At 44.5% G+C, this 72,089-nt stretch overlaps 3 protein-coding genes and 2 pseudogenes across 3 annotated transcripts; 1 reads left to right on the top strand and 4 right to left on the bottom strand.

Annotated features, from left to right (window-relative positions):
- Nucleotides 1–19,775: 19,775 nt before the first annotated feature.
- LOC127293703 (ornithine aminotransferase, mitochondrial) lies at nucleotides 19,776–24,527 on the bottom strand. The gene is made up of 10 exons (XM_051323343.1): nucleotides 24,328–24,527; nucleotides 23,549–23,657; nucleotides 23,169–23,399; nucleotides 22,252–22,411; nucleotides 22,099–22,154; nucleotides 21,268–21,420; nucleotides 21,057–21,154; nucleotides 20,720–20,800; nucleotides 20,381–20,614; nucleotides 19,776–20,257 (listed from the first exon to the last, which is right to left on the bottom strand). The coding sequence occupies exons 1-10, from the start codon at nucleotides 24,474–24,476 to the stop codon at nucleotides 20,119–20,121; spliced, it is 1,410 nt and encodes a 469-aa protein (XP_051179303.1). The 5' UTR covers nucleotides 24,477–24,527; the 3' UTR covers nucleotides 19,776–20,118.
- A 691-nt stretch (nucleotides 24,528–25,218) lies between these two features.
- On the top strand, nucleotides 25,219–28,465 carry LOC139839085 (valine--tRNA ligase, mitochondrial 1-like; annotated as a pseudogene).
- Nucleotides 28,466–33,107: 4,642 nt separating this feature from the next.
- Nucleotides 33,108–46,019, bottom strand: LOC127293705 (ornithine aminotransferase, mitochondrial-like; annotated as a pseudogene).
- A 2,716-nt stretch (nucleotides 46,020–48,735) lies between these two features.
- LOC127348580 (probable glutathione S-transferase GSTU1) lies at nucleotides 48,736–49,631 on the bottom strand. Its single transcript, XM_051374562.2, has 2 exons — nucleotides 49,193–49,631; nucleotides 48,736–49,103 (listed from the first exon to the last, which is right to left on the bottom strand). The coding sequence occupies exons 1-2, from the start codon at nucleotides 49,514–49,516 to the stop codon at nucleotides 48,750–48,752; spliced, it is 678 nt and encodes a 225-aa protein (XP_051230522.1). The 5' UTR covers nucleotides 49,517–49,631; the 3' UTR covers nucleotides 48,736–48,749.
- A 7,483-nt stretch (nucleotides 49,632–57,114) lies between these two features.
- LOC127348579 (glutathione S-transferase U19) lies at nucleotides 57,115–58,117 on the bottom strand. Its single transcript, XM_051374561.1, has 2 exons — nucleotides 57,776–58,117; nucleotides 57,115–57,671 (listed from the first exon to the last, which is right to left on the bottom strand). The coding sequence occupies exons 1-2, from the start codon at nucleotides 58,097–58,099 to the stop codon at nucleotides 57,318–57,320; spliced, it is 678 nt and encodes a 225-aa protein (XP_051230521.1). The 5' UTR covers nucleotides 58,100–58,117; the 3' UTR covers nucleotides 57,115–57,317.
- Between the last annotated feature and the right edge of the window lie 13,972 nt (nucleotides 58,118–72,089).

The raw sequence follows: 72,089 nt of genomic DNA, 5'->3' as shown, positions 1-72,089 counted from the left end.
TCAATACCACAATAGTTTTTAAGGCTATTTTGTCCCATGAGCTATATATTGCAAAGGCGAATGATGGAAATTTTAAAGATAGCACTCAAGCAATTTACTTTGGAATGGCGGAGAAATACCATGTAGTAGGTAGGTATGGTGGACACAAATGGCATAGTGGTTGGCTCAAGGATTTTGGATGCATGAAAAGTATTCCCTCTCGATACAAGGTTTAGGCTAGCAAGGTTATTTGAAACAAACACAAGGATGAACCGGTGCAGCAAAACTCACATAAAAGACATATTGTAAACATTATAAGACTCTACACCGTCTTCCTTGTTGTTCAAAACTCAATACTAGAAATTATCTAGACTTTAGAGAGACCAAATATGCAAACCAAATTTTAGCAAGGTCTATGTATTTATTCATTAATAGGTGCAAAGTATATGATGCAAGAGCTTAAACATGAACACAACAATTGCCAAGTATCAAATTATTCAAGAAATTTTAGAATTACTACATGTAGCATTTCCCGATTCCAACCATATAACAATTTAACGAAGAAGATTCAACCTTCGCCATGAATACTATGAGTAAAGCCTAAGGACATATTTGTCCATATGCTACAGCGGAGCGTGTCTCTCTCCCACACAATGAATGCTAGGATCCATTTTATTCAAACAAAAACAAAAACAAAAACAAACCGACGCTCCAAGCAAAGCACATAAGATGTGATGGAATAAAAATATAGTTTCAGGGGAGGAACCTGATAATGTTGTCGATGAAGAAGGGGGTGCCTTGGGCATCCCCAAGCTTAGACGCTTGAGTCTTCTTAAAATATGCAGGGGTGAACCACCGGGGCATCCCCAAGCTTAGAGCTTTCACTCTCCTTGATCATATTGTATAATCTCCCTCTCTTGATCCTTGAAAACTTCCTCCACACCAAACTCGAAACAACTCATTAGAGGGTTAGTGCACAATAAAAATTGACATGTTCAGAGGTGACATAATCATTCTTAACACTTCTGGACATTTCATAAAGCTACTGGACATTAATGGAACAAAGAAATTCATCCAACATAGCAAAAGAGGCAATGCGAAATAAAAGGCAGAATCTGTCAAAACAGAACAGTTCGTAAAGACGAATTTTAAAGTGGCACCGGACTTGCTCAAATGAAAATGCCCAAATTGAATGAAAGTTGCGTACATATCTGAGGATCACGCACGTATATTGGCATATTTTTCCGAGCTACCTACAGAGAGGCAGGTCGAAATTCGTGACAGCAAAGAAATCTGTTTCTGCACAGTAATCCAAATCTAGTATGAACCTTACTATCAAAGACTTTACTTGGCACAACAATGCACAAAACTAAGATAAGGAGAGGTTGCTACAGTAGTAACAACTTCCAAGACTCAAATACAAAATAAAGGTACTGTAGTAAAAACATGGGTTGTCTCCCATAAGCGCTTTTCTTTAACGCCTTTCAGCTAGGCGCAGGAAGTGTATATCAAGTAACATCAAGAGACGAAGCATCGACATCATAATTTGTTCTAATAATAGAATCAAAAGGTAACTTCATTCTCTTTCTAGGGAAGTGTTCCATACCTTTCTTGAGAGGAAATTGATATTTAATATTACCTTCCTTCGTATCAACGATAGCTCCAACAGTTCGAAGAAAAGGTCTTCCCAATATAATGGGACAAGATGCATTGCATTCAATATCCAAGACAACAAAATCAACGGGGACAAGGTTATTGTTAACGGTAATGCGAACATTATCAACTCTCCCCAAAGGTTTCTTTATAGCATTATCAACAAGATTAACATCCAAATAACAGTTTTTCAATGGTGGCAAGTCAAGCATATCATAAATTTTCTTAGGCATGACAGAAATACTTGCACCAAGATCACATAAAGCATTACAATCAAAGTCATTGACCTTCATCTTAATGATGGGCTTCCAACCATCCTCTAGCTTCCTAGGAATAGAAGCCTCACGTTCTAGTTTCTCTTCTCTAGCTTTTATGAGAGCATTTATAATATGTTTTGTAAAGGCCAAATTTATAGCACTAGCATTGGGACTTTTAGCAAGCTTTTGTAAGAACTTTATAACTTCAGAGATGTGGCAATCATCAAAGTCTAAACCATTATGATCTACAGCAATGGGATCATTATCCCCAACATTTTGAAAAATTTCAGCAGTTTTATCAATTTCAGCAGTTTTAGCAGTTTCAGGTAATTTTGCACGCTTCGCACTAGGAGTAGTAACATTGCCAACACCAATTATTTTAACATTGATAGTAGGAGGTGCAGCAAAATATGAATCATTAACATTACTAGTGGTGGCAATAGTCCAAACTTTAGCTACATTATTCTCTTTAGCAAGTTTTTCATTTTCTTCTCTTTCCCACCTAGCATGCAATTCAGCCATCAATCTAATATTCTCATTAATTCTAACTTGGATGGCATTTGCTGTAGTAACAATTTTATTTTCAATATCCTTATTAGGCATAACTTTCAATTTTAAAAGATCAACATCAGCAACAAGACTATCGACTTTAGAAGCAAGTATATCAATTTTCTCAAGCTTTTCTTCAACAGATTTGTTAAAAGCAGTTTGTGTACTAATAAATTCTTTAAGCATAGCTTCAAGTCCAGGGGGTGTGTTCCTATTATTTTTATAAAAATTCCCATAAGAATTACCATAACTATTACCATTATTATAAGGATATGGCTTATAGTTATTACTAGAATTGTTCCGATAAGCATTGTTGTTGAAATTATTATTTTTAATGAAGTTCACATCAACATGTTCTTCTTGGGCAACCAATGAAGCTAACAGAACATTATTAGGATCAACATTAGTCCTATCATTCACAAGCATAGACATATTAGCATCAATCTTATCATTCAAGGAAGAGGTTTCTTCGACAGAATTTACCTTCTTACCTTGTGGAGCTCTTTCCGTGTGCCATTCAGAGTAATTAATCATCATATTATCAAGAAGCTTTGTTGCTTCACCAAGAGTGATGGACATAAAGGTACCTCCAGCAGCTGAATCCAATAGGTTCCGCGAAGAAAAATTCAATCCTGCATAAAAGGTTTGGATGATCATCCAAGTAGTCAGTCCATGGGTTGGGCAATTCTTTACCAAAGATTTCATTATCTCCCATGCTTGAGAAACATGTTCATTATCTAATTGCTTGAAATTCATTATGCTACTTCTCAAAGATATAATTTTAGCGGGAGGATAATATCTACCAATAAAAGCATCCTTACATTTAGTCCAAGAATCAATACTATTTCTAGGCAGAGATAGAAACCAATCTTTAGCTCTTCCTCTTAATGAGAAAGGAAACAATTTTAATTTTATAATGTCACCATCTACATCCTTATATTTTGGTTGTCAATCTCACCGGCTTGCTGTAACAAAGGATTAGATGTATAGTGTGGATGATGATTGTTTGCAGAAAACAGTAGAACAAGTATTGCAGTAGATTGTATTTAATGTAAAAGAATGGACCGGGGTCCACAGTTCACTAGAGGTGTCTCTCCCATAAGATAAATAGCATGTTGGGTGAACAAATTACAGTCGGGCAATTGACAAATAGAGAGGGCATGACCATGCACATACATGATATGATGAGTATAGTGAGATTTAATTGGGCATTACGACAAAGTACATAGACCGCTATCCAGCATGCATCTATGCCTAAAAAGTCCACCTTCAGGTTATCATCCGAACCCCTTCCAGTATTAAGTTGCAAACAACAGACAATTGCATTAAGTATGGTGCATAATGTAATCAATAACTACATCCTCGGACATAGCATCAATGTTTTATTCCTAGTGGCAACAGCACATCCACAATCTTAGAACTTTCTGTCACTATCCCAGATTTAATGGAGGCATGAACCCACTATCGAGCATAAATACTCCCTCTTGGACTTAAGAGTAAAAACTTGGCCAGAGCCTCTACTAATAACGGAGAGCATGCAAGATCATAAACAACACATAGGTAATAGATTGATAATCAACATAACATAGTATTCTCTATCCATCGGATCCCGACAAACACAACATATAGCATTACAGATAGATGATCTTGATCATGTTAGGCAGCTCACAAGATCCGACAATGAAGCACATAAGGAGAAGACAACCATCTAGCTACTGCTATGGACCCATAGTCCAGGGGTGAACTACTCACTCATCACTCCGGAGGCGACCATGGCGGTGAAGAGTCCTCCGGGAGATGATTCCCCTCCCCGGCAGGGCGCCGGAGGCGATCTCCTGAATCCCCCGAGATGGGATTGGCGGCGGCGGCGTCTCTGGAAGGTTTTCCGTATCGTGGCTCTCGGTACTGGGGATTTCGCGACGAAGACTATATGTAGGCGGAAGGGCGGAGTCGGAAGAGTCACGGGGGCCCCACACAGCAGGGCCGCGCGAGCCCCCCTTGGGCCGCGCCGCCCTAGTGTGGCGGCGCCCCGTGGCCCCACTTCGTCTTCTCTTCGGTCTTCTGGAAGCTTCGTGGCAAAATAGGCCCTGGGTCTTCTGGAAGCTTCGTGGCAAAATAGGCCCCTGGGCGTTGATTTCGTCCAATTCCGAGAATATTTCCTTACTAGGATTTCTGAAACCAAAAACAGCAGAAAACAGCAACTGGCTCTTCGGCATCTCGTTAATAGGTTAGTGCCGGAAAATGCATAAATATGACATAAAGTATGCATAAAACATGTAGATATCATCAATAATGTGGCATGGAACATAAGAAATTATCGATACGTCGGAGACGTATCACGCCGCCGCGAGGACCACAGACGCAGGCCCTCGCTAGGCAACGGCGGGCCAAGATGACGCCGGAGGAGAGGAGCCTCCCAGAGAATGCCCTTGACAGCCCATCCTGGGAAGAGCGTTTCGAACGCGGGTGCGCCGTCGAGCTCGCGCGGACGGACAATCCCTCGTGCGGCCTTCAACAACGTCGCCCGCCGTGCCTGGTGGTACGGCCGCTCCCTCGACGACACGTTCCGCGAGTACGGCCTGCGTCCACATGTCCGCGGGCACCGGGAGCCGGTCTACTTCTCGCAGGCGGCGACCATGGCGCCGCTGCCTACCACGAAGAGGGCGCCGGAACGGATCGCGGCGTCCGAAACCTCACGCACCGGATCGTCCGCCGTCGGCGCACGTGCTCGGCCGCGCCCACTCCTCCTTCCGGAGGCATCATCATCCGCGACGACGCGAGGCGCGCCTCCTCTGCTCCGGTTCGTCGGATGATGGGGTCGGGCCGCCGCTCCCGCGTCAAGGAGGAGGATGCCTCACCACCACTTCCGCCGGCGAAGAAGAAATGGTGGGAGAATGAGGCCGAGGCGCAGGCGGCCCTCCGTGGCAACGACGACGAGGTGGAGTTCCCTGCCCTCAATTTCATCCTCGGCCGCTCCGTCGACGAAGACTATCGTCATATCGCGATCGACCCGCGGCAAGCGGCGGTGTGATCCGCCAGGCACCACGGCGCCAACTACGTCGACCTCGCCGGACCATCGGAGCTGCCGGCGCCAAAGAAGGAGAAGGCCAACGACGAGGAGGCCGACAACGCCGACAGTTGGTCCTTCGGGTCGTCCAGCGGCGACGAACTGGACTTCAGCGCCTTCGACTCCCCGCGCCGCTAGATGTTTATTTTTTTAGTTTTATAGTTTGAAATCACGTTAAATTTGTACAAATTTCGTTTGAACTACGTATGAATATCGAGTTGCAAATTAGTATTTAAATTTGAAAATTTATCGGGGCCGTCGGTGTGGGAACAGCGTCCCCAAATAGAAAATGATGTGCCGGCGTCCTCCAAACGGAGGTGCCGGCGCCTATTTGGGGCTACGGGTGGAGATGCTCTTAGTGGCGTCGTTAGAGGAGAAAGAATGTCTCCAGCACACAATTTGTTAGCAGACGTGGGAGTAGTAGCTGCTTTGCACTCCAGCATACCTGCAAAAGATCCAGAGAGTACTTCTGAGCTTTCCTGTGCCTAAGAGCATCTCCACTCGTTTGGCTTTCCCACGCCGAAATTCGGACGAAACAACCATCGGATTGGACGAAATTAATTCGTGGGGAGACCCATATTTCCAATCGTCCACCCGGAGTTCGGCGGACAAAGTCGACGTCCCGCTACAAATTCGATCGGCAAAAGGATCAGCCACAGATCGGCGATCGGAGGGAAATTACACTAAAACACGGGCGTCGGCAGTCCCGTCTGGCACGACGGTGTCTGACGGCCCAGCTTCCTCACACGCCGTGGTCGAAGCGGCGTCCGATGTCGCGGCGGCGGCAGTCGACGTCGAAGCGGCGGCAGTCGACGCCGTGGACGGTGAGGAAGACGAGGTAGGCGCCGGAGACGACGAAGAACTGGCCGGAGTGGGTCGGAGGATGTCGGTGCGATGTCCCTCGTACCAAATCCTCGTCTCCTCGTCCATCAGTTCCGTGTTGCCGCCCATTAGGAACGCCAAGTCTGTGTTCCTCTTCTTCGCCGTCGCCGTCGTCTTCAGCAGGGCATCTCCCTCCACCTGCCGTCGAACTTGTCGTCCCTCCCGGCGGCGTGTGTCCTTTCGTCGGCCCAGCACTTATCGAACGACGCCTGCAGTCGCTCGGCGGGATTGCCCGTCTTTTTGAGATCTTTGAGCTTCTTCTGGCCGAGTTCTGGGCGGCCTTCCGACGAGCCTGGCGCCGGAGCGTCAGGGTTGTACTGTTCGTTTTTGCTCTTGGAGAGGCTCTTGCAGGTTTCCGTCCACTTCTCGCACTCCTCGATGCGGGAGAATACGTTGAGGAACTTGAACTGCAAGCTGGTGTCGTCGTGGTACATGTCGAAAGCCCGGCGCACCTGGGGAAAAAGAGGACGACGAGAAGGGTCAGCTCACGGCGATCAGTACATGGAGGGTCGACGGAGGAACCACGGCGCATGGGCACGGCATACCTTGGCTTCGAAGTCGTGGTCGCTCACCGGCCGTTCTTTGATCTCCTCCTGTATGCCGTGCCATTTGCTGCACGCCGTCTGAATGATCCCCCAATGGGTGGCCATGGCCTTGTCTACCCGGTTCATGACCGTCCTGTTGAAGTAGGGATCGACAACCTTGCGCTCGTCGAACGCCGCCTTCACTCGAAGCCAATACGTGTCGTACGACTGATTCGCCCCGGTTATGCCGTTCATGGACACGGTCATCCAAGCTTCAGCGAGGCACTCCTCTTCCTTCACCGTCCATTTGATCCACGGTTCGGCAGGCGGCGAGTCCTTCTTCCTCTTCTTCTTTCCCTTCGGCTGGGTGTCGTCGGCGACCTCGGCTTGAGTTGGTTCTTCTTCTTCTTCTTCTTCGTCGATGGCTTGGTTTCTGTCGGCCACATCCTCCACCCACCCGTTGCGCGTCGCGACAGCTGCCGTCGCTCTCGCCTCCTCTTGCGTGAAGAACCCCGGGCTCGCAGCGGCGGCCGCGGAGCCAGAGTCGATCATCTCGTTCATCACCTTGTCGTTCGGCGCCGCCGTCGCGCCGAACGGGAGTGGCCCTCATCGCAGGGCCGGCGAGATGCCCTCGTACTAGTTCTCGACGGCGAGCTCAGGCGGCGATGGCGCGAACCTGGGCGTTTGGCCGTAGACGGCCTCTTGGAAGATGGAAGGCGACGACGGCGAGAAGCTCGAAGGGGAGAAAGTCGACGGGGAACTGCTTGTACCTTGCATCGGCCATTGGCCGGGGAACATGGCGGCGCCGCCGCCGCGAGCATGGCCCATGCTCATGGCCATGGAGATCTTCCTCGCTTGTTCGTCCTCCGCCGCCGCCGCCGCCCTCTTCGTGGAGAGTTTTTTCTCCCTCTCCGCCCTGCCGCTTGTTTCGATCTGGCGCCGGAGCTCGTCCGTCGCCCACTGTGTGTTGGACACACCCGTCGGTCGCTCCTTCTTCGCCCCCGGCTTCCTCGACTTCGGCGGCATGGTGGTGGACGAGAAAGAGGAGGATGAGAATGGAGATGCCTGCACAAACTCGGCGGGAGACGAGAAAGAGGAGGATGAGAATGGAGATGCCTACACAAACTCGGCGGGAGAGAATGGGGATATGCAAGCAAATTGGAGGGAAATCGACAGAATTTGGCGGTCCAGCCGCCGACTACGAGGGTCCACACGACGTTTCGCGCCAAATTCTTTCGTCCGGAGTCCCCGAGCGCGCCTCGGGGAACCTGGGATGGCGTGGGCTCGCCGGATGGATGAAGGGCCAAATCCGGACGAAATCGAGGAACCGGGGGGGTGCGACTGGGCCGAATTTCGCCGTTCGGATGGAAAAAACGTCGCCCGGGGGCCTCGTCGGGGAGACGGGTGGAGATGCTCTAAGGTAGGAAGTTGTATTGACCTAGCCAAAGTTGGCGAATGCAAATAGACAACAATTGGAACTTCTAGAACCAGAAAAAAGAGTAGATTTTCCTTTCTGCAAGTACTCAACAATGGTGTACACATGGACATACAGTACCGTACACGATCCTGACACCTCTGATAAATTTGTGAAGCTCGGTGGGTTTGGTTCATGCCATTTTGTATCCTACTATCAATTTTTGCCAACTATTGCCTAACCAAAATATTGGTCAATAATTCCTTAGTCCCATGTTGGCTAAATAGTTGTGAAGGGAATATAGGGTAGGTGGAAAACTTTTCATAGGCAAATAAGCTGCCAAAATTTTGGTTGTGTACATTTGGGCACCAGTCAAACATATCCTTACTTTTTTTATTCTAAAACACCTCCATAGATACGAACAACATGACTGCACCTAAGAACTAAATTTAATGTCTTAATCGATAGAGATTTTACTTTTTAAGATCTCAATCACCCAGTTTTCATTTACTATGTGCAAGTGTATTTTTCGTAAACTGACATTTAATTACCTAGATCAGTATATAGAGATCTAAGAAGATTAAAGTTGGTCGAAACGTACCAAAACCCTCGTTTCAAAAAAAAAAAAAAAAAACGTACCAAAACCGACGATTTTAACCATGGTGGGTGAAATCATGCCCTGTGTTCACCGAACTAAGAGGTTGTTGTGCTTTAAAAACGTGAATAAAAACTACAAAAAAATGAGTAGATACTTGGTCCGCCACGAATCAAGGTACAACTGAGGAGTTAAAGTATTTAGAGTTCCGTGGCGCAAAGCCTCACTACGTCTCTTCCTTTATATAGTGATCAGCGGTTACGAGTGTACAAGGTACAATACCGTACAAATACATGACATGCTAATTATATACACTAGACCTATTTTAACATTCCCCGTTAATCTAAACTTCTACTGTACAAGATTCAGATTGGTCTTAAAACGGTCTAGCATCTGTCGGGTGGCTGGTTTAGTAAAGACATCAGCCAGCTAATCATCGGAAGAGATAAACCTGGCCTGTAGAATTCCAACGGCTACACGCTCTCGCACAAAATGGAAATCAACCTCAATGTGCTTGGTCCTAGGGTGGAAGACTGGATTGGTTGTCAGATATGTAGCACCTAAATTATCACACCACAAAATGGGGATGCGCTGCTGGGGGATCCTTAGCTCCCTGAGTAGTGACTCTACCCAAAAGGCTTCGGCTGCTCCATTTGCCAAAACTTTATATTCTACCTCGGTATTGGATCTCGAGACAGTCGGCTGCTTCTTGGAAGTCCAAGAGATGAGGTTCGGTCCAACAAATAAATACTGCGAAACCTCCTGTGGATAGCCGATCGTCAACACAACATCCCAATCGACATCATTAAAAATACTTATGCTAGTGGTGGCAGATTTACGAAAATGCAGTCCTCTATTCAGTGTTCCCTTCACATATCGCAAGATGCGCTTCACCGCTGCCCAATGAACATCAGTGGGCTGTGAGAGAAACTGGCATACCTTATTCACATCAAAGGATAGGTCTGGACGAGTGAGAGTCAAATACTGAAGGCCTCCAACAACGCTACGATACCGGAAAGAGTCATCAGCATCAAGTGGAATACCAGACTCGCAAGATAGGCGATCTCCTATCGCCAACGGTGTAGAGGTGGCTCTACAATTCTCCATACTCACATGGTGCCAAAGATCCAGTGCATACTTCCGTTGAGTGAGTGTCACCCCCCTGAATTGTAGTACGCCTCCAACCCCAGAAAGTACTCCAGAGTACCAAGATCCTTGATAGGAAACTGAGCAGGCAACTGACGAACAAGACCATCGACTGCTGGAGTGAAGCCAACAATGACAATATCATCAACATATACCAGCATATATATATGTGAATACCTTTGTGGGAGAAGATAAACATGGAGGTGTCGGCCTTGGAGGAGCGAAAACCAAGCTCGGCGAGAAGTGCACCGAGCCGTGCATACCAGGCGCGCGGGGACTGCTTAAGACCGTAGAGTGCTCGCTGCAATTTGCACACATGTGAAGGATAACGATCATCCTCAAAGCCTGGGGGCTGCTGCATGTAGACATTCACACTGAGATACCCATTAAGGAAAGCATTACTGACATCAACCTGCCGATGAGTCCATCCGCGGTAGATAGCGAGCGACAGAACTAGGCGAACTGTAGCCGGTTTGACGACATGACTGAAGGTGTCGCCATAGTCGATGTCGTGCAGCTGTGTGAAACCACGAGCAACATGGCGTGCTTTATACTTGTCCACAGAACCATTAGGACGATGCTTGGTCTTAAACACCCACTTGCTACCAACAATATTGACGCGGGGAGGGTGAGGAACAAGAACCCAAGTATTGGTGTGATGAAGAGCATCAATCTCATCAGCCATAGCTACACGCCAAGCAGTCTCGCGAAGAGCATCACGGTGATGACACTGGCGTTGCAAGGAAAGCGCGGCGTCCCGGATTATAACGCATCGTGCCATCGATGAACTACTTCTCGCGACGCGTGTTATCCCGCGCACGCGTTACCATAGCATGACCAGGCTCAGCCGATGGTGTCGCAGTCGGACAGGCAGGGATCTCGATAGGAGGCGACGTGGGCTGAGCATAGGCAGGCGTAGCAGCTCCTGCAGGCGAGAGGGAGCCATCGTGCTCGACCGAGGCAGTGGGCGTGGCAGTGGACAGCCCACGAGAGGAAGCCGGGGAGGCCGGCCCGCTGGTACGCGCTGCACTGGGCGGCGACGAAGGCGTCGCGGGAGCGGGCAAGGGAGGCGGCCTCGGGTTGCGTGAGCCATGCACGTCGATCTCAGGTGCGCGACGTGCGCCATGCACGTCGATTACGGGAGCGCGGCGGATGTCGGTGTCGATCGCAGGAAGCTCCTATGGCACAATAGGAACACTCCCTGAGGCAGGCACGTCAGTGGGAAAATAAGACAGGTCATAATTGCGCATAGTGGTACTCGTAACCGGTTCATCATAAGGAAAAGAAAGCGCGTCTTCGAAAGTGGAGACATCAACCTGAACACCAGGAGTGGCGTAGGGAAAAACAGACTCATCAAAGACGACATAATATAAATGCGTCCCGTGGAGCGATCCAAGCACTTGTATTCCTTGTGCATCAGACTATACCCTAAGAAGACACACATAATAGAGCGGAAAGAGAGATTATGCGTGTTGTACTTGCGCAAGCTGGGCCAACATGCGCAGCCAAAGGTGCGGAGAAAAGCGTAGTCGGGGTACACCTTGAGAAGCCGATGAAGAAGTGTGTCCTGTTGCAAAACAGGGGTAGGCATATGGTTTATGAGATAGCAGGCAGTCAAGAAAGCTTCACCCGAATAACGGAGTGGGAGAGAAGAATGCGCCAAGAGCGCACAAGGCCTGTTTCTACCAAGTGGAAATGCTTGTTTTCGGCGACCCCGTTTTGCTGCGAGGTGTGGGGGGCACGACACACGATGAGAGATGCCCGTGCGCTGAAAATAGCGATGCAACTTATGATACTCCCCACCCCAATCCAACTGAACGGTTTTGATTTTAGTGTTTAGGAGACGCTTAACATGAGACTGAAACTCATAAAAGACATGCTCAATATCAGACTTATTTTTCAGGAGATAACTCCAAGTAAAACTAGAGTAATCATCGACAAAGCTAACATAATACTTGTACCCGCTCGAGGATGCAATGACAGGCACCGAAACATCGAATAAATTAAATCAAGAGGCATAGTAGAAACATGATGTGAAGTATTATAAAGCAATTGTCGATCCTTAGCACGTCACAAACGGAAGTATGATTATGGGAAGAACACACTAAACCGTTTTGTCGTATAACAGTTTGAACGACATTATTTGTGGGGTGACCAAGCCGATGATGCCACTGCGTGGAGGTGGTTTTGACGCCGGAAGACGCTTGGCGAGATGACGACCATGACACGTGACTGAACGGTATGGGGTAAAGACCTCCGTGACTTCTACCGCGAAGAAGAACCCGCCTCGTGGACTTGTCCTTAACAAGGAAAAAACGACGATGAAATTTGACAAAAACATGATTGTCGCAAACTAGGCGGTAAACGGAAAGAAAATGCTTGCTAATGTGCAGAACATGAAAGATATTTTTCAAGTGGAGAGATGAACCGAGTAAATACGAGTTACTAATATGGGCAATAGACACCTGCACCATTTGCCACTTGAACTTGATCCTTCCCGCCATAGCGCTCGTGGTCGTGGAGACGCTCGAGATCACTCGTTAGGTGATCGGTTGCCCCTGAGTCCATGACCCATGCGGGCTCGTGAGAGGTGGAGGAGGTCGATGCAGCGTTGCCGGCGTGCTGATTGTCGTAGTCATAACGCTTGCGGCAGTCCCTCGCGTCATGCCCCCAGATGTCGCAGATCTGACATTGCGGGTGATTGTTACAGCAGTTGCGGGCGGTTGCAATAGCCATTGCCGTTGCGGTTGTTGTTACAGTTGTTGCCGTCTTTGCGAAGGCGATCTTGGCCGCCCGAGCCCTAGCCGTCGCCGGGCTGTCCCTGGCCGTTCTGGCCTTGCGGAGCGCCACCGGCAGGACGACCGCCACTAGGACGGTTGGAGTCGTACGCGTGGCCGGAATTGTTGTTGTAGACCGGCCGTGACGCACTGTTAGGCAAGGAGGACCAATCCTCGGACTCCACTTGCGTCTTCTAGAGGGCCTCAAAGCTGAGGACATTGGCGTATAAGGTGGCAAGCGAGATCGGACCGCCCACGAAGTTCATGGAGGCAGCGATCGGATTAAACGCTGAACCGAGCCCGGTCAGCATGTAGTCGATGATGCCATCATCGCTCAGCGGGGAGCCAGCTGCTGCCATGGCATCCGCGAGGGTCTTCACCTGCTGCATGTAGGTGGCGGCAGGGCCGTCGCCCTTCTTCACCACTATGATCTGGCGTTTGAGATGCCTGACGCCAGCGCGATTCTCGGCGGCGAACATGGAGTGAACAACTTCCCATGCCGCAGCAGCGGAGGTGCAGCCGATGAGTTGGCCCGTGATTTCCTCGGACATGGACGAGAGGAAGTGGCTGAGGACCTTCTGGTCCAGGGTCCACCACTGGGCGTACTCGGGGTTGGCCACCGTGGTGCCGGCGTCACCCGTCCCCTGCTTGACGGTCTTGGGGGTGCCCGGAAGGAGCCGTCGAGGAAACCATGGAGGCGAGCTCCGGCGAAGTTGGCAACGGAGAGAGCCTTCCACAGCATGAAGTTGCTGCCGGTGAGACGGACGGCTATGGTGGGAATCGTGAGGGTTGTGGTGGAGGTAATCGGCGGCTCGACGACGGGGGCCAAGACGGTGGTGGAGGAGGAGCTCGGAGCGGTCGCAAGCGTGAGGACCGAGGACGTGGTCATCGCGGCAGCGGCGGCGGAGAGGCGGCGCGCTAGGGTTTCTAGCGGCGGCGGCGGAAGGAGGAGCTCGAGGCTCTGATACCAAGTTAAAGTATTTAAGGTTCCGTGGGGTAAAACCTCACAACGTCTCTTTCTTTATATAATGATCAGCGGTTACAAGTGTACAAGGTACAATACCGTACAAATACATGACATGCTAATTATACACACTAGACCTATTTTAACATGAGGGACCTGGGCTTGGTTGTCACTTTGTCTATAATTTTTCGGATATGTACAATGCAAGGCTTGCAAATATTATAGCCTTGAAATATGATATTGCGACCTGCAGAAATACTGCTCGTTATTTCACCTACTCGAAGCTACCAAAACTTCTACAATTTCCACTCATGATTCAGCACATCGGGGCGCCTATGTTTCTGATTCCTTCCATTCCTACCACCCTTTTGGGCATTTCTTATCAATGTTATGCTTACGGCTCACCTCTCCCAAGAATAACTTGGACAATTTCATCCCAAGAGTACAATTGTAAAGAAAAGACAACAATGGAAGCTGTATATATAAAGGCGAAACTTGATGGTACATGTCAGAGCAACAGAGCTAATATCAGTTGGTAAGTAGCATGATGATTTTCGTTTATCTTGAAAAATGAAGGGGCCCAATACTAGTAGTGACGAATGTTAATTTCATCCATGCATGTGTGTTCCTTTGTAGTTGCCTCACGTATTCGTGTGTGTTCTGGTAGACACACTAGTACGTCCGGTAAATAGATAATTCATTCGATTTGGTAATTCATTTGTCCTACAGCAATAGTTTGCTTATTTATGACGTACGTTACTGAGTGTAAGAAGTTCTATATTGACCTGGCCAAAGGTGGCGAATGTAAACAGGAAATAATAACTCTGCTACTGCATTAGCATGGTAGAAAATCATATACTCCCTCCGATCTTAAAAAAGTGTCGCCAGACTAATACAAATACGTTTTATATTTAACTCCTTGTAAATTCAGGAAAAGACGCATGCGCGTCCGCGTCCGAAAACTTGTTTTTACAGGATACCTACCGGAGTGACGTCAGCCATGTGTTGACCAACTTTTTCACAAAATTGTGAAACAAATTTAAAACATATTTGAAACATAACTGAAACAGTAATATTTTTGTGAAACAAACCGTTATGACGTCAGCAATGATGTCACCAGTTTCACTTTTTGTCAGACTGTTTCACAATATTTTCCATGTATCACTTTAGTTTCAAAAAAGTTTCAGTTGTGTTTCAGTTATTAGTTTATATTAGACAAATGTCAAAAGCCTCACCAATCTTAAAGCAAAGAGTGAATGGTAGATGTAACACCTACACCTACCGGCTCCTTTAAAATCGCCGCTCTCCGTCCGCGTCACACTCGCGCCTGGTCACATGTACGTTCGCGGAAGGAACAACACGTCGTCCAGCTGTGAGCCAGCCTGGTTGATGGGATTGTGGGCCAAAGGATAGAGGATGGAGTGCGGGTTAAGGGTAAAGAAAAGTTAAGAGGTCTTTTGCAAAATATCCCGTCCAACGTTTTATTCGGATAGGAGTAAGGTTGTCACGTGGGATTCCACTTTTGTCCCACTTGTAGTATAATTTGATTTTTTTAGTATAAATTTTGACATCAACATTTGAACTACATAGTACAAAATGATATCCCACCGGAATCCCACCTTGACACCCTAGATAGGAGGGAGTAGTGTTTTTTTTTTATCTGAGAGGGAGTAGTGTTTATATCATATGAATAACTGAAGACCATCATATAAAGATTCGTAACACGTACTTAATGCTGCTTGATCAAATTCTGAGCTAGATTTCAAGCCCTCACCGCACCCTTGCCTCATGGCAGGACTAATAACAAGCAACCACATCATAATTTCTACAATTGACTGTGAGATCGACAATGTCAGGAAGAAAATCGTGTAGATTGCCATTACCACGATGTGACCTGCAGAAATAGTGTTCGATTGCTCGTCGTCGACGCACATCCCCAAACCTACGGACTCTTCCTCTTCAGCCACTTGTAACTCAGCGGCCCAGCTTCTGATTACTTTCATTCCTAACACACAGTTGGGGCGTTTCTTATCATTCTTTTGCTCATTTCCCCAACAAGAGCTTGGGAAATTTCGTTGGACGATGTAGAAGGAGCGGAATGTTAGGGTCTTTCATAACAAAGTCGCGCCAGCAACTTGTTGACATGTATAAGTGGATTGCTAGCCAATTTCATCAGTTCAGACATTTGGCTGTGTTGGGTAGTATTTGAAGCTTGACATGGGATCAGAGCCAAGTTCTCGAGTTTGAGTCATGGTGGCACAAATATAGATGGTATCCCTACGTCCATGTGATAGGGCTTTGCCTACCTCTGAGTTCCACGTGTTGACTTTGTCTTCTCTTTATTCGTCACATGTGAGGAGGATTGTCGATATGTGTAAGTGGATTGGCAAGATCTTTCCATCAGTTCAAACTTCTAGACAAAGATGACATGAAGATATCCAAGCCGCAAGGCCATGACCTCCCTAACCATGCTTCTTAGTTGGACTATGTAGAAGGAGCGCAATGCCGGGCTCTTTCACAACAAAGTCGCACCACCGACTTGTTGATATGTATAAGTGGATTGTTAGCCTTTTTCATCAGTTCGGACATTTGGTTGTATTGGATAGTTATTGAAGCTTGACATGGTATCAGAAAGAAGTTCTCGAGTTTGAGTCATGTGTGGCACAAATATAGATGGTGCGCCCTACGTCCATGTGATAGGGTTTTGTCTACCTCTGAGTTCCACGTGTTTACTTTGTCTTCTCTTTATCCGTCACATGTGAGGAGGATTGTCGATATGTGTAAGTGGATTGGCAAGCTATTTCCATCAGTTCGAACTTTTATCTGCGTTTGGGTAGTGCTTGAAGCTTGATCATGACTATCTTCCTTGAGATTTGTAAGAGCGAAGTCAAGCTTTGAGTGACCGGGGGCAGGGGGACGTTTGATATGGTGAGAGTGATCTCTTAGGAACTTCTGCCTTTCTGTTTTTCTTATTTTGTCAACACACTCCTCAATTAACGAACGACGGTAAATCTTTTATACGAAGCAAGTGGATCGGTCCGATACTCGATCCCTCGTATTGACCTAGCGGAAGATGCAGAATGCAAACGCTCGGAGAGGAAAGCTCTTTTTTTTTTGCGAAACACAGTACAGACGTAGACGCTCACATATACGCACATACACTCACCCATATGAATGCACGTACGCACACCTACCCCTATGAGCACCTTCGAGAGAGTGCGTCCAAGAAACTTCATCCGACGGGTCTTGAGATTGACGAAGTCACCATAGGCGCCTCGCGGTCGCCGGGAACGTCGCCTCCTACTGAAGAATATATATTCCGCCTTTAATAAGACACCAAAGTTTCAAACCTGTGGTTTAAACTCTGGTGGGCTGGGTGCCACTGCCCACTTAACCACCCAATATACAATGTGCGCCTTCGTTCCGTCATCAGGCTCGTTAATTGCATCACAGCTCTTAGAGAAGGCACCCAACGACCGACCATGGAACTGGAATGGGGAGTACTAGCTTATTAGAGAGAAAAATCAGAAAATGCATCCAAGATGCACCAATATATGTGTGCCTGCGTTCCTTGATAAGGCTCGTTAATTGCATATACTCCGTTGAGTCGGCGACATTGACCACCAGGGTGCGAGATTGATTCTGCTCTAGCTTCTAATTGCAAGGGACAAATTCCATCTAACTTATTGCCATCTACTGTTCTGGTAGACTGGTACTACACCCGGTATATTTCCGATTCCAATCTCCTAATACACATACAGTACACATCAATCCATCCGTACACGCCTACATCGCTGCCCAGTTTGTGTGATCTACTAGTATTTCCAATGAGCGATACTTTTGTGTTTTCCTTTGCTACAAGATTAATTAACTCGGATTTAAACTGCGTGCTGAAATATCAGGGCACCATTTGAGCCGTATCTCTGAGAACAAGCAACAACTTGGCAAAATCTTCTACTCCCCATATTGAGTTGAGACGCCGAAGCACGTAGCTTCAAATAACCACGATGCGGCCTGCAGCGGTAGTGCTCATCTCCTCTGAGCTACCGAACCCTCCCGACTCCCGAGCCTGCACTCAATCACTCACAAATCATCACATTGTTGCTCCCCAGCTTCTTCTGACCCCTTCCATTCGTAACACTACTTTGGTCATTTCCTATCAACGTTGTGGTCATCTCCCCCTAGATTTTTATTGTCTCTAGAGTACAGCTATAAATCGACAAGTGAAGACGTATATGTAAAGGCGAAAATTAATGGCACATGTCAGAAAAAATAGGATCATGATCAGTTGGTAAGTAGCTTGATGTTTTCTCTTTTCCTCTTGGAAAATGAATGGGCTCAATGTTCTTACAGTGAGCAAGGTTAATTCCATCACCACCCGCTGGGGTGTGAGTTTTGGTTGGCACACTAGTATGTCTGGTAAATAGGTATTTCATGCGTTTGTTAATCGAACTTTAGAGAAAGAAACAAGGACAAAGGTTAAAACATCTCCATTAATTACTATTCATGTTACTGGCCTATGTGCCTAAATGTAGGAAACTCTACTGACCTGGCCAAAGGAGGCAAATGCAAGCAGCTGCTACTGCATAGAGTTACCTGAACATCATTATATATAAGGATTCATAGCAAGAATCCTATATTTCATTGCCCTCAGAACTCCCCTGCTTCATTGTAGGACTAATCTTGTATCCTGGCCGGTTGTTGGTGGACAGAGATTTGGTGCACATGAGCACCAGTGATCCCTTTTCACGAGAGTAATTAAAAATCATATTTATAAATTTCAGAAAAATCTGAAAATAAATCATGATTTAGCCAGTATTGTATCTCACAAACATGTAAATTTTCAACTGGAAATTATGTGTATTTTGGGCTGCACAAAAATAACAAATATGTGGATCTGAGTATAGTGATTCAAATCTCCAAAAAAAAAAATCAGACTTTGTCATTTTTGTGTAGCTCAGAAAACAAAATATTTGTAATTGAGCTTTTACACGTTAGTGGAATACATCATTAGCTACTTTCAGAAATTTTTTACATAATTTCTTGAAATATATAAATATAATTTTCGAATTTTTTAATACAATGAGAGCACTGGTGCCCATGATCCAAAATGACTTTTCGCCGGTTGCTGGATTTATTTATTTAAAGCTGAGCTTTTTGAGCCTGATGTTTAGAAATTGTAGGACTAAGAACAACCAAGGATTTCGTGAGCTCCTCTATCACTGGTCAGAGATTCACGAAACCGCATGTCAGCTCCGCAATCATGTGCTCAGGTTCACATCCTAGAGCCGTTGCTTCTGGTTCCTTCCATTCCTAACACTCTTTTGGGTACTTTTTGTGGACGTTGTGCTCAAATCTCGCAGGAGCTCGGATAATTTTGTCCCAAGAGCACAACTATAAAAGAAGAGGCAACAAAGGGAAGATGTACATATATAGATGAACCTGACTGATACATGTCAGAGAAAAAATAGGATCAGGGTCGTTGGTAAGTAGCCATATGTTTATTTTCTCTCTTCAAGAATGATGGGGCCGAATGTTAAAATTGTTAGCTCCACCTACTCTGTAAAAAGAATGGTTACTTCCACCCACGCGTGATCCTCACTAGGTGCAGGCAGTTATATCACATATTAGTTCATGCAATTTATCAAATAAACTCAGAGCACAAACAAGAACAAAGGTTAAAACACTTATGTTGATTTGTTTGTTTAATTTCTGCCAATTGTGCATAAATGTATGTAGTTTTGTTGACCTGGCCAAAGCTGGAAAAACGCAAATAGGCAAATAATAGCTCGACGATACCACGAGCAGAGAGACAAGAAGATCGTATAGTTTGTGTATAGAATAGGAATAACTGAAGATCAACAAATAAAGATTCGTAAAAAGAATATTAATGTTCCTTGGACAACTTCTGAGCTAAATTTCAATGCCCTCATGGCAGGACTGCGAAAATTTCAGGAACAAGCAACAGTTTAACCAAGCGGGCAACCATAATCCCAAGATTATTCAGCATCGTCATTTCCAGCATGAAATATACTTCTATAATTTTCTAACTATATTACATATATTTCATTGCTCACTACCGTTGCTGAGCATGATGGAACATAATTACAACTTACTCGACCCACAGATTTCAGGGCAAATGTATTCCATTTATTTCCAACTAGTGTAACAATGACACAGTAAAAGAGAACAAAACAAGGAGTGGTATACTACAGTGAGTTAGGCACAGTGAGAACTCCATGCTTGTTATTCTCGGGGGTGCTGCCCTGAAATTGTGGATACCTCATTCTCTGCTCCGATACCCAGTCCCCTTACAAATCCCGGCCACATCTATCACAGACTGGTTTCTTTGCCTCTAACTCTGGTTTCTTGATCTGCTTCTGCATCTGTGGCAAGTCATGCTCGAACACATCGCTGAGTGCTTTTGATGCTTCTGCGAGCTCCTCACAACTGAAAACCATAGGTTTTGGAGATTAGCAAGCGAACATTGTCACATAATATAATGTCAGACCATGTAGACTTATGAATAATGAGATACCAAAGCATGACAACACATGGGTGAAGGGGTCATACCTAATTGAAAGAGGAGGGGCCAATCGAATTATGGTGTCATGCGTAGGCTTTGCAAGAATGCCTCTCTCCTTAAGCTTAATGCAAATATCATATGCAGAAGCAGGGTATAGAGCTTTGTTGCTTAGGTCCACTGCATTGAGCAAACCTCTCCCACGTATTTCCCTGATAATATGCGGAAATTTCTGTTGAACCTTTTGTAACTGATTTCTGAACTCCTGACCTAACTCCGCAGCTCTGCAGTTCAGTAAATGGTCAGAAGAAGAAAAGATCATAGAACTGTATCTTGAAAGAAAAAGAAATTAGCAAGTTACTGGAGTTTCGTGTAACAAATTAGCGTACCTTTGAACAAGACCTTCATCTTTGATCACTTTCAGTGATGCGACTGCCACAGCACTTGCCAATGGGTTTCCACCAAATGTACTGCAATTGATCAAATACAACTGTATAAAACTATTTCAGGAACAAGACATACACAACATAAGCATTGAAGTCATAAGGAGATAATTTTCTAACAGCTGCACATGGAGTATAATTTCCTAGTATGGCGGGGCAAACTAGATGATAGTATGTGGACATTTATGCTCAATTAAGACAAAATTGACTCGGCTTACATTTTACTTCTCTTTCAATGAACAAAAACAAAAACAAACAAAAAAAGATTAATAATGGTTCACACCTTCCATGTTCTCCTGGTTTGATACACAGCATAATATCCTTATCCGCGAGAACTGCACTTACTGGAACTACTCCCGCACCAAGTGCCTTGCCAAGAATCTGGAGAATTAATATACATTGTCAAATATCAATTGCTACCCAAGAGCAAATGAAAATCTCACCCACCAGGTAGTCCTATAGTTAGAAAAGGAGATAAACAGAAATATACTTACCACCATATCAGGCCGTACGTCTTCCCAGTCACATGCCAACATTTTGCCTGTTCGAGCTATGCCTGTTTGGATCTCATCATCAATCATCAAAATGTTGTACTGAGAACACAGGTCTCTAACAGATTTCAAATAGCCATCTGGTGGGAGTATTACCTACAAAAAATTGCAATAGCATAACCGATATAGTCATAAAAATACAAGCATCAGGATATCAAACAATTATAATGGCAGCGCCACAGAAAAATCATAATAACAGTAGAACATGACTATAGTCACCATAAATGCAACATATTTCTCTAGTAAAAACTAGCTACGGTTTGCTTAGCACTTTATTAGGTAAATGGAGTAAATACACATATGTTATTAGTTTTGTGAATGAAGAATCAAGTTACCTAAATATTGGCAGATGATATAAAATATCAGGATTGCGCAGCAATGCTTGAATCTGATCAGATGCAATTCAAAAGCCAGGACGTTGCAATGAAAGGACCCCCCTAGTGTCCTATATCCATCCATACAAAAAAGTACCCTCTTGTTCTTTGTTTTCCTTTTTCTAGGACTATAATTCTACGGTTGATTATTTTACTGCTACCACATCTAGTGCATCTTAATTTGTTATTTGTACCCTTAGATGTACCAAAAAAGAGCATATCATGCAGAGTTAGCAAGCTCTTCCAGAAATTCTAAACTTGAGTTAGATATTGAGTTATCGACACAGTACCACTACGCAATGCCAATTAGGGAAGAATAGTTTCCATCCACATAGGAAATAACTCGCAATGGAGATGTAGAAATTTTAAAACAAAAGGCAAGTAACTCATAGATTCATACCCCAGCTTCTCCTTGGATTGGTTCAAACAAAAAACCGCATATGTGATCCCCGTGCTCTGGACAAAATAGTGTTTGTCAGGTGTCAGAATGTTTATACCCACTAATAACAGTCTTGTATAGTTGACACTTTACAGAGGTCAATGGGTTCAGTACCTTTAAAGATTTTCTCCAACCCAGTGATGTCCCCAAAATCAACTTTTAGATGGCCAGGGACTAAAGGACCAAACCCACGAGTTGCATCATTGTCACAGCTCATAGAGATGACACCCAAAGTCCGACCATGGAAACATCCACAGCAAGAGACAATTAAAGCCTGCAGAACTCCAAACATTTGACAGAATTAGGTACCAGTGGACTTCCAGTTTCTCCCAATGCGTTTGCCAGGACATAAAATATAATGATTTTGCTTCAGTTTTATCGCAGAGCAAACGAACACTTAGGAACAAGTAGAAACAGAGACTGTGCTAACACAGCTTTTTGTACCTCTCACTAAGTTTGGTATACATTTATTTTATGGAATGATATGATATCTATTTTTTTTTCAGGTTATCCAGATAAAATGAGCAAGCGAATACATGAGAGAGCAACACCATTGTACGAAAGCGAGGTATATGACCTATCACCACACATAGGCTTAGGCTGTGACTATGGCGTGCTTATTGTAGTAGATGCTGTGAGAAAGGCAACTTTTGACTTGTGATAAGTAAATTATTCTGTATGGTTTATTGTCATGCAATGGTTTCCTCTCATAATCCATCTTATGTGCCATAGAACAAGTAAACATGATATATTTACTTGCTTGATTAGAAAAAAGAAACAGTTAACCAAATAACCAGGATAGTGCCAAACAGAGCGTTAAGTATTTGCTTGTTTATTATTTTATCATTTTTTGCATGGAATACTTAAATAGTTAGCAGGCTATCCAGGAACCAGCATATGCTAGACAGATGCAACCTCGCCTAGTCAGAGAGGACCAGAAAGCTAAGCACGTTAGCATGTATAGGTCAGAATTACATGGACTCATACCTAACATGATCAAATGAAACCTGTAACCTTTCATGAAATCGTACCTCGTCTTTTGGTATCTTTTTCTTTTCGTAGCCCCATTTCCTTGCCAATTTAATAGCTGTTTCCACTCCTTCAGCTCCAGTGTTCATTGGCAGCATCATATCATACCCAAACATGCTTGTCAAATACTCGGCGAAGACTGGGAACTTGTCATTGTAGAAAGCTCTGGAACTAAGTGTGAGCCTCTCTGCTTGCTCTATCAAAGCCTTTAGTACTTTTGGATGGCAATGACCCTACAACAAAGAATCGAGAAAACTACGTCATTTATGTGCGTACAATAAGATATCTGGAAGATTATGCAACAACCTAACAGTCACCCCTTCCTCTGACCTATGACGGTAAATAGTATTCAGTTCAAATGTCTAACTGCAGAGAACATAACCTGATTGACTGCAGAGTAAGCAGAGAGGAAGTCAATATATTTGTTGCCTTCAGGGTCCACTATGTGCGAACCTTCCCCTTTGGAGAACACCATTGGAATGGGGTGGTAGCTGCACATAGTGAAAATGTTTAGAGCACAGCTAGAATTTCAGACAAGAAGATTGGTAATGCCATCATCAATATAGAAAGGATGATGTCTCAAGTAAATATCAGAATCTAAAATCTTCCTACAGATCAAACAGAGCAAGTGCTAAGAAATGTGAGCATCGCAACACAATGCAGCAACAAGCGATCCGAGGTATCAGAAGCCACACATGTGTGAATTTGGGGCAAGCTCGAACAAGGGGGAAACAGTGGAGTCGCTGTCACAACTACGTCTAGGAAATACAGAAATTGGAGTAATGTTTCCACGGTCGGTACTACTAGTACTAAACAAACACCCCTGGTTTACTGTCCACACTTCTCCAATATATGTTACAGTAGAAAACGTTTCAGCGAGCTCAATTTGGTGAGCGGCGGTTAACCACGGCACTATCTCGAGAAGTCGAGATGAACAAGCGTCGAAGGAGAATGAAAAGGGGTTCATCGAAATGGAGACCGCGTAGACGATCCCAGCCTTTCGTCGCGACTGAGCGCCGAAGCCCGGTACGCGCGCGATCCGGGGAATAATCCCATTCGGGGGACGCAATTTTGCAGGCAGACATTTACACGAACACGAGGTGTGCGAGGGCCCGTGCGATTGAGTAGAGAGGGGAGGAGACCGAGAAGCAATGACCCTACTTGTGCGCGCTGCAGTCCTGCTCCATCCGAATGAGCTCCTCCGACGACAGCGCCGCCGCCGCCGCCGCGGGCGGCGAGGCGGAGCACATCCCCCTCCGCGCCAGCACCATAGCCAGCGCCGCGCCCCTCCGCGCTATCGCCGCCGCCATCTCCCCACCTTCTCGCCGCGCCGGCGCGTTTCACTCGCTGTGCTGTGATGCGGTGCGCAAAAGTGTTGAGCGTTGCGTGCCACTTCAGTCCTCCGTGCAATGCAGTGGTGGGCTTTGTGGATCGCGGTTGCTTCCAGCGCTGGGAAGCGGAATTGAAGTTGCTCACGTCACGTCGTCTGGATGGAGAGGAGAGAGTTATCCGTCCGCCTCCACCTCCGCTCTGTCAGTGCTACCGTTTCCGTTTAGGCTAGTACTGTAGTAGTAATGAGCAGGATTTGGATACCCAGTGAAATACCTAAAAAAATCTGAGTACATTTAAATTTGGTTTAAATTTGGGTTGGTTGTTACCCTCCATTATCGCCCTATATGGTCCGCCTCATTTGTCTGACTCCAAACATTATTTTAAAAATATTTAGACAATTCTAAATTTAAAATTCAAATTTTGTTTCAGAATCTTGGAGGGAAATCTTGTTCCCCTCCAAGATTTTCATCAAATCGGTACCCAAAACCTTGAGTAAGAGTTCCACACTCGCTCGGAATTGTCTTTCCACGACAGAATCGTGACTTGCTCTCCTAGTCATTTTGAACGCACGAGGTGTGAGCAGGGCTAAAGGACTCGGCTCACCTTAGCTTATACTACATGACGGAAGGAATATAAGCTAAGTTGATCTTTCCCTAAAAAAACAACGCTAAGGTGATCTTAATCTAACTCGTTGGAACTCAACTCATGTGACGCGTCAACATGGTTGCGAGTGAGTTGCAACTCCATCGGGGAAAGAGAGCCCGAGCGAGTGCCCCGTATGCGCACTCATACTACTGTAGAGACATTCTTTTCCCAACGGAGGTGTATTAAATCTCGAGGAAGTTTGGACTGCCTTGAGTAAAAGGTTCAGCTGTAAAATTTGGTTCATACTCAACTCGTAATGATCTCCATTCCATCTCGAGATAATTTCAAACTATGCAAAACAATAGTTTTATACTTTTTTACATATGGAACAAAGAAAATACAATCCACAACATATAGAAAAACTATGTTAAACTTCGAGATTTGCTTAACTAAATTCCAACAACCGTAGAAGTAAGAAATGCAGTTCACATCAAAAAAATTACACCTTTACCATAGGGGAAACTCCTAGGAATTCACATCATATAAGGTACCATATTATCATATTTCCTTGAATATTTCAAGAATATAATTATTATATGTAATTATATTTTTCTGAGCTATCGAACTTAATCGAGTGAGTTAGTATTGGCTGAAGATCATCTTCAATCAAACTATATAAGATATGCATACTCGGTTCATTTTTTTCGAGCGGATCATGAGTTGAGCTAAAAGATGATCTGATCTATAGGTTTTCTTGCAATTCTACAACGTGAGTTTAGAAGGATCACGAGTTGAGCTAAAAGACGAGCTAATCTAAGATTTTCTTGCAACTACACATCGTGAGTAAATGGCCAGAGCCAATCTTGAGGCAAAAATCTCCCTGCCCCTAAAGCGTTTATTTTGTTTTTTTCAGAAATTTTTTCTTGTCTGAGTTGATCATTCAGTAAGGTCAAGCAACATAATGCTATAGCTATCTGATTCTTACACTTTCCAAGTTATAGTCACACCCATTTCAGTTTCTGTTGTGTTAAGCTTCTGGTTCATCTTTTTATAGAATATCTTTTGTTTTGCAGTCTGACAAGATAAATCTGAATATCAAAGAGCCTTGCTCCGGTGCTCCCCCCTAAACGAAGTTGAAGGGTCATAGTTGGTTTTTTTCATGTGTTGGGTTTACCGAAAACCATATCCAGCTCATGAATACCCGTCTATATTGATACGGTACGTGTACCTCACATAAGAAGAAAAAAAGAGGTCACATGTCTAGTTAACGATCACATCCGTCTAAATACCGCCCCACGTCGTACAATAACGAGGTACAACATAACGCAGGCCATATGGGCATGCACAAGGCTGTACGGACGGTGGACCTATACCGAAATTAAGATCGTGCCCCCGCTTAGGAACATGTATGGGAAAATCTCCACCGTTGTTATGTTTAAAGTGTCCATAATTTTTCCAGGGGAGGAGCACCGGAGCAGAAATGAATATCAAAAGGGTTATTGGATATCCACAATTGTGTAATAAGTTGTGGAATGGCATTTGGTTTGCAATAGGCAAGCTTGGTAATCATTTCACTCCACTAGCAACTATCACTGTGTCTCCAATGCCTGCAATCTGCAAGTGGAGGATACTCTCAGTACTTAATAAGGCTATTGCAAGACGCCGGACTCTAACCTCATTAGAAGCATACAAGTATTTGATGCAATATCTGCTATATACTCATGCTGGCAGTACCAGCGATGTCATGTATTTATAGAAACTGCAAAACCTTACTTAATGATCCTCAAGAGTTCGATTCAGTAACAGCTTCTTGTAGATATGCTCTGCATGTTTACCTCAACACTTGTTTGCAACTGCTCCACCCATTCATGCCTTATGTAACAAAAGAACACTGGCATCATCTTCCTCTGCCTAATAATTCTTGCAAGAAAAGGTCCATTACGATAACAGAATCCATGTGTTAGGGTATTTTTTTTCATGTCTTAATACAAATACAGACGATGTCACATTTGAATACCTATTTACAGGTGGAAAACTACTGTTATTTATGACAGGAATGGGAAGATGATAAACATGAAAGTGACGTTGGTATTGACTTGGATACAATGAATATACTTAGATCTCTGAAGCCACCAACAGATACAAATTAAAGGTGTGTATATACTGTTGGACTTTGTCTTTATTCTGTACTATGCATGATATATACATGCTTCTTCTTGTTGTTGGCTTGTGAAAACAATGTCTTATTGCTTATTTTCTCATGAACAAATGACTTGCTTTTGCACTTCGCCGAGGCCAACATATTGATGCAACTGTTCAGTGCTATCAATCTCTAGCCGTGTTTCTTTCTTCTGTATCATTGCTCAAGATTTTTGCCTTATATTTTCTAATTTGCTTTTGGTCCTTTGTGGCAGTGCTTTCGCCATTGGGGCAGCATTTTCTGGGTTGCCGAGCTCATTTTGTTAGGTATTACATATAATATCATTTTGTATGGCAGAAATACTTTTGTACACCCACGCATGGGTGTGGGTGTTTCCGTCACCGTCCATTTTACTTTTGTATGGGTGTCTTTCTTATGTCAGTACCTAAACTTTGGCTGTCATAAGTTGGATTTAGACGATCATGATGTGACTAGCTTGATATTTGATGGATGTTTGTTGTTTTGGTAAGGATATTTCCAAAAAGGTCAGATAAACGAGCTGTAACCTGTCCTGAAACTTAATGCTTATGTGGTGTTGCCCTGTCTGTAGGTGTCTTGTTGCATGCTTTTCTTGACTCAGATAAAATTAATCATGATATTGCTAGGAGGGGCAGGGAGACATATGCAACAGGTCTTGGTAAAATAAATGACAACCCTTAGGATCCAAAATTTGATTAAGCTTTCATCAATATATTCAGAAAATATATTCAGAAAAGCACATGTACTTCAGTACCGTGAATTAGGTTTAACTATACCAATGATTTTAGAGAAGCATATGTACTGTACTATCCTATATTCATATTTCCGTGGAACAATTAAGTTTCGACATCCAAGGAAGCATCAAGCTTTGCTTCTGTTGGAAGTGGTTATTTTTCCTATATTTAAGGCAGAAGCATATTATCTCGATGCAGTATAATAAAATATTGAATTGCATAAGAAAAATAACATTCATTACCATTGTATTTGAGTGGAAAGAAATATCCTGAATACTGCCTTCTGTATGTACTTCTATTATTCCATGTTTTTTCTTTGATGAAGTGACTGTTGCATGTTGCTTTATTATGACTTATGATGTAGGCTTTGCAAGATCTGCCCTGAGTAGTTTGCACCACGACAAATAAAATTTAATGATGCTTCGACAGACTAGGAATGGCTGGATAGCCGGATGGTGTGTGGTTGTAAGTTGTAACTGAAGCCTCCTTGTCATTTATGTAGAAGATGCTTTGTATCTGCTCACAAACAAACTTTTTCATTTTGGCTTGCTTAGATATTTTATAAATAGTTTCATCTTTCTAAGTATTTCTATGCTTGGATCTGATAAACTAAATGTGCTTTTTAGATCTTCTCATAATTCCAGTAACTTCCATGCCACATATGGCTTTCTCAAAACATCAATGTCCTTCATGTGTTCGGTCTATGGCTGGCTGGTTGCTTGGTTCTCTGACCTAATTTTCACCTGCTAATTTTCTTATTGTGGATAAGGAAGCCTTTGAACTTATTCACCTATATTTATCTCTTGATTCTGCAAAATGAAAGAAAATTGGATTTTCCTTATTCGAGTGCCAAACTTCTTGTATGGATTACACTGGGAATCTTGTTTTCTTTTTTTGCTCTGCATATGATTTCTGCACATTAGCGGTGTGTACTTTCTATACATAACGAGTATTGCCTTTGGTCACATGTGACTCTGCTCTTTTTTTCTCCAAAGGTTATTTTATCCAGATCTATTAAAACTTTAACTGCAGATTTCGATCGTTCTTTGTTATTCAATGGGTAAGAGTTTCGATACCCAACTGGATGCATATACACATTTGTTGATTGTTGAAAAACATGCATCTATCTTTACTGTGATGTAGAGATTTCATTATTTGTCAAGGTTCCAAAAAGTGTAAAGCATAAGAGTAGCGATAGGCTCTCTCTTAGAGCTTTTTGCGCTTAAGCGTCGCTTAAGCTCGCTTAAGCGTTTTCAAAAAATGCCAGAACTTTGCCTATTTTCCAGCAGTCAACGCATTTGACGTGTAAATATGAAGAAAATATATGAAGGATATAGGTGATTAGCAAGCCAGCAAGCACATATGAATTCAAACTGAAATATCAAATTGACAAAGCTATCAAATCAGTCACAACTAAAGCTAGCACAGTATCAAGCATCAAATAATTAAGTTTGATAAGGTGATCAACGATCACACATACACATAACAAGCAAATAGCAGATTCAATGACAGGTAAATTCAGTTCAAAGAAGAAAACAACTGGTTTGTTGCTTCCAAACCGCTTTAAATCACCGCTTCAGCTCAAACCGTAGCGTTATGCTATCGCTCAGCGCTTAAGCGTACGCTTAAATACGCTTTCTTGAACCTTGTCAGATGATCCAGCTGATTTTTGTTCTAGGTATCCTACACAATGGAATTGCTGCTCGGCTCAGAGGCTAGGCTGGTCTGAAGTGTATGTTAACTGCAAGGTATAGTGCCCTGAACTATATGTCAGTGTCATTTTCATACCACGGTGATAATTTTCAGGTCCAACTTTGTTCTGTGTTTCGGTCTGCTCCTGAGTTTCCTTGATGTGTGCATCTGTTGTCTATGTGAACATGTAAAGCACGCGTGGCAGCTTAGTTCAGGTTTGATCAACCTTTTCATAGGAATTTCTTTCATGTAAGAATCTTTGTATATGTAAACCACTAAGTCACCGTTTGGTATTTCATTGGATACAAACTAAATGCAACTGTCACTAGCTTTTAGTATACTTCATGCAGACAATAGATATTTGGGAGTTTTGTGTGCAAGCGGATCAGATCAGATCTTAATTAGCTTGCAGACTGATAGCTTTTTGCATGTGCTATAGCAAACATTCACCTTGCATTTGATAGGTATTAGTAAGTATTAGATAGGTATGAGATTTGGTCCGCACAGCACCGGTGAGGAGGCCCTCCAAGCGGCGCTCCAACCACTAATATATGTATAAGAGCATGTCTAACAGCCCCCCTAAAAAACTAGCCTGTATCGCGCGAGTAGAAGGCCCTATATTCGGTTTTTACATGCTGAAAATGCGTGGGAAATATCAGCTGTATTCCCAACCCGTATTCTATTTTACTGGTTGGAAATACGGGTACTGATATTTTTCACGCGATTTTGGCCCGTAAAAACAGGATTTTATCATATTTTGCATATCAGAACCAATACAACCATCATAGTGAATAAAAGTTTCAAAGTACACAATAATCATCATAATTATTACAATAATATTTTTGAGAACTGACAACAAATGCTCGAATCGAATAATCAAACAAATAACAAATGTTCCCGCAATCAAACAAATAACAAATGTTTCATCTCACACATACAAGAATAGGAAACGAATGTAATAAATCATTGGCCATGCAACTGCCAGTGGTGATCGATCAGATCTTGGGTGAGCTGGTGATGAGTCTCGGCATCTTCAATGCTGTGATGTGTTGCAAGAAAAGCTTTAAGCCGATCAGGGTTCCTCTCGGGTTGCACTCGGATGCCAACATTGTCATAAAAACATGGCAAGTTTAACCCTCTCTCATCTTCAAGGATCATGTTGTGAAGAATCACACAACATGTCATGATTTTAGCAAGTGTTTTCTTATCCCAAAACCGTGCAGGACCCCGAACAATGGCAAACCGTGCTTGCAAAACACCAAAAGCTCTCTCAATATCCTTGTGGGCTGCCTCTTGAGCTTTGGTGAACCAAGCTTCTTTTTTTGTCAAAGGCACGTCTTTTTTCTCTTCAATGGACTTCACAAGAGTTGCATAGTCGGGATAAATACCATTTGTGAGGTAGTACCCCATGGTGTACTCATTGTTCATAACTTTGTAGTTGCAAGTTGGAGCATCACCCCTAACTATTCTTGCAAATAAAGAGACGTTGATGTCATTGAGTGTTCCCGGTAATCCAAAAAAAGCATGCCAAATCCATAAGTCTTGCGACACCATAGCTTCAAGAACAATGGTAGGATCACGCCTTTTTCCACAATACATTTCGTGCCATGCTTTTGGACAATTTTTTCATGTCCAATGCATGCAATCGAGACTACCAAAACCCTCTTTTCATTCATCTTCATGAGTCTCTTTGTATCTTGCTCGTTCGGAACTAAGCTCGGAGATACGTCTCACCATACAACTTGATCACCATCTTGGCAAACATACACATGTAATCCGTGGTTGTTTGTTGACCAATGAGAAGGTACTCATCGGTATAATCCGCTGGGATGCCATATGCAAGCACCCGCATGGCAGCCGATATCTTTTGGAATGGACTAAATCCCATGACGAAGGAGAAAGGTTAAAACACCTCCATGGATTACTATTCATGTTTATGACCAATGTAGCTAAATGTAGGAAATTCTACAGGCCTGGCCAAAGGAGGCAAATGTAAATAGACAATAATAACTCTGCTACGGCATAAACATAACTGAAGATCATTATATAAGGATTCATTGCAGGAATCCTAGATCTCATTGCCCTCAGAGCACCCTGCTTCATGGCCAGACTAAGAACAAGCAACCACTTCGTGAGCTTCTCTATAACTGGTTAGAGATGGACGATGTCAGCTCGCCAATCATGTACTAGCATGCAATCACCGGGATGCGACCTTCAGCGATAGTGCTCGTCCTCACACCTCCTAGGAGCTACGGTACCTTTCACTGTTCGTACTTGTGATTTAGCATAATCTAGAGCCGTTGCTTCTGATTCCTTCCATTCCCAACACTTTTTTTTTTGTCGACGTTGTGCTCATCTCTCGCAAGAGCCAGGGTAATTTTGTCACAAGAGTACAGCTATAAAAGAAGAGGCAACAATGGAAAGATCCGAAGATGTATATATATAGGTGAAACTGACTGATACATGTCAGCGAAAAATAGGATCAGGGTCCATTGGTAAGTAGCTAGAAGTTAATTTTGCCTCTTCAAGAATGAAGGGCCCAATGTTACTATGGTTAGTTCCACCCACTCTGGCATAAAAAAAAAGGTTAGTTCCCCCGATACATGTGTTCCTCGGTAGGTGCAGGCAATTATATCACATATCAGGTTCATGCAATTTATCACTTGAACTTAAAAGCAAGAAGCAAAAAAAAAAGTTAAAACACTTCTGTTGATTTGTTTGCTTATTTTCTGCCAATTGCGCGCACGTGCAGGTAGTTTTGTTAGCCTGGTCAAAGGTGGGAAAATGAAAATAGCCAAACAATAGCTCCACAACTACACGATCAGACTAACAAGATCGTACAGTGTGTATATACAATAGAAATAACAGAAGATCATTATATAAATATTCGTTAGAAGAATATTGATGTTCCTTGCACAAATTCTGAGCTAAATATCAATACCCTCATGGCTGGACTATGAAAAAAAAATTCAGGCAGCTAGGGACAAGCAACACTTTAACCAAGCAGGCAACCATAGTCCCAAGATTATTCAGCATCGTCATCCCATTTAACCAAGCGGGCAACCATAATCTCGATCAAATGTCTAACTATATACATTTGTCCATAAAAGGTTGTCTAAGATTTGAGTAAATTTAGATGTATGTAGACACTACATAGTATATTTCGTTGCTTACTACAACACTAGCTACCTCGTTGCTGAGCATGATGGAACATAATTGCAACTTACTCAACCGACAGATTTCAGGGCAAATGTATGCATTCCTTTTATTTCCAACCAGTGTAACAATGACACAGTAATAGAGAACAAAACAAGGAGTGCTGTGTTAGGCACAGTGAGAACTCCATGTTTGTCATTCTCAGGGGTGCTGCCCTGAAATGGTGGATACCTCATCTCTGCTCCGATACTCAGTCGTCAGTCCCCTTACAAATCCCGGCCGCATCTATCACAGACTGGTGTCTTTGCCCCTGATTCTGATTTCTTGATCTGCTTCTGCATCTGTGGCAAGTCATGCTCGAGCACATCGAGTGCTTTTGACGCTTCTGCGAGCTCATCACAACTGAAAACCATAGGTTGTGGAGATTAGCAAGCAAACATTGTCACATAATACAATGTCAGACCATGCAGACTTTTGAATAATGAGATGCCGAAGCATGACAACACATGGGTAAAGGGGTCATACCTAATTGAAAGAGGAGGGGCCAATCGAATTATGGTGTCATGCGTAGGCTTTGCTAGAATGCCTCTCTCCTTGAGCTTAATGCAAATATCATATGCAGAAGCAGGGTATAGAGCTTTGTTGCTTAGGTCCACTGCATTGAGCAAACCTCTCCCACGTATTTCCTGATAATATGCGGAAATTTCTGCTGAACCTTTTGTAACTGATTTCTGAACTCCTGACCTAACTCCGCAGCTCTGCAGTTCAGTAAATGGTCAGAAGAAGAAAAGATCATAGAACTGTATCTCAGAAATAAAAATTAGCGTACCTTTGAACAAGGCCTTCATCTTTGATCACTTTCAGTGATGCAACTGCCACAGCACTTGCCAATGGGTTTCCACCAAATGTACTGCACAATTGATTAAATATAACTGTATAAAACTATATCAGGAACAAGACAATACACAACATAAGCATTGAAATCATAATGAGATAATTTTCTAACAGCTGCACATGTTGTATAAGGGCATCTCCAACGGTACGACGCAACCGGACGTTCAATTTGGGCGTCCGTTTGCGTCGCCTGACGGACGCGAAAATAACCACGAGGCGTAAATTGTCTGTTTGCGTTGGGGGCACCCCAGCAGTCCGACGCATTTTGGACACCCCACTGTTTTGTTTTCCTGCTTTTTCTTTTCCTTTTGTTGAAGAAATCTCCAATTTCTACATTGGTTGTAACGAATCTTTGAAAGAGCAAGTTTAAATGCGAAAACAAGTAGTACTGATTATAAACTAATTCTCGAATCGAACAAGTTCAAACATATTTAACATACAAACTAGAGAATAAATTTGAAAACAAAGAAATTATAAACTAATTCTTGGCCTTCTTGTTAGAAGGCCCTGCCTCGTCGTCCTCACAGACGCGCCTCTTGCTTGTCACCTCCTCGTCGGAATAGGAACTGCCGGATGACGCGTCCATGGAGCTTGAGTTCCAGTCGGACGTGTTGGACAACGTTGCATAGAAAACAAAAAATTTCCTACCGCGAACACGCAATCCAAGCCAAGATGCAATCTAGAAGACGGTAGCAACGAGGGGATATCGAGTCTTACCCTTGAAGAGATTCCAAAGCCTACAAGATGAGGCTCTTGTTGTTGCGGTAGACGTTCACTTGCCGCTTGCAAAAGCGCGTAGAAGATCTTGATCACGATCGCTTCCGGCGCCACGAACGGGCAGCACCTCCGTACTCGGTCACACGTTCGGTTGTTGATGAAGACGACATCCACCTCCCCGTTCCAGCGGGCAGCGGAAGTAGTAGCTCCTCTTGAATCCGGCAGCACGACGGCGTGGTGTCGGTGTCGATGGAGATCTCCGGCGGAGCTTCGCTAAGCATATGCGGGAGAAGTAGTGGAGGAGGGGTGCTAGGGTTTGGGGAGAGGGGGTGCCTTGGGCGCCGGCCACAAAGGGGGGCAGCCAAGGTTGGAGGCAAGAGTGGCCGGCCACCCTCCCCTTGTCCCTCATTATATAGGTGGAAGCCCCAAAAGTTGTAGTCCAAGTCTTCGAATAAGACCCCAACAACAAAACCTCCCAAAAGTGGGAAACCTACTCAAGGGGGGAGTCCTACTCAAGGTGGGACTCCCACCTTTCCTTGAGGTGGGGCTGGCCGGCCACCAAGGTGGAGTCCACCTTGGACTCCTCCCCTTTAGGGTTTGGCCGGCCATGCTAGTGGAGTCCCTCCGGGACTCCACCTTCCATAGTGTCATTTTTCCGGACTTTTCTAGAACCTTCTAGAACCTGCCATAAATGCACCGGATCATTTCCAAACTTGGAATATGACTTCCTATATATGAATCTTATTCTCCGGACCATTCCGGAACTCCTCGTGATGTCCGTGATCTCATCCGGGACTCCGAACAAATATTCGAACTCCATTCCATATTCAAGTTCTACCATTTCAACATCCAACTTTAAGTGTGTCACCCTACGGTTCGCGAACTATGCGGACATGGTTGAGTACTCACTCCAACCAATAACCAATAGCGGGATCTGGAGATCCATAATGGATCCCACATATTCAACGATGACTTTAGTGATCGAATGAACCATTCACATATGATACCAATTCCCTTTGTCACGCGATATTTTACTTGTCCGAGGTTTGATCATCGGTATCACTCTATACCTTGTTCAACCTCGTCTCCTGACAAGTACTCTTTACTCGTACCGTGGTATGTGGTCTCTTATGAACTTATTCATATGCTTGCAAGACATTAGACGACATTCCACCGAGAGGGCCCAGAGTATATCTATCCGTCATCGGGATGGACAAATCCCACTGTTGATCCATATGCCTCAACTCATACTTTCCGGATACTTAATCCCACCTTTATAACCACCCATTTACGCAGTGGCGTTTGATGTAATCAAAGTACCTTTCCGGTATAAGTGATTTATATGATCTCATGGTCATAAGGACTAGGTAACTATGTATCGAAAGCTTATAGCAAATAACTTAATGACAAGATCTTATGCTACGCTTAATTGGGTGTGTCCATTACATCATTCATACAATGATATAACCTTGTTATTAATAACATCCAATGTTCATGATTATGAAACTAATCATCCATTAATCAACAAGCTAGTTAAGAGGCATACTAGGGACTCTTTGTTTGTCTACATATCACACATGTACTAATATTTTTGTTAATACAATTATAGCATGATATATAAACATTTATCATAAACACAAAGATATAAATAATAACCACTTTATTATTGCCTCTAGGGCATATCTCCTTCAGTCTCCCACTTGCACTAGAGTCAATAATCTAGTTTACATTTGTAAAGATATAACACCTTGGCCTTCTGGTGCTTTATCATGTATTGCTCACGGGAGAGGTTTTAGTCAACGGATCTGACACGCTCAGAAACGTATGTATTTTGTAATTCATTTGCGTCTCAACGCATCACTCATTTCCAAATGAGTCGGTATTAAATATGTTTGGTCTTCTGGTGGAACCTTAATTCCGCGGTCTGAAATATGTCACTAATATTGTCACACACAATATAGCTTCAAAGTTCTGACTCTGTTGGAACTACACCAAGTTCTCAAAGAACCTCTTGACTTAACATCCTTTGTCATTGTCAAAACAATGACATACTCTGCCTTCTTTTGTAGAATCCGTCACAGTATTTAGAACTCTTCTAAATCTAGCATAGACAACTTCTAGCTCATTGTGCTATCTTTTAAACACCACTTAGTCTAATTTGAGATTGAAATTATATTTTATATGTGACAAAACCAATATCGGTGTAACACCTTACAACGATTTGTTTGTCATTTCCTCATACAAAACTATATATATATATATATCCTTAGTTCTTCTAAAGTACTCAAGGATATTCTTACTGTCGTCCAATGATCATCATATGAATCATTCTGGTATATGCTCATAACACTTTATAGCACATGACATCTGATTGTGTACATATTATTCGTGATCTATAATCACTCATATGTTTTTACTCATTGAGTGTCAGATACATTCAAGTCTTGTTAAAACTTAACATGACAAGAACATTTTCTTAATATTTATATATTGAACTACTTCAATATCCATTCTATGTACTTTGACTTAAACTTATTATGTGTTTCAATCTATCTTCATAGATCTTGACACTAAATATATTTCAGTCCATATCCTTTCATTGAAATTAATTTCTCAATGAAACCTTTTAATCAAGTATATAATTACATCATTTATAACCAACTATATGTCACCTACATAAAGTATTATAAATATGTCTCAGCGCTCCCACTTAATTTCTTGCAAATACAAGCCTCTTCATCGTCTCTTGATGAAATCAAAAACTCTTTGACTATTTCATCTGGTGAAGATTCCAACTCCGTAATACTCACTTCATCTAATTGAAGTTCGTATACCTATCTAGTATTCTACGGACTAGCAAAATAATTGGTTGTATCTTGTATACATACTTCTGTTAAGTAGTGTATTTTGCCATCCTACTAGCATATCTCATAAAAGAAATATGTAGTGATTACTGGAATAATCCACATAGACTATAAGCATTGCTACGGAAGATCTAATCTTATCGTAGTCAACTATTTGAACTTTGTCGTAAACAATTTTTCGACAAGTCAAGCTTTCTTCAAGGATATTTCATCCAAGTCCATCAATTTCATAGATCCATTTACTTTCAAAAAGTATTCATCTATCTTGGATTTCATGGCGTATAGCCATTTTAACGGAGTTAGGGCCCATCATAACTTCTTTGTTTGTAGTTGGTTTATCTTTGTTCAAAATCAATCCTTTGTCCACAAATCATTTATTTGATCACAAAGTAAACCATACCTACAAGGTTCAATATGTACTTCGATCTCCATGGCTAAAACACTTTGTAGTCATGGGAGCCATGATCATCATGGCCGCTTCCGAAACCAATTCCGATGCTGCGCTACTCTGATCATTATGCTCAGGTTCATAAACCTTATCAAATTATATTGTCCTCCCACTCAAATACTTCACTAGAAACAATTTCTTGGAAATAAAAAACATTGACAAACACTTTTGTCTTTGTCTTGTGGGAAGAATTCCCAATTAAATCTCTGGGATAACCAACAAAGACATTCATCCGATTTTGGTTGAAAACTTTTAGACCAAAATTTAAAGAAAGGACTATTAAGGTTTATACCCATGCCATAACTCGTATGGTGTCATTTCAACGGATCATGATGATGCTCTATTAAGTGTAAAAGCGGTAGTCACTAAAACATAATCCACAAAAATATAATGGCGTCATAATATTTTATCTCATCATTAATCCAACAATGTTTGGATACATATCTCGGATACTATATCATCATTATGATACTCCAAGAAATGTGAGTTGTAGAACAATTTCATAACTCTTTTAGATGTTCGCTAAAACTCGTAATTCAAATATTTCTACCATGATCCAATCATAGATATTTGACTTTTCTATTACGATGATTTCCACTTCATGCTGAAATTTATTTGAATCCATTCAAATGTTTCAAACTTCTTCCTTATTGAATATATCCACATATATATACTCAATTCATTGTTGAAAGTTTTCATGAAGTAGAAGAATCTCCCGCACACAACTATGCCCAGTGAACTACATACATCATCATGTATTTTTCCACTAAGTTAGTTGCCCGTTCAACTTTTGGCCTATGAACGGTATTTTAATCATTCTCTTTAGAAAAGATTTGCAAGCGCCAAATGATTCAAAAATCAAATGACTCCAAAATCCATTTGCATGGAGTTTCTTCATGCGTTCCTTTCTAACATGACCTAAATGGCGGTTCCACAAATAAGCGGAATTCAAATCATTTGCCTTATGGCATTTTAGCGTCAGTTTTATGTATGTGTGTTTCACCATTAAGATTTATAATAACTTATCCATCGTACATGGAGTAATGTCATAATTTGAACAACTCATTGTTTTCATTTGACCAGAGCAAAATAACAATTATTAAGTTCTTTATTATAAATTCTAAGGGCTAGATAGAATGCCAACGACGAACACAATAACACTTTATTTTGTTCCAGACGTGTATTCCTATCATATTCCTTGTCAGTCACTTAGGCCATTGTATTCTTGTATTGCGTTGTTTTGTATGACACTTCATACCAACCAATATGGTACTAATACCCAAGAATTTCATTGTGTGACTTAACTAGGAATACAACCATAACATGTATATCATTTATATACACCTGAGCTAGACTTTCTAGTCTTTTATTTTCTTTTTGCCAAAATATCTTTTGCAGTTTCTCTTTTAGCTTTCCTCATTATTCAGAAAAACACTTCAACATCAATAACTTCTAGGTTTGTTGGTCAAATACCAATAACCTTGAGGTTCTTATTTTCAAGTTGATCATCATATGACAAGTGTTCCGGATTTCACTATTAGTAACCTTGTAATATGATGAACAATTTCACTCATAATTTTATCCATCAATTCATGACAACTTTCTGAGACCATGTCTGTACATGCTAGGCTCATAAAGTTTAACCTTAGTATTCGCATGTGCAAATCTGGTTTGCACCTGTTGTATGCACACGTAGAATCTATCACACCCGATCATCACGTGATGCTTCGATACGACGAGTCTTAGCAACGGTGCATACTAAGGATGATAACTTCATGGATATGCGAATATCGTTAGTGCTCCAATAGTTGGAGGATTGTGACGCCTGGCGTCTACAACCTTCATACATTCCCATAAAACTTATGAGTTTATGTAGTCTCACCATATAATATTCTATCATCTTGCAATAAGGTCTTAGATATCTCATATATCTCATACCTTGATTATTTCTGAAAACTAAATTTTCAGCTCCTTACTTTTCAAACAAATTTGAACTTCAAGTTTGACGGAGACAAGATAACTTTAGGTACTAATTGAAACCATAGCTTTTTGAATCAAAAATGTGAGGTTTACTAAAAGTTTGCAATAGGACTTAATCATTTCTTGATTCATTAACAATACGGTACCTATCCGTAAAGTTTCTTATCAGATTTTAACAGTATTTCTATCTCAATAACAAGACTAGCGCATAGTAGAAAACGGATGCCAATACTACAAAAAATAATTCAAAATACTACTCAGACTATGTTTATGATAATTAGTTCATGTTCTAATCTTATTACTAATGAACTCCCACTTAATACAACATCCCTCATAGTTGTTAAGTGGTACACGATCCAAATCCACTACACCAAAACCGATCATCACGTGAGATGTTGTAGCTTCAATGGTGAACATCAACATGTTGATCATATCATCCATATGACTCGTGTTCAACCTTTCGGTTTCCGTTGTCCCGAGGCCATGTCTGTACATGCTAGGCTCGTCAAGCAAACCCAAGTATTCCGCGTGTGCAACATGGCTTACACCCGTTTTATGTGAACGTTGAATCTATCACATCCGATCATCACGAGATGCTTCGAAACGACGAACTGTACAACGGTGCATACGAGGGAAGAACACTTTATTATCTTGATATTAATGTGAGGGATCATCTTATAATGCTACCATCGCGATCTAAGCAAAATAAGATGCATAAAGGATTAACATCACATGCAATTCATATGTGATATGATATGGCCCTTTAGTCTTTGCGCCTTCGATCTTCATCTCCAAAGCACGGACATGATCTCCATCATCAACGGGCATGATCTCCATCATCGTCGGCGTAGCGTCAAGGTTCATGGTGCCGTCTTCATGGTTGTTCACCTCATGTAGCAACTATTACAACTACTTTGAAATACTACTCAACATGAAATTTAAAGACAACCATAAGGCTCCTGCCGGTTGCCACAATACAATAATGATCATCTCATACATATTCATCATCACATTATGGCCATATCACATCACCAAACCCTGCAAAAACAAGTTAGACGTCTCTAATTTGGTTTGCATATTTTACGTGGTTTAGGGTTTTCGAGAGAGATCTAATCTACCTATGAACATGAACCACAACGGTGATACTAATGTTGTCAATAGAAGAGTAAATTGAATCTTCACTATAGTAGGAGAGACAGACACCCGAAAAGCCTCTTATGCAATACAAGTTGCATGTCGAACGAGGAACAAGTCTCATGAACGCGGTCATGTAAAGTTAGTCCGGGCCGCTTCATCCCACTATGCCACAAAGATGCAAAGTACTCAAACTAAAGATAACAAGAGCATCAACGCCCACAAAACCATTGTGTTCTACTCGTGCAACCATCTATGCATAGACACGGCTCTGATACCACTGTTGGATAGCGTTGCATAGAAAACAAAAATTTTCCTACCGCGAACACGCAATCCAAGCCAAGATGCAATCTAGAAGACGGTAGCAACGAGGGGATATCGAGTCTTACCCTTGAAGAGATTCCAAAGCCTACAAGATGAGGCTCTTGTTGCTGCGGTAGACGTTCACTTGCCGCTTGCAAAAGCGCGTAGAAGATCTTGATCACGATCGCTTCCGGCGCCACGAACGGGCAGCACCTCCGTACTCGGTCACACGTTCGGTTGTTGATGAAGACGATGTCCACCTCCCCGTTCCAGCGGGCAGCGGAAGTAGTAGTTCCTCTTGAATCCGGTAGCACGACGGCGTGGTGTCGGTGTCGATGGAGATCTCCGGCGGAGCTTCGCTAAGCATATGCGGGAGAAGTAGTGGAGGAGGGGTGCTAGGGTTTGGGGAGAGGGGGTGCCTTGGGCGCCGGCCACAAAGGGGGGCAGCCAAGGTTGGAGGCAAGAGTGGCCGGCCACCCTCCCCTTGTCCCTCATTATATAGGTGGAAGCCCCAAGAGTTGTAGTCCAAGTCTTCGAATAAGACCCCAACAACAAAACCTCCCAAAAGTGGGAAACCTACTCAAGGGGGGAGTCCTACTCAAGGTGGGACTCCCACCTTTCCTTGAGGTGGGGCTGGCCGGCCACCAAGGTGGAGTCCACCTTGGACTCCTCCCCTTTAGGGTTTGGCCGGCCATGCTAGTGGAGTCCCTCCGGGACTCCACCTTCCATAGTGTCATTTTTCCGGACTTTTCTAGAACCTTCTAGAACCTGCCATAAATGCACCGGATCATTTCCAAACTTGGAATATGACTTCCTATATATGAATCTTATTCTCCGGACCATTCCGGAACTCCTCGTGATGTCCGTGATCTCATCCGGGACTCCGAACAAATATTCGAACTCCATTCCATATTCAAGTTCTACCATTTCAACATCCAACTTTAAGTGTGTCACCCTACGGTTCGCGAACTATGCGGACATGGTTGAGTACTCACTCCGACCAATAACCAATAGCGGGATCTGGAGATCCATAATGGATCCCACATATTCAACGATGACTTTAGTGATCGAATGAACCATTCACATATGATACCAATTCCCTTTGTCACGCGATATTTTACTTGTCCGAGGTTTGATCATCGGTATCACTCTATACCTTGTTCAACCTCGTCTCCTGACAAGTACTCTTTACTCGTACCGTGGTATGTGGTCTCTTATGAACTTATTCATATGCTTGCAAGACATTAGACGACATTCCACCGAGAGGGCCCAGAGTATATCTATCCGTCATCGGGATGGACAAATCCCACTGTTGATCCATATGCCTCAACTCATATTTTCCGGATACTTAATCCCACCTTTATAACCACCCATTTACGCAGTGGCGTTTGATGTAATCAAAGTACCTTTCCGGTATAAGTGATTTATATGATCTCATGGTCATAAGGACTAGGTAACTATGTATCGAAAGCTTATAGCAAATAACTTAATGACAAGATCTTATGCTACGCTTAATTGGGTGTGTCCATTACATCATTCATACAATGATATAACCTTGTTATTAATAACATCCAATGTTCATGATTATGAAACTAATCATCCATTAATCAACAAGCTAGTTAAGAGGCATACTAGGGACTCTTTGTTTGTCTACATATCACACATGTACTAATGTTTCGGTTAATACAATTATAGCATGATATATAAACATTTATCATAAACACAAAGATATAAATAATAACCACTTTATTATTGCCTCTAGGGCATATCTCCTTCAGGACGACTAGTCAGTGGGGTCTTCATCGTCGTCGTCGGTGAACGGACGACGATGCTCCGCCTGCGCCCGCGCCCTCGCCTCCTTCCTTGCCGCCTCCGCCTCGTCCGCCGCCTCCAGCCGTGCCCACTTGGCATCGGAGTCCTCCTCCTCCTCCTGGCCGTCGCTGCCAACGGCAACTCCGTCCTCCTCGACATCCCTCGGCGGGGAGCTAGTGTCGCTAGGTGTCGCAGCCCTATCCCACCAATGCCGCCATCCCGGCGGTTTGCCCTCGCCGTCCGTGTCCGACGGCAAGGACAAGTTGCTCATGGTGGCTGACTAGCCGGTGTTGGAGAAGAAGAAGAAGAAGAAGAATGGCAGCCGATTTGACGTGAATTACAGCAGGCGCATGGTTATATTCAGCGGGGATTAATGGTGGCGCGTATAATGAAGAGGCATGTGGTTGCTCTTCCGCGACGGTTCGGCGCTCCATTCCGACGGTTGGCGGGTTGATCGGTGCGGTTGCCACTCTGGCGGTTGACATTGGCGAGGTTGCTGTGCTTTAATTCGCACCGATCGAGCCAGGGTCGCTGCCAGGCGGGCACGTGGGGGAAGCGAGCTGACGCTCGGCGCAACCGCGCAGCGTCCACGGAGACGCAAACATGTCGCATATTTGCACCGCGTTTGCATCGTTGCGGATACCCCGTACATGATGCGTCACCCCGCTGGAGCAGGGTGCAGGCGCATTTTCGGTCCGCACGGACGTGAGCGGTCGCGCACCCGTTGGAGATGCCCTAATTTCCTAGTATGTCGGGGCAAACTAGATGACAGTATGTGGACATTTATGCTCAATTAAGACAAAATTGACTTGTCTTACATTTTACTTCTCTTTGCAATGAACCAAAACAACAAAAATAGATTAATAATGGTTCACACCTTCCATGCTCTCCTGGTTTGATACACAGCATGATATCCTTATCCGCGAGAACTGCACTTACTGGAACTACTCCAGCACCAATTGCCTTGCCTAGAATCTGGAGAATTGATATACATTGTCAAATAATAAAACTGCGCTAGGAATGTAGGTGTTCTTTCATCTCTGGACAGGGACCGTTCGTCGAACTGGAGCCTTTTCGTGGAGGCAAGAGCTATGCTTGATTTGCTACCATAAGTGCAAGTCTGCAAGGTGTCTAGGGTGAGCAATATAGTGGTACACGACTTAGCGCAATTAGGTAAGAGTGAGTGTGGTGTGTTGCATGAGAATGTCCATTCATGCGTGCTGGATTCACTCATGCGTGATTGTAAAACTTTGGTTGCCTAATGAATAAATCTCACCCAGTTCAAAAAAAAAAAAGCTAGCAAATGAAAATCTCACCCACCAGGTAGTTCTGTAGTTAGAAAAAGAGATAAACAAGGAATAAATGCAATTCACATCATATACGGTACCATGTTATCATATTTCCTTTAATATATGCAGAATAATTATATACATAATTATATTTTTCCGAGCTATTGAAGTTAATCGAGCGAGTTATTATTGGCTGAAGATCAGCTTCAATCATATTATATAAGATATGCATATTCGGTTCATTTCTTTTCGAGACGATCACAAGTTAAGCTAAAAGATGAGCTGATCTATAGCTTTTCTTGCATGTGCTCTGCTCGCAAGCCTGGTTGCCGCGTGGCATAAATAATGTATGCAAAATTCTCTACTAGCAAATATATGTATAAGTGAATTAAGAAAGACTTGCCTAGGTCTCATTATAATTGGATCTGCAAAGCAAAAATTCTCTTGAAATCAAGATCGAATGTGCCAATTGTTTCAAAATGAAGCGCCCACTAGAGATGACACGTGAAGAGTAAATTGTCGGTTCCCCTCTATGCTTTGGCGTTAACAGGTTTTTGTCCATTTATGGCATTTGAGGGCAGGAGTGGCACGGTGGTTTAGTGTTAATACTCCAACATGCTCTTTTCCATTTCCCATCTTTTGTTATAGGATTTGTTGAATAGGGTATTTCCGTTGCTTAATGGAAAACGGGTTAAACCCCAGCTGGAAAAAATGCAGTAGTAAATGTTAATGCCATGTTTCATCACCCACAAATATAAACACATGATGCCGACAATGCCACGTTGCGTCAGACAATATGAACTCGCGTCTTCGGCAAGTACATTCTGCAAAACACGAACAAATCATGATGCGGGTGGCCATGTTTTTAAACATTAGGCCGTAGCCCTGCCTTAAATTAATAAGGTCGTTGCCGGCAAGATGATACAAGATGCTGAAAACCAGCTTCCAGGAACCGAAAACTACAAGCAAAACAAGAAAAAAAAGTGAAACACAGCTTGAGCTCCGAGACCATTGTCCAGTCTTGTGATCCAACTAGAGAGGCGTCGAAGCTGGTGAAGAAGGCCGCCATAGAGGGACTCGCACCATCGTCGACCTCCAGAGGCCAAGCAAAGTCCATGCACCATCCGTTCCCACCTCCAAAGAAAGCTTCCTGCTTTCTTGCCCCGGATCAGAGGGCACCGTACCTGTCGGAGGTAGATCGCTCTCCCTGAGCACGCATGGATAATGGAAGTTACCGCCATGGAGAAAGACTCCGAGCACTCGCCTCGCCGCGCCGCCACCCACGGACATCACAGCCACCCGCAGCACAAACCACCAAACCGGACCAAGCTGCCAGGAGTAAGCGAAGACGATGCATACCAACCTCCGCCGAGCTCATCCACCCAAACCCACTATCTCAAAACGGCGCCTCCAACGAGGGAACGGCGCCACCCGGGCGCCGCCACCGTCCAAACCAAAGCTTTGGGTTTTCACCCGAGATAGATATGGCAGGGAGGGAGGGGATATCACCTCGATGTTGCCTTCAGGAAGGAGAACGGCGCCATCAGCGTCGTCGACGTCGCGGCCGCCACCGTCGGCCAAGGGTTTCCCCCGGTCTAGTGCCCACATCCGACCACACCCCGCAGCCACCGGAGTAAGTCCGGGGCCGGGGAGGTCCGACGAGCACTGCTGGGAGGAGGAGCCTCCGACTTCAGATCTGGTCACAGATGCCCATCGGGGCGACCTCCACACCATGCCCACACTCTCCTCCCCCTTCACCGCCCGCGCAACCGAAGAGAGCCGACCGCAGCATCGGCACCAGCCGCCCGCCGCCAGGCCGGCAGTGCCCCACCCTGTGCCCAAGGCCGCCGCCCTGGAGTCCTGGCCCCAGCCCGGTCGACGGAGGGCACCAAGCCCCCGGCCACCACTTCCCAGCGCCGGCGAGGCCACGCCGAAGAGGGGGACGGGGGGAATCGGGCCGACCTCGCCCAGCGGCGGAGGCCACCCCCGCGCGGCCGTCGTCCTCCCTACAGCAGCGCACGGGGGGCCGGAGGAGAGATCCCCGCCACCCCCATCACCGGCGTCGCGCGGCCTTGCCGGCGGCCGCCTCCGGGGGCGACGAGGGGAGGGGAGAGGGAGGGGGGAGGCGGCGGCCGCAGGATTAGGGTTTCCCCCCGGTTGCCTGGAGGGGCGACGCGAGGGAGAGGACGGGTGGCCATGTTTGATGTGTTTCCTCATTGCTCAGATTACCCGTGGCCGGCGGCCGCCTCCGGGGGCGACGAGGGGAGGGGAGAGGGAGGGGGGAGGCGGCGGCCGCGGGATTAGGGTTTCCCCCCGGTTGCCTGGAGGGGCGACGCGAGGGAGAGGACGGGTGGCCATGTTTGATGTGTTTCCTCATTGCTCAGATTACCCGTGACTACAAATTGCAAGATTAGCAGGTTCCCAACCAAGAGTTGTGAGGAAATGCAAGTTATGCAAGACCCCATAATAGACATGTTATGAACACCGTGCAAGGTGACTGTGTCCAAACAAGGCAGCAAGCGACAATGAGTAGGGCACTAGGTGGCGAGGAAGATGGCAACGAGAGAGAGGGGAGCCGTGCAGCCTATTAGAGTTAAGCACATTGTTGACTCACATATGTCCGGTAGTATTTTAGCCATTAGCATGAGAAGCAGACGAGTTTTCAAAATTTGGATAATTCTAGTGTACTCAATTTTTTGTAAACCTAACTCCGTGTCATATTCAAGCTAGCTCTAAAAAATAGGTAAAAATTGTTAAATGGAGTGGATTATTTGAAATCCAGAAGAACTTTTGGATCAATTTGATATCCTTCAAGTGGGAGCAAATTCAGTTGAACCATGATGTGGACCTGCACACAAATAAACCACATACTTTTTGGTGAGAATCAAAGAGCAGAACTCTTGCAATAGAAATCAGGACAAACTATTTATGGAAAAAAGAGTACACCCAATGACATGAAGTTCTTGCAGCTAGGCAAGATTTATTCTCCGGAACACTTCATATAGTAAGTTTTTTTTGTACATAATGACTGCAAACTTCCAAAAGCAAGCGTGGTAAGCAATCTCAGACAAATATATATATATATAGTCAACAAGAAACTGCACAACTCTTCAAGAAATTATAAATCGGTAACCATGCACAGAACACAGTACTGTCTCCAAACAAAAGCACAAACTGGGCTTATTCTCGGTAAAATCTGCATATTATGTTGAATGGGAGCACCAGCATGGACAGAAATTGCAACGAACATCCGGGATGGGATCATCGGAGATAAATCCTATTTGGAGGAAATTATGGAATCTAAATATTCCGGCAAAGATTAAAATCTTTAACTGGAAGGCATTACATGGCACTCTTCCCTGCAGATCAATATTGACTAACCGGCATATAAAAGTTTCAACTCAATGTCCAATTTGTTCGCAGGGAGCAGAGGATATTCGACACGCCTTATTTACCTGTAGGCGTGCGGCGGAAGTATGGCAAGCATTGGGCTAGACAATTTCATAGATGATGCCCTGGCTATTGATAGGTCAGGGTCTGCCTCACTTGAGTATTTGATCGGGTTGGCAAGGAAGAAGTCACCGGTAGTAGGGCAACCTGAGCTACAGACAATGTTCACAGTGGTTGTCTGGTACATCTGGTGGGAACGAAGACAAGCAGTTAAGGGAGAAAATATTCAAACTCCACAAAGAACAGCAATGTCTATCACGGTTTTGGCATCTAACTTCTCAGCTGCAGCTAAATCAAAAGGTGAAAGTGGTATTAGAAGACACGGCTGGGAAAGACCATCCAAAGGTTTAATCAAATTAAATGTGGATGCGTCATTTGATGAGAACACAAATTCCAAGGGCTGGTGCGATACTTCGAAATTTCAAGGGCTTCTTCTTAGCAGCAAGCAATCGTTTTATTGCTTATGCGGATGGTGTGGACTCGGCGTAGGCGATAGCTTTGAAGCAGGGCTTGGAATTGGCGCAATATTGGGGCTGCAATAAGATCATTGTCAACTTGATAATTGTGGAAGCCATGAAGAGTGAAGATCAGTTCCTAGGTCCAGCAGCTGCAACTTCAAACGATTGTGTGAATTTAGTGAAGGACTTTGTAATGGTAACCTTTCAACACTGTCCCCGGGAGGCAAACGGGGCTGCTGATGAACTAGCTAGGCATGCTGTTTGCTCCACTCCGGGGCTTTGGCAAGATGAACCACCTGATTTTCTTATGCCTCAGCTTGTAAAAGACCTCACTATCATGGAGTAATAAAGGTTACTATTCTGTCAAAAAAAAAAGCACAAACGACGACTCCGACGGAGAAAACATTACAGCCCTGCCAATCGACAACAAGACGACTGGCACTTGCACACATGCATATGCACAGCAACTGTACAAGTGTGGTTGGCGGCCGGCTAGCCAGAGAGCTAGCTGGCTTGGCTTATTTGCACGGATGTACATGTACTAGACGACGCAAAGCTACTGGAGGCCGAAGTGCTTCCTCATTCCTCCGACGAACTGGAACACAGCCTCGGGGTCGGGCAGCGACTTGGAGACGCACTCGTTTTCCTTGGCGCACCGCGCCGCCCAGGCAGTCAGCACCGGGCACTCCTCGGCGATGCTGAACCCGGCGAGACGCTCGTACGTGAGGAACCAGGGCGCGAAGGTCACCAGCGCCACGTCGGCGAAGCCGAGCGACTCCCCGGCGAAGTAGGCCTTCTCGCCGAGCTCCGCCTCGAGCGTCTTAAACACATCCACCATCTCCTTCTTTCCTTCCTCTACGGCCAGGGCACCCGTCGGCGACTGCCATATCTTCCCGGCGCAGGCCGGCACCTGCGAGAACATACACGCACAGGAGTTATGACTGAATAGCTTCGCGCACGGGATCGATCGAGTGTCCATATATATGCTGGAGTGCCCACCTTGGCATCGACGTAGGCGGCCCAGAAGCGAGCCTGGGCGCGGGCGTAGGCGTCGGCGGGGAGGAGCTGCTCGCCGGAGGTAGCGAAGGCCTCGTCGATGAACTCGAGGATGACGAGGGACTCGCAGACGGGCTTGCCGGCGACGAGGAGCACCGGGACCTTGGCGTGGACGGGGTTGGAGGCCAGCAGCAGGGCGCTCTTGTTGACCATGTTCTCGGACGTCACTTCGTGCTCCACGCCCTTCTTCGTGAGTGCGATGCGCACGCGGTTGCCGAACGGGCTCACGAAGCAGTTGAGCAGCACTACACCCTTGCTTCCCTCCATTATCGTCTCCCTTAGGCTCTGCGAAATTAGCTGCGTAATTAGCTACTAGGACGCGGCTGTGTGTTCTGCTTAATTTGATTGTATGATGGAATTTGGTCGCCGTGTATATATATAGGGATACGAACGAGAGCTTGCTCTCGTTTATTACCAGTGTTCCCCTCCTCGTAAGAGACGTCTCATATTCCTATGTGTCTATTTGTCCATCTCTTTTATTCGGTGCTAGTGGCTAGGACTAAACATCTGCCATTATCGATCACCCCATACGCCACTACGGGAAAAAGAGCCGCTGCCGTGCAACCATCGAATGCCGTGTGCTCGCGCACGGGAAAGAAATCGTTGCCGTGCAAAAAAAATTAAAACACACGGCAAAGGCGAGCGCACGGCAAAGAGGAGCTACAGCGCACGGCAAAGAGGAAGGGCACGACAAAGAGCGCGTAGAGCGCACGGCAAAAGAAAGGGTGGACGGCGAAGAAATCTTTGCCGTGCGGAAGCGCACGGCAAAGAGCTGCCCGCACGGCAAACTCCCAAGGGCGCACGGCAAAGAGCTCGTGCTCGGCAAAGACGCCGAACGTTATCCAAACGCGCATCCGCTGGCCGGCCTCGCATCCACACACACGCACGCGCATCCGCTAGCTAGCTGCGCTCCTCGCCCCCGCGCCGCCGCCGCCGACTCGCCCCCGCGCCGCCGCCGACTCGCCCTGCCCCCACGCCGCCGCCGCCGACTCGCCCTGCCCCCGCGCCGCTTCCGCCGCCGACTCGCCCTGCCCTCGTCGCGCCGCCGCCGCCGGCTCGCCCTGCAGCCCGTCGCGCCGCCGCCGCCGACTCGCCCTGCCCCCGTCGCGCCGCCGCCGCCGACTCGCCCTGCCCCCCGTCGCGCCGCGCCACCTCGCACAGGGCCGCCACCTCCTCGCGCGCCTCGCACAGGGCCGCCACCTCCTCGCACAGGACCCCGTCAAGTCGCTCACCTCGTAGGTAACCTCTCCTTGCTCTCATCTTTCTCCCTGTACCTGGTTGCGCCGATCGATCTGCAGTAGTAGCAGTATAGCAAGCCGTGATAATGGATCGTGTGTAGCTTGTAGCTTCTCTGGTCCTTGCATGTTACAACTACAATGATCCCTGCATATGCATAGTGTAGAAATTAGTGTAGGATTTGTAGTGTAGGGATTTAGTGTAGGATTTAGTGTAGTAATTTTGTGTAGGATTTGTAAAATTGTATTTAGTGTAGGATTTTTTAAAATAAGATTTAGTGTAGGATTTGTAAGAATAGGTTAAAAATAGTCCAATGTAGGAAAAAAGATAATGTGCTGCAAGCAAATTATAAGTAATAGTTGTCAAATAAATTGTGTTCGCTTGCAATAATTAGTAATTCATTTTGTCTCTATGCAGGCGATGCTTCGAGGTGGACACGGGGGGCGGCGTCGCGAGGGTCTGTGAGGGGGCGTCCCGGATCTTCTTCGAGGTGGTCACGGGGGGCGGCGTCACGGTGGTCTTTGAGGGGCCGTCCCGGATCTTGTTCGTCGATTCGCTCACGCGTCAAGGGTAAAAATCTCGCCCCTGTGTACCTAGGTTTTTTTTGGTCTAGATCACCAAGTCTGTCGCGTTACCTAGGCGTCTCTTCCCGACCGTAAGGGTTACGTGGATAAATATGCATTAGTGGTCTCGCATATTATGAAGCGTAACTCTTACGGCATTTATCGGGACAGTCGGCGGATGCGTAGTTGGGTACGTTCTCCCTGCTCTACCCCGATCCGAGTCAGGATTTCGGCAGCGCCTCCCCGTTGTTCTCCGGATGCACACCCCTCTCGGCTTTCTGGCGAGACGTGTATCGGGAGAGCAGCGGGGAGGTGCTGCCGAAATTCTGTCTCGGATCAGGGTAGAGCAGGGAGAACGTACTCAATCTACGGATCCGGCGGCTGCTAGGAGCCCACCTAGTAGAGATTCAGGTTGATGCATGCGTAAAAAGGAAAAATTAAAATGCGGATCATGTTTGATATAAATTCTAAGTTCGTCTGTTTTGGTGCTGGTTAGAGGATGGATAACCGTGACTGGATGTACGATGGCAGAATCGGTCCGTGGAAATATACTGAGGAATGGGGAGAAAAGACCAAGCAGTTCGTGGACAGCGCGTTTGACATCCCTAGCAGACCCAGGACAGTTTTTTGCCCTTGTAGTAAGTGCGCTAACCAAAAAACACAGGACAAGGAAACTATGAGTCTTCACCTGATCAAGTCTGGGTTCAAACCGTCCTACAAGATTTGGACTTTTCATGGAGAAAAGGCGAAGAAACGTGCTAGGAAGGAGGTGCGGCAGATTCAGCCTACGAGAGAATATGATACTGGGTTTGATAGGTGCCTAGAGAACTTGGCTAATGGTAATGTGCCTGAAAGCCCTCATGTAGAGGCGGAGACATCTAGGGATGCGGAGACAAGTGAGGAGCCGGAGGAAAACACAAAGAAGTATTACGAGGCTTTGTTTGCTTCGCAGAAACCCCTACACGTAAATACAGATGTCACCCAACTAGATGCCATCGCTCGCCTTTTGGCCTTTAAGTGCCACAGGAATCTGTGCAGAGATGGGTTCGATGAACTTCTGGTCCTCGTTGGCAGCATTCTGCCGAAAGGGCACCTCTTGCCGCAAAACTTCTACTATTCGAAAAAATTGCTCAGTGACCTCAAGATGTCATCTCAGCAGATACACGCTTGTCCAAAGGGATGCATGCTATTCAGAGAGGAGCATGCTAACACAAACTATTGCATCCATTGCAATAGCTCTAGGTACTTTGAGGTTGACACCAATGGTGATGGTCAGAAGAGGCAGACCACGGTTGCCAAGAATATCCTCCGCTATCTTCCAGTCCTACCGAGGATCCAGCGGCTCTTCATGACCGAGGATACTGCCCAGCAGATGAGGTGGGCTGTAGAAGGGATCAGACCAGACAGTGGCAAGATGATACATCCGTCGGATGGTACTGCATGGAAGAACTTTGTCAAGAAATATCCCCTGAAAGCCGGTGACCCGAGGAGCGTAGCAATTGCGATATCAACCGATGGGTTCAATCCATATGGTATGTCGGCTGCGGTATACGCTTGTTGGCCGTTGTTTGTTATTCCCCTGAACCTACCCCCTGGCGTCTGCACGAGATCAGAGTACATGTTTGTGTCGATGATAATCCCTGGACCGAAATACCCGGGTAAGAACATGAACGTGTATCTGGAACCACTGATTGATGACTTGCTTCTTGGCTGGGAAGATCGCGGGATCCGAACTTATGACGCGGCAAAGAAGGAACACTTCGATATGTATGTCTGGTACCACACGTCTCTGCATGACTTGCCAGCACGTGCTTTGTTCTGCGGGTGGTGTACACATGGAAAGTGGCCTTGTCCGGAGTGCAGGCAAGCCGTGACTTTCTTCTGGCTAAACAAGGGTGGCAAGTATTCCTGCTTTGATGAAGCTCGACAGTTCCTTGAGCAGAATCATGAATACAGGAGTGATGTAAAGAGCTTCAAAAAAGGCCGTGTTGTCCATGCACCGAAGCCAATTCCGAAGACCGGACAGGAAACCAAGGCCGAGTTAGACGCTCTCCAGCCTAACCCTGATGGGAATGGTTTCTTGGGATATGGGGAGACACACCAATGGACCCACAAGCCGTGCTTCTGGAAGCTTCCTTACTTTGAGTTTCTCGAGCTCCCGCATAACATTGATGTAATGCACACCGAGAAGAATATCAGTGAAGCCATTTGGAGCACCATAGTGGACACTGAGAAGACGAAGGATAACATAAAGGCTCGAATTGACCAAGAAAAGTTGTGCGATAGGCCAGAGTTGAACATGAAGCCACCTCATGGTGCCAAAAAAACTTGGACTAAGCCACACGCTCCGTTCTGCCTCACAAAGGCCCAAAAAAGGGAGGTCTTCCAATGGATGAAGGACTCCTTGTTTTTCCCTGATGGGTTCGCAGCCAACTGGATGAGGGGTCTTAACATTGAAACGTTGCGAGTACAAGGACTGAAGAGTCATGACTACCACGTATGGATTGAGCGGATAATGCCGGTGATGATTCGAGGCTATGTCCCTGAGAAGACTTGGCGAGTGCTAGCGAGGTTGAGTTATTTCTTCCGCCAGATTTGTGCTAGGGAGTTAGACACTAAAGTGATTGAGAAGCTGGATGAACAGGCCAAGGTTGATGTTGCTTGTGTATGAACTTGTTGTGCGACTTGGAACATTCTATGTTGGAGACTTTGATGTTGATGTTGCTTGTATGAACTAATTATGCGACTTGGAACTATTGTATGGACTTTGTTGGATATGAACTATGTTGTTGATGATGCAATACTCTATATATTGTGCTATATGTGTATCTGGACTGTTATTTGTATTTGTGAATTGCATATGCAGGGATTAATGGGGAAGCAGGAAAATTCTGGCAAAATTTGCACAATCTTTGCCGTGCACATGCACACGGCAAAGGCCACAGCACACGGCAAAGGCACTCTTTGCCGTGCACATGCACACGGCAAAGGCCACAGCACACGGCAAAGGCCGCCCGCGCTGCCCACCTGGTGCTGCTGTAGGTATCTTTGCCGTGCAGGGTGGAAGAGAAGCACACGGCAAAGCCAAATCTTTGCCATGCGAGTTGGAGAGGAAGCGCACGGCAAAGAAACTCGCACGGCAAAGAGGCCAAACGCACGGCAAAGGAATCCGCACGGCAACGAGGCCACAGCGCACGGCAACGCTGCGTCGCTCGGCAAAGCCTTTGCCGTGCGACTTTCGCGCGACACACGGCAAAGACCCCTTTGCCGGGCGGATCTTTGCCGAGCAGTCTTTGCCGTGCACGGCCGCACGGCAAAGGCTTTGCCGAGCCTATTTGTCCCTTTGCCGTGCGTTTTGGCTGCACGGCAAAGCCCTGTTTTGCCGTAGTGCGCACTGATCACCTTAATGATGACGTTTATTCTACAACTGTCAGTTGATCATGTTAACTCGTATATATGTCATTCCCTCCGATCCATAATTTCAATTAAAGCCCACGCCAGTTTATTATGGAAGGGAGGGAGTACTTTGTATTTGCATGTCTAGTATGTTGCACATGATTATATAGGCTGGAATGTAAGTCATGATATTTATGTGGATTAAGTTATTTATAAAACTAGTAGTGTGGCCCTCGCAAATGGAGGGTTTCCTCTTTAATTTGTCGAAAGTGACACTTTTCATTAAAGAGAATCATAGAAAATAGGTAGATAGATGTTAGAACTTTAGGTTTGTAGTTTATGTTGTAAGATATATATATTGTCTCTAATAGACTGCAATGTGTTAAGTATGTATCTAGACTCTTAATCTAATTTAAACAGATAATAGGACATTCTATTCAAATTGTAAAGATTTTTACTTGCTCACTCCGATCAGTGTTATTCTAACTACATAATTCATCAATTGAAGATGTATTTCATATCAATAGTACACCGTTTTGATCTTCACCGGCTTCTCTCACCTTGATCATCTCTGCTGAGGTGTTGAGAGGGAGGGTAACTATGGATCAACCTCTCGTGTGTAGTTTAGGTATATTCCTTATTAGACACTTGTATTTTTAGTTACAAAATCATGATGGTTAATAGTACTGTCATGCCAATACGGTTAGCCGAATCACAGTATTGGTGTAACCATGGCGTTTTAGCCATGTATCCAAAGTCTTCTATATTATTTGTGTGCCCTATTTTCAGGAGAGAAGATCTTGAAATTTGCACATTAATAATGCAAAATAGATAATAACAATCGTTACATATCCAATGTTTATTGGAAAATAAACAATAAATTGTTCTCTTAGATTAAAAATATGATCTTTATGCAAAAGACGGATAAGCTAAAAAATCTCACTGAAAGGTGAACTATCTTGGAGCTAGTATATGTTGTTTTTGTTGGTAGACCACAACAAGAATTGTACCTAAATGGACAAAACAGGTAGAAATTTTATACTGCATTTGAACTAATAATATCAAGTTTCTCAAAAAATTAAATTGTACCCCAAATAATATCATAATTGAACCTATACATATGAGTTAATAGATTTTCAAATCTTCTTAAAGTCACAAATGTAAATTGTCGATGCATCTTCAGAATTACATGTAAGCATCATCTAACTATTGTCTAACCAACCCTTAATTTTGTAGTTAGTTCTTGGACTGGTCTTAAGTGATGGATATGATTTAACAAAAGACTAGGATACAAATATTTATATAACTTTAGATTTGCATGTAATGGGACGTGTAAGTCGAGGACTTAACCAGCCGCATAATTATAGTCTTTTTGGAGCAATAATTATGGAGTCTCTATATCCAATAAGCACACAAAAATAGTCGATCGATTTATTCTAATACGAGACAAGGTGCAACTAACTCGGCAAAGGAGACACACCTCCTGCCCCCAGATCTTCGCTAGCATCAGGGCTGGTCTCCTCTCCCTCCGCTTGCCGGTCTGATGACATGAGGGAAGGGGACCTCTCTCCTCTGTCCTGGTCTAGTTTTTAGGGTTAGGGTTTGTCTGCTGTGGTGCGTTATTGGGGTGGTAGGAGTGGCGTTATTGGGGTGGTAGGAGTGGCGGTCGGGTGAATAAATCTGCCTCAACTCTACTGCCACCAGTGCTGACCTTTACGGTAGCGTCTTGAAGTTGATGGCATCGTGTGCATGTCGATCCTTCAGATCGGCGGCTTCATGTTCTTGCTTTTCTGTAGATATGCCAAGATATGTTTCTCAACGTGTCGCTGGTATTGATCGTTATCCACGGCGGCACGAGGGGGTGGATGCTTTGGAGCAAATATATTGGTACGGAGGTGGTGGATTTGTCGTTATTCCTCGAGTTCATCGATGGGATGTGGTGGATCTTGGTCCAATGTAGCACAGAGACGTTCCCCGGCCGACGTGTCACAGCGAGCAGTCCTATTCATCGACTCACAAAGCGTCGTTAGCGATGATGCTCCTTTTGATTTGGCAATGGTGGAGGTCCTGCATCTCTTACAATGTGCGTCTAGATGGTGTTGAAGTTTGGCCGCGGCCGCTGGCTTCGGCTAGTGCAGGAAGCACTAGGGATATGTTTTTGCAAGTTTTCATCAAGCATGTTTTCTCTTGATCTATCTGTTAATTTTCACGATTATTTACTCATGCATGTAACTTAACTTTTTATGAATGAAATATGTGATTTCTCTTAAAAAAATACAGAAAAAAATCAAACCAGCTGATTGATCTCAACATAAGGAAAAAAAAGAAGATATTTCCAAAATACTCGGAGATAAATGGAGATTTGGGGTTTGGTGGGAATAATCCCCACAAAAACTCTAGTATACCATTAATTTGGTGAGAATTAGAGAACTGGACCTTACAATAGAAAAGAGGGGAATGTATTTCATGAAAAAAAGGTACACCCAATGCCACGCGTAGAGGTTGGATATTATTCTATGTCAACACTCCATATAGTACTCTTTTTTACACTCCATATACACCAAAGATCCAAAAGCAAGCGTGGTAAGCAATCTCAGACGTACATATATAATCAACAAGAAAAGACACAGCTCTTCAAGCAGAGTACATTTCATCAACGACGCGACCAAGAAAGTTTAAATCGATCACCATCAATTCGGAAAACACAAAGCCTCTCCAAATAAAAATCACAGACGACTCGGACGGCGAGGAAACATTATCCCTATGAGGCGCACACACATACGCACGAGACAATGCGTATGAGCTTAACTTATTTTGCATGGATCATACATTCATATAATAGAGTGACGCGCTTCGTAGGTAGCCGAGCAAAGCTACTCGAGGCCGAAGTGCTTCCTCATTCCTCCGACGAACTGGAAGACCGCCTCGGGGTCCGGCAGCGACTTGGCGACGCACTCGTTCTCGTCGGCGCACCGCGCCGCCCAGGCAGTCAGCACCGGGCACTCCTCCGCGATGCTGAACCCGGCGAGACGCTCGTACGTGAGGAACCAGGGCGCGAAGGTCACCAACGCCACGTCCGCGTACCCGAGCGACTCGCCGGCGAAGTAGGGCTTCTCGCCCAGCTCCGCCTCGAGCGTCTTGAGCGCGACCAGCATCTCCTTCTTCCCTTCCTCTACCGCCGGCGCTCCCTTGGGCGACTGCCATATCTTCGGGGCGCAGGCCGGAATCTGCACACGGACGAGTTATGACTTAATCATGAAAACCTTCGCACGCGGGAGCAATGGAGTGTATCCCTGTTGATCGAGTGTGTATATATTGATGGAGTGCCCACCTTTGCATCGACGTAGGCGACCCAGAAGCGAGCCTGGGCGCGGGCGTAGGGGTCGGTGGGCAGTAGCTGCTCGCCGGTGGTGGAGAAGGCCTCGTCGATGAACTCCAAGATGACCTGCGACTCGCAGACAGGCTTGCCGGCGACGAGGAGTACCGGGACCTTGCCGTGGATGGGGTTGGAGGCCAGCAGCAGAGCGCTCTTCTGGGCCATGTTCTCTGCGGTCACCTCGTGCTCCACGCCCTTCTTCGTCAAGGCGATGCGAACGCGGTTGCCGAAGGGGCTGACGAAGCAATTGAGCAGGACGACCCCCTTGCTTCCCTCCATCTGGGCTCCCTTCAAAGCTTGCTTTAGCTACGATGATCGATCTGGTTATGGCTCTGACGCGTGTTTGCGTTGCCTTTAGTCGATCGATTGGGGGTGCTTAGAGCATCTCCAACAGACGCTGTAAAATCTGGCGCTGTAAACGCGCGATTCGGCGCGCTGTATACTGTTAGCGCGCGTGTTAGCGAATTTGCCCGCGGCAGAGGCGCTATTTTGCAGCGCGCGTTGCTGTGCGAAAAACGCACCTCCGGCAGAGGCGCTATTTTGCAGCGCGCGCGGTATAAAGTGCTTAATCCGACCGTTTTTTGAGAATTTAAATCGAACAAACTATGAAAATTTGATCGAACATACGAATATATTAAAAGTTCGACGATACAATGCGACACATATTAAACTTCTACTCGGAGGAGTCCCAGTTGAAGTCCGAGCTGCTCGGAGTCGTCTCCGACACCGGCGTTGTCGTCCACTCGAAGGAGGAGGAGGACGAGACGACGACCGTCGACGGCCCTGCGCCGTTCTTCTTCTCCTCCGCCTTCCTCGCCGCCTTCGCGGCCCTCGCCGCCCTCCTCTTCGCGATCTCGGCGCGGCGCTTCTCGCGGGAAGCTTTTTTTGCCGCCTTCGCCGCCGCCTTCTCCTCCTCCTTCTTCTCTTTCTCCGCGTAGAAGGTCGCCGTGGCGGCGACGTCCTCCGGGAAGCGGCGCGCCCATTCGACGCGGAACGCCTCGTCGCGCTCGGCGATGACCAGGCGCTGCTCCAGCTCCCGCTGTCGGCGCTGCTCCTCCCGCGTGATCATCGGCGGCGGCGGCGCGAGCATCTCCGCCTGCTCGCGCGTGAACACGTCGTGGAAGTTCATCGCGCGGCGGCTGCGGCCCAGCCGCCACGCGACGGCGTCGTAGGCGCGCGCCGCCTCGTGCGCTGTGTCGAAGGTGCCGAGGCGGATCCGCTCGTCGCCGGAGCGGATCTCCGCGTCGAATCGCCGCTCGGCCGCGCGCGGACGCCGCGGTAGCCGGAGGACGAGCGGCGGCGCGGCGGCATCTTCGCGTCGACGAGGAACGGCCGGAGGTGGAGCGGCGCGGAAGGGAGAGCGGCGGGGAGAGAGAGGGCGCGGGAGGAAGACGCGTGGGAGGAGTGGCAGTTGCCGCTTTCGCGCGTGTCGTCTATATAGCGCGCGCGGCAACACGCGCGCCAGATTTCCCGCGCGGGATAGCGCGAAAGCGCGCGGGCGGTAAAAAATTTAGCGCGCGCGCCGTTTTCCCGCGTCCGCTGGAGCAGCGCGGCAGCGTCCGCGCGCGCCAAAACGGCGGTTTTTTTGCCGCGCGGTGCTTTTAGCGCGTCTGTTGGAGATGCTCTTATATGTAGGCCGAGAATGGAGAAGAGGGCTCTCTCATTCGTTACCACTTGCGTACGATCGACCTCGTGAGGAACGTCTCCGTTCTGTGTTTCTATTCGCTTGTCCCTAGCTCGTTTCAGTTCGCGCCGGCTAGCTGTACGTACTCCCTAGGAATAAGCAGCAAGGTGTGTGCAAATCGGTTTCACCGCCTGGCTTTGCTAACGTCGATCGTTCAAATTGTTTAGAGATGGAACCAGAAGAGCTTCACTTCTCGGTGTCGCTCAAGATGACCTCATTTCTGCTCCTATGCTTTGGAAGTCGCTATGTTAATTGTTTGTGATCTTGCCCTGCAGCTGGCTGGACCTAGCTAGGCGATGGAGGTAAAAATAAGGCAATAATCGTTTTAGATCATCCCGACACTACCGGACGGTAAAACAACGAAAAGAAACACAACAAAAGTTCGAACTCGGGAAAGATCGTAAAAAGCACACGGCAAAGATCAGGACAAGACAAATACCAAAGGTGACACACGGCAAAGTCCAGCATCATGGCAAAGGTATGGACACGTGGCCATGTTGGCCTCTCTAGACGGCGCCGTCATAATGGCTAGGGTTTGCCGTGTGTGCCTAATGGAGACATGCAAAGCCAGTAGGGCCACGTCAACCTTTCTTCTCCCGCGCGCAGAACTTTTTCCCGCCAAGTATTTCCGCGCGAAGCAATCTAGCCTGCAGAATTTTGGCGCGAAACATTTGTCGTGTGCAATTTACAGAAGAACTCGACAGAGCCATCTTTGTCGTGTGCAATTTACGGAAGAACACGGCAAAGACCCCCTCTTCTTTCCCACCCTTTCTTTCCCGTCATTTCTTTTCCACTATAAACTTTCCCGCATTTCAGCGCTAGCCTCCTACATATTCCCATGTCTCGCGTAGTTCTCCTCCAACATAGCACCCGCACTTCTCCCTCCAACACCCCCACCAACAATTCTCATCCAAACACCACCACCAAAGCCTCCATCCTCCGCTATCGTCGAGATGCCTTGCTAAAGACGGCACACTGCAAAGATACAGGAGTACGTACGACAAAGATATAGGAAAACGGCACACGACAAAGATACAGGAGCACGTCAAAGATTAAAAAAAAAATCGTGTTCCTCGAAGGAAGACACACGGAAAATCCCCATCCGACGTGACACCGTTAGCTCGCCGGGGAACCATCAGTTCAGTTTTTGCCATGCATGGGCTGGGATGGCACACGGCAAAGGGGCATTACCGTGACTTTTTTGTCGTGCCACGTTTGCCGTGCTCCGCGAAACAGCAATCGCTTTGTCGTGTTGCGAAACGGCTTTGTTGTGTATTTTACCCACAGGGCAAAGCCGTGTTTTCCCGTAGTGCGAGCTCTAGGGACCACGTTTTTTAGGGGAAAAAACGTCATGTTTTGCCGTGTTTTCCCGTGGTCACTAGTAAATGGATCACCGTTGTCGGGTGTGCGATACGCCATGAGTAGGATACAACATTGATGACCACATCGAGTTTTGTAACATCCTAGAACTTAGGAGCAAATGACATGTAGATCTAGAAATATGTGCATCTGCATTCATCCATTTGAAAAAATGTGGGGAAAACTTTTTGCGCCTAAAAGAAAACCTCTAGGTGAGTGAAATCTCTTTTGATTGAGGACTAGGGTCAGGTCATCAGTGGATTGCCATAGATTTTGACATGATATTGGCTGATGTTAAACTTTGGGGGAGTAATTTGAATACATATTTGTTTAATCAGCATTGGAATTTGAATTTGAAAGAGAATGCAAGTGCGAAATAAATTGAGCAATAAATAAATGGAATTTTATTTGAATAAGACCAAGTCATTTGAATACAAAACACCCATATTATAATACATACATCGGTAAGGAAATTTTATGCTTTATTGATCATCACATATGATACATTGTCTTTACAAAAAAAATGAAAAAGGGAATAAATTACAAATATTAGTACAAGAAAAGGAGAATAATCCAAGACTAAATCTTGGTGATTATCATCTTCAACACCCTTTGATCATCTTATTAACTGCTGGCGTGGAGTTGACGTGGGAGATAGAAATCTTTGTGGTGTAACTTTTCTTCAGGTCCCCGGTAACGGCGCCAGAAATTTGCTTGATGCGCGTGGTTGACGTATTGTCTTTTCGTTCGACACGCGTCCGTTGGGAACCCCAAGAGGAAGGTGTGATGCGCACAGCGGCAAGTTTCCCTCAGTAAGAAACCAAGGTTTAATCGGACCAGTAGGAGTCAAGAAGTACGTTGAAGGTTGATGGCGGCGAGATGTAGTGCGGCGCAACACCAGGGATTCCGGCGCCAACGTGGAACCTGCACAACACAACCAAAGTACTTTGCCCCAACGAAACAGTGAGGTTGTCAATCTCACCAGCTCGCTGTAACAAACGATTAACCGTATTGTGTGGAAGATGATTGTTTGCAGAGAAAACAGTAAAACAAGTATTGCAGTAGATTGTATTTCAGTAAAGAGAATTGGACCGGGGTCCACAGTTCACTAGAGATGTCTCTCCCATAAGACGAACAGCATGTTGGGTGAACAAATTACAGTTGGGCAATTGACAAATAAAGAGAGCATGACAATGCACATACATATCATGATGAGTATAGTGAGATTTAATTGGGCATTACGACAAAGTACATAGACCGCCATCCAACTGCATCTATGCCTAAAAAGTCCACCTTCAGGTTATCATCCGAACCCCCTCCAGTATTAAGTTGCAAAGCAACAGACAATTGCATTAAGTATGGTGCGTAATGTAACTAGTGACTACATCCTTGAACATAGCACTAATGTTTTATCCCTAGTGGCAACAGCACAACACAACTTTAGAACTTTCTCACATCCGTCCCGGTGTCAATGCAGGCATGAACCCACTATCGAGCATAAGTACTCCCTCTTGGAGTTACAAGCATCTACTTGGCCAGAGCATCTACTAGTAACGGAGAGCATGCAAGATCATAAACAACACATAAGCATAACTTTGATAATCAACATAACAAGTATTCTCTATTCATCGGATCCCAACAAACGCAACATATAGAATTACATATAGATGATCTTGATCATGATAGGCAGCTCACAAGATCCGACAATGATAGCACAATGGGGAGAAGACAACCATCTAGCTACTGCTATGGACCCATAGTCCAGGGGTAGACTACTCACTCATCACACCGGAGGCGACCATGGCGGCGTAGAGTCCTCCGGGGGATGATTCCCCTCTCCGGCAGGGTGCCGGAGGCGATCTCCTGGATCCCCCGAGATGGGATCGGCGGCGGCGGCGTCTCAGTAAGGTTTTCCGTATCGTGGTTCTCGGTACTGGGGGTTTCGTCACGGAGGCTTTAAGTAGGCGGAAGGGCAAGTCAAGAGGCGGCACGGGGGGCCCACACCATAGGCCGGCGCGGCCAGGGGTGGGGCCGCGCCGCCCTAGGGTTTGGCCACCCCGTGGCCCCTCTTCGTCTCGTCTTCGAACTTCTGGAAGCTTCGTGAGAAAATAGGCCCCTGGGCTTTTATTTCGTCCAATTCCGAGAATATTTCTTTACTAGGATTTCTGAAACCAAAAACAGCAGAAAACATCAACTGGCACTTCGGCATCTTGTTAATAGGTTAGTTCCAGAAAATGCACGAATATGACATAAAGTGTGCATAAAACATGTAGATAACATCAATAATGTGGCATGGAACATAAGAAATTATCGATACGTCGGAGACGTATCAGCATCCCCAAGCTTAGTTCTGCTCGTCCCGAGCAGGTAAAACGATAACACAGATAATTTCTGGAGTGACATGCCATCATAATCTTGATCATACTATTTGTAAAGCATATGTAGTGAATGCAGCGATCAAAACAATGTGTATGACATGAGTAAACAAGTGAATCATAAAGCAAAGACTTTTCATGAATAGCACTTCAAGACAAGCATCAATAAGTCTTGCATAAGAGTTAACTCATAAAGCAATAATTCAAAGTAAAGGTATTGAAGCAACACAAAAGAAGATTAAGTTTCAGCGGTTGCTTTCAACTTGTAACATGTATATCTCATGGATATTGTCAACATAGAGTAATATAATAAGTGCAATAAGCAAGTATGTAGGAATCAATGCACAGTTCACACAAGTGTTTGCTTCTTGAGGTGGAGAGAAATAGGTGAACTGACTCAACATTGAAAGTAAAAGAATGGTCCTCATAGAGGAAAAGCATCGATTGCTATATTTGTGCTAGAGCTTTGATTTTGAAAACATGAAACCATTTTGTCAACGGTAGTAATAAAGCATATGCATCATGTAAATTATATCTTATAAGTTGCAAGCCTCATGCATAGTGTACCAATAGTGCCCGCACCTTGTCCTAATTAGCTTGGACTACCTGGATTATCACCGCAATACATATGCTTTAACCAAGTTTCACAAAGGGGTACCTCTATGCCGCCTGTACAAAGGTCTAAGGAGAAAGCTCGCATTTGGATTTCTCGCTTTTGATTATTCTCAACTTAGACATCCATACCGGGACAACATAGACAACAGATAATGGACTCCTCTTTGAATGCTTTAAGCATTTGACAACAATTAATTCTTTTCTCATTAGAGACTTGAGGATATTTGTCCAAAACTGAAACTTCCACCATGAATCATGGCTTTAGTTAGCGGCCCAATGTTCTTCTCTCACAATATGCATGCTCAAACCATTCAACTCAGTGTAGATCGCCCTTACTTCAGACAAGACGAACATGCATAGCAACTCACATGAAATTCAACAATGACTTGATGGCGTTCCCCAGTAAACATGGTTATCGCACAACAAGCAACTTAATAAGAGATAAAGTGCATAATTACATATTCAATACCACAATAGTTTTTAAGCTATTTGTCCCATGAGCTATATATTGCAAAGGTGAATGATGGAATTTTAAAGGTAGCACTCAAGCAATTTACTTTGGAATGGCGGGAAAATACCATGTAGTATAGGTAGGTATGGTGGACACAAATGGCATAGTGGTTGGCTCAAGTATTTTGGATGCATGAGAAGTATTCCCTCTCAATACAAGGTTTAGGCTAGCAAGGCTTATTTGAAACAAACACAAGGATGAACAGGTGCAGCAAAACTCACATAAAAGACATATTGAAAACATTATAAGACTCTACACCGTCTTCCTTGTTCTTCAAACTCAATACTAGAAATTATCTAGACTTTAGAGAGACCAATTATGCAAACCAAATTTTAGCATGCTCTATGTATTCTTCACTAATAGGTGCAAAGTATATGATGCAAGAGCTTAAACATGAGCACAACAATTGCCAAGTATCACATTACCCAAGACATTTATAGCAATTACTACATGTATCATTTTCCAATTCCAACCATATAACAATTTAACGAAGGAGAAACTTCGCCATGAATACTATGAGTAGAAACCAAGGACATACTTGTCCATATGCTACAGCGGAGCGTGTATCTCTCCCATAAATTGAATGCTAGGATCCATTTTATTCAAGCAAAACAAAAACAAACCGACGCTCCAAGAAAAAGCACATAAGATGTGATGGAATAAAAATATAGTTTTAGGGGAGGAACCTGATAATGTTGTCGATGAAGAAGGGGATGCCTTGGGCATCCCCAAGCTTAGACGCTTGAGTCTTCTTGATATATGCAGGGGTGAACCACCGGGTGCATCCCCAAGCTTAGAGCTTTCACTCTCCTTGATCATGTTGCATCATACTCCTCTCTTGATCCTTGAAAACTTCCTCCACACCAAACTCGAAACAACTCATTAGAGGGTTAGTGCACAATATAAATTGACATATTCAGAGGTGACACAATCATTTTTAACACTTCTGGACATTGCATAATGCTACTGGACATTAGTGGATCAAAGAAATTCATCCAACATAGCGAAAGAGGCAATGCGAAATAAAAGGCAGAATCTGTCAAAACAGAACAGTTCGTATTGACGAATTTTAAAATGGCACCAGACTTGCTCAAACGAAAATGCTCAAATTGAATGAAAGTTGCATACATATCTGAGGATCATGCTCGTAAATTGGCGTAATTTTCTGAGCTACCTACAGGGAGGTGGACCCAGATTCGTGACAGCAAAGAAATCTGGAACTGCGCAGTAGTCCAAATCTAGTACTTACTTTTCTATCAACGGCTTAACTTGGCACAACAAAACTCAAAACTAAGATAAGGAGAGGTTGCTACAGTAGTAAACAACTTCCAAGACACAAAATAAAAACAAAGTACTGTAGGTAAAAACATGGGTTGTCTCCCATAAGCGCTTTTCTTTAACGCCTTTCAGCTAGGCGCAGAAAGTGTGTATCAAGTATTATCAAGAAACGAAGCATCAACATCATAATTTGTTCTAATAATAGAATCATAAGGTACCTTTATTCTCTTTCTAGGGAAGTGTTCCATACCTTTCTTGAGAGGAAATTGATATTTCATTTTACCTTCCCTCATATCAATAATAGCACCAACATTTCGAAGAAAAGGTCTTCCCAATATAATGGGACAAGATGCATTGCATTCAATATCCAAGACAACAAAATCAACGGGAACAAGATTATTGTTAACGGTAATGCGAACATTATCAACTTTACCCAAAGGTTTCTTTGTAGAATGATCAGCAAGATTAACATCCAAATAACAATTTTTCAGCGGTGGCAAGTCAAGCATATTATAAATTTTCTTAGGCATAACAGAAATACTTGCACCAAGATCACATAAAGCATTACAATCAAAATCTTTAACCTTCATCTTAATGATGGGCTCCCAACCATCCTCTAGCTTTTTAGGAATAGAGGCTTCACGCTCTAGTTTCTCTTCTCTAGCTTTTATGAGAGCATTTGTAATATGATGCGTGAAAGCCAAATTTATAGCACTAGCATTAGGACTTTTAGCGAGTTTTTGCAAGAACTTTATAACTTCAGAGATGTGGCAATCATCAAAATTCAAACCATTATAATCTAAAGCAATGGGATCATCATCCCCAATGTTGGAAAAAATTTCAGCAGCTTTATCACAGGCAGTTTCAGCTTTAGCAGCTTTCAGTGCAGTTTTCCGCGCTTTGCATTAGAAGTGGAAACATTGCTAACACCAATTCTTTTATTAGTATGAGTAGGAGGTGCAGCAACATGTGTAGCATTAGCATTACTAGTGGTGGTAATAGTCCAAACTTTAGCTATATTCTTCTCTTTAGCTAGTTTTTCATTTTCTTCTCTATCCCACCTAGCACGCAGTTCAGCCATTAATCTTATATTCTCATTAATTCTAACTTAAATGGCATTTGCTGTAGTAACAATTTTATTTTCAATATCCCTATTAGGCATAACTTTCGATTTCAAAAGATCAACATCAGAGGCAAGACTATCAACTCTAGAAACAAGAATATCAATTTTATTGAGCTTTTCTTCAACAGATTTGTTAAAAGCAGTCTGTGTACTAATAAATTCTTTAAGCATGGCTTCAAGTCCAGGGGGTGAATTCCTATTATTGTTGTAAGAATTTCCATAAGAATTACCATAGCCGTTGCCATTATTATAAGGATATGGCCTATAGTTGTTACTAGAATTGTTCCGGTAAGCATTGTTGTTGAAATTATTATTTTTAATGAAGTTTATATCAACATGTTCTTCTTGTGCAACTAATGAAGCTAACGGAACATTATTAGGATTAATATTAGTCCTATCATTCACAAGCATAGACATAATAGCATCAACCTTATCATTCAAGGAAGAGGATTCTTCAACAGAATTTACCTTCTTACCTTGTGGAGCTCTTTCCGTGTGCCATTCAGAGTAGTTGATCATCATATTATCAAGAAGCCTTGTTGCTTCACCAAGAGTGATGGACATAAAGGTACCTCCAGCAGCTGAATCCAATAAATTCCGTGAAGAAAAATTTAGTCCTGCATAGAAGGTTTGGATGATCATCCAAGTAATCAGTCCATGGGTTGGGCAATTTTTAACCAGAGATTTCATTCTTTCCCAAGCTTGAGCAACATGTTCAGTATCTAATTGTTTGAAATTCATTATGCTACTCCTCAAAGATATAATTTTAGCAGGGGGATAATATCTACCAATAAAAGCATCCTTGCATTTAGTCCATGAATCAATACTATTCTTAGGTAGAGATAGCAACCAATCTTTAGCTCTTCCTCTTAATGAGAAAGGGAACAATTTTAGTTTAATAATATCACCATCTACATCTTTATATTTTTGCATTTTACATAGTTCAACAAAATTATTAAGATGGGCAGCAGCATCATCAGAACTAATTCCAGAAAATTGATCTTTCATAACAAGATTCAGTAAAGCAGGTTTAATTTCAAAGAATTCTGCTGTAGTAGCAGGTGGAGCAATAGGTGTGCATAAGAAATCATTATTATTTGTGGTTGTGAAGTCACACAACTTAGTATTTTCAGCGTTAGCCATTTTAGCAACAGTAAATAAAGCAAACTAGATAAAGTAAATGCAAGTAAACTATTTTTTTTGTGTTTTTGATATAGCAAACAAGATAGCAAATAAAGTAAAACTAGCAACTAATTTTTTTGTATTTTGATTTAGTGCAGCAAACAAAGTAGTAAATAAAACTAAGCAAGACAAAAACAAAGTAAAGAGATTGAGAAGTGGATACTCCCCTTGCAGCGTGTCTTGATCTCCCCGGCAACGGCGCCAGAAATTTGCTGCTGGCGTGGAGTTGACGTGGGAGATAGAAATCTTTGTGGTGTAACTTTTCTTCAGGTCCCCGGCAACGGCGCCAGAAATTTGCTTGATGCGCGTGGTTGACGTATTGTCTTTTCGTTCGACACGCGTCCGTTGGGAACCCCAAGAGGAAGGTGTGATGCGCACAGCGGCAAGTTTCCCTCAGTAAGAAACCAAGGTTTAATCGGACCAGTAGGAGTCAAGAAGCACGTTGAAGGTTGATGGCGGCAACACCAGGGATTCCGGCGCCAACGTGGAACCTGCACAACACAACCAAAGTACTTTGCCCCAACGAAACAGTGAGGTTGTCAATCTCACCGGCTTGCTGTAACAAAGGATTAACCGTATTATGTGGAAGATGATTGTTTGCAGAGAAAACAGTAAAACAAGTATTGCAGTAGATTGTATTTCAGTAAAGAGAATTGGACCGGGGTCCACAGTTCACTAGAGGTGTCTCTCCCATAAGACGAACAGCATGTTGGGTGAACAAATTACAGTTGGGCAATTGACAAATAAAGAGAGCATGACAATGCACATACATATCATGATGAGTATAGTGAGATTTAATTGGGCATTACGACAAAGTACATAGACCGCCATCCAACTGCATCTATGCCTAAAAAGTCCACCTTCAGGTTATCATCCGAACCCCTCCAAAGATTAAGTTGCAAAACAACAGACAATTGCATTAAGTATGGTGCGTAATGTAACTAGTGACTACATCCTTGAACATAGCACTAATGTTTTATCCCTAGTGGCAACAGCACAACACAACCTTAGAACTTTCTGTCATCGTCCTGTGTCAATGCAGGCATGAACCCACTATCGAGCATAAGTACTCCCTCTTGGAGTTACAAGCATCTACTTGGCCAGAGCATCTACTAGTAACGGAGAGCATGCAAGATCATAAACAACACATAAGCATAACTTTGATAATCAACATAACAAGTATTGTCTATTCATCGGATCCCAACAAACGCAACATATAGAATTACATATAGATGATCTTGATCATGATAGGCAGCTCACAAGATCCGACAATGATAGCACAATGGGGAGAAGACAACCATCTAGCTACTGCTATGGACCCATAGTCCAGGGGTAGACTACTCACTCATCACACCGGAGGCGACCATGGCGGCGTAGAGTCCTCCGGGGGATGATTCCCCTCTCCGGCAGGGTGCCGGAGGCGATCTCCTGGATCCCCCGAGATGGGATCGGCGGCGGCGGCGTCTCAGTAAGGTTTTCCGTATCGTGGTTCTCGGTACTGGGGGTTTCGTCACGGAGGCTTTAAGTAGGCGGAAGGGCAAGTCAAGAGGCGGCACGGGGGGCCCACACCATAGGCCGGCGCGGCCAGGGGTGGGGCCGCGCCGCCCTAGGGTTTGGCCACCCCGTGGCCCCTCTTCGTCTCGTCTTCGGACTTCTGGAAGCTTCGTGAGAAAATAGGCCCCTGGGCTTTTATTTCGTCCAATTCCGAGAATATTTCTTTACTAGGATTTCTGAAACCAAAAACAGCAGAAAACAGCAACTGGCACTTCGGCATCTTGTTAATAGGTTAGTTCCAGAAAATGCACGAATATGACATAAAGTGTGCATAAAACATGTAGATAACATCAATAATGTGGCATGGAACATAAGAAATTATCGATACGTCGGAGACGTATCATTAACCCACAAAACAAACAAAGGAAACAAAAAAAGAAGTAATGCCAAGTGGCACAATAAAAATAATGTTAAACCATTAGTCATATCTTTTCACAGCCGAGCTCATCCACAAGGGATGTATATGTAGATATTTCCATCTACCAAGTAAGCAGGCAACATAGACACATGCATGTGTATGTGTTGTCGACCAAAGGCGGGCCCAGGAGGCATATAAAGATTTTAGCAACTTACAAACATTTTCTTCTTGACCATTTACTACAAAACCATTTATTTATTTCATGTAAATTTTCTCCTCCAACTCTCCATTGAGGAAAGTTGTATCAGCGTCCATTTCATGAACAAGAAGACTGTATGAGGGATGCAAAGATAGTAATCTAATGGTAGTCAACCTGGCTATAGGACAGTAAGTATCAAAGAAATCTCCACCTTACTTTTGGGTATAACCATTGGTCACAAGCCGTGCCTTGTAATTTTTAATAGTACCATTATGTCTAAGATTTTTCTTAGACACCCACTTACATCCTACGTTTGAACCCATAAGGATGATCAATGTTCTCTCAAGTTCCATTAGCCAAAATGTAGCACATCCACTGCGGACCGATCATTCCAATAATCAGCATCCGAAGATGCATAGGCTTCTGAAATAGAAGTGGGAGTATCATCCACGAGGTACACAACCGAATCATCATCATAGGACTTTTGAGTCCTCTGTCTCTTGCTCCGCTTAGGAGCTTCATTGTTATCCTCCTCGGGATTTTGAAGGTGTTCTATCAGAATGGTATGTTTAGGAATTATAGCTAATTCCTGACTAGATGTACTTGGCATCCCCTGATTCGATGAGCTAGGCATATCCTTCATGGGAAAGATATCCTCAAGGAAATTCACATCATTTGACTCCATGATTGTACCAACATCCATGTCGGATACCTCAGATTTTACTATTAAAAATCTATAGCCAATTCTATGAAAAGCATAGCCCAGAAAAACACAGTCCACGACTTTTGATCCAAGTTTGTGCTTCTTGGGGATTGGCATATTGACTTTTGCCAAACAACCCACGTACGAAGGCAAGATAGTTTTAACCTTTTCTTCTCCCATTCCTCGAATGGATTTATTCTTTGTTCTTTGTGGGAACTCGGTTTAGGACATGACTAGAGGTCAATATCGCCTCCCCCACCACGCTTTGGAGAGATCCAATGTGTCTAACATGGCGTTAACCAAATCAGTTAGAGTACGGTTCTTTCTTTCAACCACCCCATTTGACTGAGGTGGGTAGGGAGGTGTCCTCTCATGGACTATACCATGTTCCGCATAAAATGAACCGAACTCATTGGAAAAATATTCTCCAACACGGTCATACCTAAGCCGCTTGATATTTCGATCAAGTTGGTTTTTTTTGTTTCAGCTTTATAGACTTTGAAGAAGTTCGGTACCTCATCTTTTGATTTCAGAAGATACACATAACAAAATCTAGTGGAATTATCAATCAACATAATGAAATATATCTTTCCATATTTTGTCAACACACCATTCATCTCACAAAGATCTGAATGTACGAGCTCTAGAGGTGCGAAATTTCTTACCTCCGCAGTCATATGAGACTTAAGAGGTTGCTTAGCTTGAACACACACCTGACACTTATAACCCATGACAGTAGTGACACTCAAGAATAAATTAAGTTCAGCTAGCCGCATCATACAACCAAAATTAACATGACAAAGTCGTGAATGCCAAATATTTGTCTCAATATCGGTGAAAATATTATTAACAACTTTTTTACAAATATGTGACAGGGATAGGCGGAACAAGCCTCTGCATTCATAGCCTTTACCAACAAAGGTTCCAAATTTTAACACAACAATTTTTTTAGACTTGAAGACAATCTTGCAACATAGGAGGGATCTGGTAACAAGATTTTATTGATAGAAGGTTAATGATGCACATTCTTCAGGCGCATGATCTTTCCCAAAGTGAACTTCAAATCAGACGTACCAACACCACGAATAGTAGCATGCGAGCCGTTGCCCATCGGTACGGAGGAAGTCCCTACGACTTGATAAGAAGAAAACATAGATACATCACCACAAATGTGTACATTGACACCTGTGTCAATACAACATTCAGGAGAATGTCATATTAAAAGAACATTAAGAAATATACCATACCCATCATCCTTCATCTCAGTATCTCCAATGCCAACATTGGCGGTCTTGCTGCCCTTCCCTTGCTGATGCTTGTCAAAGCAG

The sequence above is a fragment of the Lolium perenne genome, chromosome 4 (genome assembly GCF_019359855.2).
Source record: "Lolium perenne isolate Kyuss_39 chromosome 4, Kyuss_2.0, whole genome shotgun sequence".
Taxonomy (NCBI): Eukaryota; Viridiplantae; Streptophyta; class Magnoliopsida; order Poales; family Poaceae; genus Lolium; species Lolium perenne.
The sequence above is the reverse complement of the archived record's forward strand: the minus strand, read 5'-3'. Positions and strand labels throughout refer to the sequence as shown.

Coding starts and splice junctions, on each gene's coding strand:
- LOC127348579 (XM_051374561.1), bottom strand. CDS start 58,099: ATGGAGGGAAGCAAGGGGGTCGTCCTGCTCAATTGCTTCGTCAGCCCC. Junction 57,672..57,775: donor TCGCCTACGTCGATGCAAAG/GTGGGCACTCCA, acceptor GTCCGTGTGCAG/ATTCCGGCCTGCGCCCCGAA.
- LOC127293703 (XM_051323343.1), bottom strand. CDS start 24,476: ATGGCGGCGGCGATAGCGCGGAGGGGCGCGGCGCTGGCTATGGTGCTG. Junction 23,658..24,327: donor CAGGACTGCAGCGCGCACAA/GTAGGGTCATTG, acceptor CACTATGTGCAG/CTACCACCCCATTCCAATGG. Junction 20,258..20,380: donor GCCCCTCCTCTTTCAATTAG/GTATGACCCCTT, acceptor TATGGTTTTCAG/TTGTGAGGAGCTCGCAGAAG.
- LOC127348580 (XM_051374562.2), bottom strand. CDS start 49,516: ATGGAGGGAAGCAAGGGTGTAGTGCTGCTCAACTGCTTCGTGAGCCCG. Junction 49,104..49,192: donor CCGCCTACGTCGATGCCAAG/GTGGGCACTCCA, acceptor ATGTTCTCGCAG/GTGCCGGCCTGCGCCGGGAA.